We start from the raw sequence: 72,089 nt of genomic DNA, 5'->3' as shown, positions 1-72,089 counted from the left end.
CAAGCTAGTCATACATAGGACAGTGCAATGCAGAATGACATTGATGGATTTTTTTGAGAACAGGTTAACCAAGCTAGTAATGCAGTACAAGCGTAAACACTGTAGAGCAGACATATTACTTTTAAAGAATGAATTAAGTGAATCAACCTCATTCAGAAATCATGATCATGTTTTGACAACAGTAATGCAGACATGCAGATGTAGTGCAACAGAAAACTATAAATATTTGATTTTCTCTTTTTTATTGCAATCTGAGTGCACCACTGCTAATCTGGTTTGTACTGCTGATGGCAGTGTTAGCACATGTGTAACACTATCTTGAAGTGTTGAACTTACAATGGTAATAGCAATACTGTATGTTGCTCTGTGCCAACTTCTGTGAAAAGATCTTTACAAGATAGCCTTCACAATAGGTACCAGGTAGATTAGTGTCGCAGCAGGATAATGATGTGTTAAGTAAAGGTTTAGCCAACATTTACAGACACAGTAGTCAGACAAAACTTCATGAAACACGTGATCACCCATATGTATTCAAACATTTTCAGCATGCCAAGAAAAACATTTAGACCTGAGTATTAGCACAGCATGTAGAAATTCATAATTGTGATAGTTAATATTTGACAGAAGATTTCCGCAAATGTGAATGTAAGTATCCACATTTATCACCCTATTGACTACTGTAATCTGCACATCCAACTCTTCTTCTTGTTTAAAATGTCATTAAACTTAATAAACATATCTTACCACAGCAGTGTGTGAAGTGACAGAGTAATGCAAGTGAAGGCAATCAAATCCAGTATTGCCATGAGCTGTGCACTTCCATTTAGCCTTCTTTGCATATGTTGCTCTGTACCAGCCATTAATCAAATGCAGAGGTAAAAGAATAATGAAGGGAGAAAATACATTGTCAGGGTGACACATAGATTGACACTGACAAAGGATAATGGTGGCTCACAGCAATATGTGTCCAGTAGGTACCCCTAAATTACTGAACCAAAACCACTCAGTAACACTTAGCTAATGGCTGGATTAGAACCATTGAAATAATTCAAAAAATGTTTTATACATTTAAGCATTAGCTTATCATGTCACAAAGGAATCACTGCTTTATAGCATTGATATAAAACTATTGAATACACTGACAACTTATTGCAAGAAGAAAGGTAAACAGAGAGAGTTATAGACAGATGCAGAGAGGAATAGCAACAATCTGTTTTGCAGGTCATGTAGGAACATTTGTATAGTGGTTTAATCTTACTTATTAAATCCTTATTTATCTGCCATGCTCTGTGCAATAAACTGCTTGCTGTAAATAAGGGGTGATATAATGTAATAAGCATAAATAACTTACCAGGATAAGGCTGGCTTATTAAGTCTCTCTGTTGGGACTGCAATATTTTTTAAAATAATGTATTGCTGCACAATGCCAATGTTATGTTAAGGAAATGTGTTATATGTAGAGAAATACAGATGTTTGCAAGTAAATATATGATATAATTATTAACAGTCATGGAGAAGTAAACTGACATACAGCTGTAATCGAACCACTGACACTATGTCAAAACATCAGGCTACAAACAGGATAATTATCTCAACATCTCACAAAAGAACTTCAAATTGAATACACCCAGCAGCCTAAGAATTATTTTTATTACTTGTATCACAATACTGCCTTTAGTATGGGTTTACTGTGTATTCCCATAGAGCAGCAGAGTTAAGTACATTTGTATAACAGTAACATGACCACTGCAGATTAAATTGAAATATTCAGCTTTTGCAACAACTAAAACAGCATTCACGGTCACTCAGCATGGCTGCACTATGCCAAATTCTGCGCAAAAGCCAAAAACATAAAGTGAATACTTTTCTATGGACCATTTTGCTCAATGTGTGTTGTGTGAATCCATTTTTTGATCAGATTAAAAATGAAAAATAGTGGCTAGGACAGTGGTGAAAATGGGGTTGGCAAGCAGATGGCAGCACATAGAGAAAAGAATGCAGGAATTTGAGGAGGGTCATAGGAAAACGCCATAGCTATCCACTTCTTCACAGATTCAATGTACAATTGTACACATAAATTCATGACTGTGCAAAGTCATCACACCAGTGATGGGTGACAACAACAGAATAATGCTGTATGACAAATTTGACTGAATAAACTGTGGGACAAGTGTCCTTTACTGGCGAGAGAGAGGAATGTTGGAAAAGGTGCTTAGGAAAGAAAGGGTAAAGTAGGTAGGTATGGCACATTAGGAATCATCTGTAGATATACAGGGTATACAAGACAGACAAGGATGGTAATGGAGACATAAGGCTGGGGGACACCATGGCTGAAAATAGGTAGGAGACTTTGGAGGCAAATCCATGTTCAGCTTGAAAACAGTGAGAATCTAGTCCTCATAACTGTCATAACTATCTCCTGCAGAAGTTCTCAGAATTAGTGCCGGATGTAGCATCATCTTTGCAATGCAATGCAGGACCTTTTCAAACATGCCAGTACATGCACTGAGGCCCATCTCCATTACATCTGCAGCCATCTTTGTTAGCTTCTGTTGGGTGACAAAAATCATCACCTCCACTACTACTGAGCCCAGAGGGTACTAATGCATAGGCAGCCAGGACAGAACTACCTGATGCACTTAGAGCAGGTAGGGCAGGGGTTGTGGGAATTGAAAAGTTGTGACCCTGAAATTCTGGGTGTCTGTGCTGTCATCTGTGGATGGTATAGAGAGCCAAGCCACAGTGCTCATGACCACTTTTCAGTGTTGTTGATCATTAATTTTTCAGCAGCAGGTTATGAAACCAGCAGATTGTTAATGAATTAACTCCCCTCCAAAAAAAAAAAAAAAAAAAAAAAAACAGATAGAAAGGGTGGGGGACAAAAAAGAGATAATTAGACACATGTTATATATGACAAATTGGAATTTGAGTTCTAAAACAATAATTACAATTGCCATAATGTAATTCTTCCTGAGCTGTTAAAATTTTATAAATAATTATCAACTAAAAAATACACACACACACACACACGCACACACACACACACACACACACACACACACACACACACACACACACACACACACACACACAGTAAAATTGGTATTCTAATCACCTAATACAAGCAGCAAGAGTTATTGGTGAAGGGATGCATGCTTGATATAAGGAAGAGGTATACTTACTCAAGATGTTAGTGTTTGAGGGAATGAAAATAACATTATAGCTTGGATTATTACATGAATAACATTTTCCCCATGCCTCTCTGAGGTAATTTAATCTCTCCTAATGTGCATTATGGCTTGCAGCTATCTTCTCTGCAGCTCTTCAGCACATAAAAAAAATAGAAGTAATATGTGAAAGCATAATGAATAACTGTGTTGGCTGGCCATGTCATAGACAGTTTATGGGTCAGCATACTGTGGGGTGTTCCAGTCCTAAATTCAGACTCCCATCTGCTTAGGAGGTGAGTGGTTATAATTATGTTTTGGAATGCATTCTTATGTAAAAGTCATTCTTTCTGCAAGTAAATATGGTTCAGATGGCTGCAGCTGACTGTGATCACTAATACAAGTCAGTTCATGTTACATAAACCCACAAGACAAAAGGGTACTAAATACATAGTTGGGATATGTGATGAGTCATGAGGATTACAACAAAAGTGTTGTACACTTCATACATATGCAAGTACATTTTATTTGAAATATATTCATTGCAGTGTCTAGCTAAGTGGACACACATTAGGTTGAGTTTATCTTTAAAAAATTAATCATATATGCTCAAAAGAATAGTTTCATTATGCAAAGCTTACTGATACATTGCTTGCAAGAAACAAGTTTAACACTATAAATTTTCTTTAGTGTTACAGTATTATTCAAAACATTGTGAGAAATGGGCTTATTACACCCTTTTTAAAACTATCTTGTAGCTGAATTTGAACCCTTAGTAGGCTGTATTATTTATCTCCAGTCTGGGCCGGATTTACAAAAGCTTGCATGGAGTGTAAGAAGAGTGTAGGAGCTCACGCAGGCAATATGTCTGCCGTGTGATCCAGGTACAGCTGGCAGGGGCGTGTACCAGGGCTGCTAAAGCTACTCTTGCACGGACGGCATCATGGTATGCAAATTACCTCATTTGCTGGTGAATGCCATGCAAATGAGGTAAATTTGCGATCCAGGAAACACTAACCTGTCCGTGGAAGATTAGTGTTAGCTGCAGAAATGTACTCTGTTGGTAACGGAGTACCGTTCTGCAAATAGCTAAACGGAGCTATGACAGCTCCAAATAAAGGATGCATACAATTAAGGAAGCATGCCTATGGCCAAATATAAGGCCACTGGCATTTATAAATGTTTAAAAATATAAAAATGTAACCTTTTTTTTCCCTGATCTCCGATGTTTAAGCATAGCGCAGCACCGCTCAAACGTGTGGCGCTTATAGAAACAAGAAAATAATTTAAAAAAAGCCAAAAATAGGCATTTTCACTAAAAAGCTTATTATGCCATGCAGGTGAATGGCAGGCTGAAGACAACATGGCCACTGAGTAGTGGTTGCAAAGGGGGGGGGGAAGCTCAGTGTGAGAGATGTAACCATGCATTAGTAGGCAATCCTATGCAAATGAGGATAAGGATAGTGAATCCCAATTTTCCCCAGCATGTGAGCCATGTCCCAAGAGTGTAAGAGTAGGAGTAGGTGAGTAGTAGAGTAGAATATAGGTGACATCATGAGGGTGTGTGTCAGACAGGCTGTAAGCTAATTGGAGGACAGTGGCTTATGTTTGTTTTGGGTTGCTCAGGATTGCAAGAGGCGTGCCTACAGTTGTCCTATTTGAAAACCTCAAACCAAAGGTGCACAATGTTAAAAGATAGGAAACTCCTTGCAAACATGCACACAGTGTGAGCGCGTGTGCATGCGCATTTGCACTTGTTTGCTCGGCGCTTCCCCCCGGGCGGAAACAGAAAGGCAAAAGGAAGGAAAATAAGTAGTAGGAAGTTAACCAAGGAGAACTAGCAGAGCAGCCAGGTGAAATATATCAGAATCAGCCAATTACACAGGCAGCAGACTAGGCCAGCCCAGCTCAGCACTTTAAACTCTGCAAACAGCATTATCCCCTGTTTTTCCCAAGAACTCTGCAATACTGCAGTATACAAAGAGGGAAAGCTTAAAAAGCTTAAGTCAGACAAAATGTTAGGGGCTGCTCTTGCTATCATAAACCAACATGTGCAAGGTGCTGAGGGTGGTGATGTTGTGAATGCTGCTGAGCAACCTGCAGTGAGGAGACATAGAAGAGTGTACAGACCCAGGGTAACCTACCAGGGGCTACATGAGCTGGAGATAGTGGAGCGCTATAGGGTAGACAGAGACCTCCTACAGCATATTGTTGAGCTGTGCCGGCCATGCCTCACACACAGAACCAACAGAGGGGAACCCATCCCAGTGGATACCAAGGTATGTGTTGGACTAAGAATACTAGCTACAGTTACCTTCCAAAGACCAACTGGTGATATGATGGGGATTTCACAGGCATCAGCATCCAGGGTACTCCACCAGTTCCTGGATGCCATGTCAGCACATCTTGGTGACCACGTATATTTTCCTAATTCCTGTGAGGCATTGGCCAGCAATATGCATCTTTTCCACCAAATAGCAGAATACCCTGAGGTAGTGGGTTTAATAGACTGCACGCACATATGCATCAAAGCACCACCCGGTGAGAGGGGTAGGGTCTACATCAATCGCAAGGGCTTCCCCTCCATCAACTGCCAGGTTGTGTGTGATGTCCAGGGCATAATAATGAATGTGTGTGCTGGCTGCCCTAGAAGCTATCATGATTCCCACATCTGGCATCTGACGCAGCTGTACCAGATGAATATCTACTTGTGTCCCCAGATCCCTTATTACCTTGTCAGTTTTTAGGAGGTAAAACCTATGTGGTAGTTTGTGGGTACTTTGTTTTCCCCAAAGGGGATTACTATGCATTCTTTCACATTGAACTTGAGGCCATGATTCTGACACCACACATCTGTCTCATAGAGTCCCTTCTGGAGAATATTTGTGTCATCCGGGGAATCTATTATGGAAAACACTTTACAGTTCCCAGCAAACTTAGTCAACCACAACCCTCCTGTGTTGGTATGTACTTTTGAGAAGCCTATACCAAACAGGAGGGGCCCCAGGACTGAACCCTGGGGGACACCAGTTGTTACTGGTTTAGAGTCTGACATGTAGCCAGCAACTCTTAATTTGTGGGATCTATCTGTGAGCCAGTTTGCAACCCATCTTGTGATGTATGGATTTATGCCCAAGTTGGTGAGTTCAACTATGATAACGGACTGGGGAATGGTGTCAAAGGCCTTAGCGAGGTATAGGTAGGCTGAGTGGAGCTCCTTTCAATCATCTGTAGCCTGGGTAACTGTCTCAAAGAAATCCACCCCAGTTCAGGAGGCGTCATCTGCATTTGATTAAGTCAAATTGGGTGTGCTCAACTGTGTGAAGGTTCTCAATGTCTTTATTGTTGACTTCCATTATGATTGGCTCCATTGCCTTGCAGATCAGACTCATCAGGCTCATAGAGCGTGAATGCCAAGGGTCTTTTCTGGCCCCACCCCTGTGGAGAGGGAAGAATGTTACTGTGCAACATTCAATGGGTACATATTCTGTAGAGAGGATGTAGAGAGAGGTGTAGGTATCCTTGATGAATATGGATACATCCCCACCCTATGTGCTATGATCCAGGTTCTGATGCTGGAAGGTATGGAATGAGTAGTATCCTGGTAGTGCTGGTGTACTCTCTGGAGCCTTGAACTAGGTTTCTGTTACTGCACAGATATCAATATTCTGCATACTGAGACGTGCCTCGAGTGTGTGCATTTGGAGGCTGAGACTTCTGGCAATGAGTAGCATTTTGCTCACTTTGTGGTTATTTGTGTTGGTTACGGAGTTTGCTTTGTCATGAGTGACTGGTGTTCCACACCTGAAGTCAACGCCTCATTAGTCCAATCAGACCATAAGTTAATTACCCTAAATATCCACATTCTGCCCCCACCCCCCCATTAAGGAAACCATGTTAAAAAAATTCTCCAAAGCCAGCTTCATGCTTCTTAAGACAGAAGTGGTGAACTTCATGACACCCATGCAGATGGACAATACAGTTACGACTACTGAATCATACACAATTGCACTTTATAAACACTTACCATAGTGCATGGATCGTGCTATCCCAAACAGAACCAAGACGCTATCCTCCAAAAAAAGGAAGCCAATCTAGTGGTCCCCTGCCATAAGCAAACTGTACAACAGAAGAAAGAAACTGTTGCAAAGGAGAGTAAAATCCCATGAGTGGAGGAGCTCCCTGGTCAGCCTCAGTAAGAAGCTGCGATCCCTGATAAAATCCTCCAAAGCTAGTTATGAAAACAAAATTGCCACTGATTCTAAAGACAACCACAAAGCATTCTATAGCTATGTCAAGAATCTCAATGGCAACACTCAGATCTACTCTGAGTTACAGCACAATGGCACTAAATATACAGACCCAACTGATATTGCTAACGTCCTGGCAGATAGATTCAGTGCTAACTTTACCCCCCCCTCTCACCCATGAAAGAGCCCATCTCTATACCGGAAGAATGCAAAGTTCCTGTAATCACGGCTGCACAGGTAAAAACCGCACTCTTCAAAGCCAGGAACACAGCATCCATGGGACCAGACAACATCCCAGGCTGCGTTCTACATGAACTACAAAATGAACTGGCACTGCACCTAAGTACCATGTTCAATCATAGCCTCATCTCAGGCTTAGTGCCTGCTGAATGGTGCGCAGTGACAGTTATCCCACTACACAAGGGGGGAGCCACCACGGACCCTGGGAACTAGTGCCCCATTAGCCTGATGAGCCTGGTCTACAAGGCCATGGAATGTGTCATCATGGAACTTATAAACAAAGATATTGGTAATCCCCAAACTCTGGACCCCAACCAGTTCGGGTTTGTAAAAGGCAGATCATGTCTTGTAAACCTGATAGACTTCTTTGAAGCAGCCACCAAAGCTGTAGACAAGGGTAAGGTGGTTCACACAGCCTATCTAGATCTTGCCAAGGCTTTCAACACCATCCCCCACTCCGGAATTATAGATAAACTCACTAAACTAGGTATAACTCCCTATGTCACAAGATGGGTTGCCAACTGGCTCACTGACAGAACCCACACTGTGAAAGTAGCAGACTCCAAATCCGACTTCAGACCAGTAACAAGTGAAGTACCACAGGGTTCAGTCCTGGGTCCTGTCTTGTTTGGCATCTACTTCCCTGAAGTACAGGCTAACACAGAAGGTCTTTGGCTAATGAAGTTCACAGATGACTGCAAACTAGGAGCCATAATTGCAACTACTAACGATGTGGACATCCTACAAAAGGGCCTCACTGAGACAGATGGCTGGTGTCAAAGCCATGGCCTCAAGCTCAATGCCAAAAAGTGAATTGTCATCTCCTTTGGTAAAAACTCTGTACCCATGAACTACAACATAAGCAGTAGTACATTTAACACCGAAAGTGTGATAAGAGACCTTGGGGCACAGGTGGACAGTAGTCTCTCCTTTGATAATTGCATCGCCACAGTAGTCAGGAAATCCTTCTATGTGGCACACCTCATCACAAAAACATTTCTCATGCAGAAAAAAAGAGGTCATTGTTCCCCTCTACTCATCACTCATTAGATCCTTTATAAAGTACAACACCCCTTTTGGTATGTACCTCACAAGACATCTACAACAACTGGAAAGGCCACAGAAATACCTCACAAAGAGGATTACCAGCCTCAAACACATGCCCTACACAGACCGTCTCAAAAAACTCCAACTTTACTCCGTTGCAAATCGCCTACTCAGAGGTGATCTCTGCCTAACATACAAAGCTATGTCAAATCCAGAGCTGTTGGACATACTCCACTTAAAGAAATCCCAATCCCTCTGAGCTACACACTCTAGGGACCTAAACCTTGTCACCACAATAAACAGAACATGCTGGAGGGATGGACTCCTGTCCCAGAGACTTCTCATACTCCGGAATAAACTACCTATCTATATCAAACAAAGCTCCTCATTAGGACTCTTCAAGAAAAATCTTGATGATTGGATGGGAAATAGGAAATTCATCCCAGGGATCACTTCTGTGTCTCTGCTTGACAGTGGCACAGGAAAATACATTTCTTGGGTGGCAAAAGCCAGGGTACCTTTTTGGCTGGGCTTGTATAGGCCCCAAGGCTGATAGCCTAGTACCTACCTATGAACCTATGAACCAATGAACCTTTGAGCCTTGCCTAAAAAAGGTAATATGGGGACAGCAAGAGCCTTGGCCAGTATTCAGAAGCATAGGGATGACAGGTACAAACCATCTGTAGCGAAGCAACGAGGCTTGTCTATCATGTCATCACAGGCAAATAGAGACTGGATCCCCTTTGAATGACACCAGAAGCTCAGCCAATTGTTGAAGTTTATCGTCTTTCTGTTATATTGCAGTATCATGTAGGTGAAGGTAAGATGCTACTCAAGGTCAGGGTCATACCAGCCTGGGCTACATGATCATAGAGCTACTATATATCTCTTGTCATGTTGTCCTGGGAGTTATGTCCCAGATAATTCACACTGACATGTACAAAGAACACGTCATATATGTACCTGTTCTGGAGTGATATTAGTGCTTGTGTTATGTGGCGGATCATAGCACCTGACAGACAACTGACAATAACCTTGTCCAGCCAAGGGAATGGAACATGTGTATGCCTGACTATGGAGTCACCTATTACTAGTGTGTTGGGTATGTTGTTTTGCCTTAGGGCCGGTTGTGAGGCACACTGCTTTGGTGTATTATGTGTTTTCTGGTGTGTGCTTGGAGGTGCATATTGCTTGCTTGTCTACTTAGGAGGACACTCTCTCTTTTTCAGATTAATATTTGTATTCTTCGAGTATGGTAATGTGTATTTATGTGTGTGTTTTGTTGGTGCTTATATCGTAGGTCTATGTGAGACTGTTGGTGTTGTGGTTGTATGACCCTACTCCTCTTGACTGTATTGTCCAGTATTGGGTTGACAGAGCTTAGCCACCGGTTTGACCCTGTGTGTGCCAGCATGTGGTGCATCAAACCATATATGATATGGTCATGGCCTATGCATACAAAACACTCACAATACACCTAGTATGATAAGCCTGCTGAGGTTAGCAAATGTGAAAAAAACCTTTGGGCAAACTGTCAGCAAGTCATGTCTGTATTGCACTCTGTAACTCCATATTGCTTGCTGAAGTGTAAAGATGTACTTAGTTTGGATTAAGAACCCCACACTTGCCAACTGTGTGTGTGTGTGTGTGTGTGTGTGTGTGTGTGTGTGTGTGTGTGTGTGTGTGTGTGTGTGTGTGTGTGTGTGTGTCTGTCTGTCTCTCCCTGGGGAGAGAGCAACCTTTTTGGAGACTGCTCACACCCCTTAAAAGTGGTATACTCATCTTTGTCAAGTCTGATGATGTCACCATCCTACAAATATACCTGTGGAAAAGTAAAGTGTCAATAATGTGTATAGCGCATCGTGTAAATGTGTTCTGTTGCATTATCGTAATGGAGTCAGGTAGGGGTTTGATTTCTGCACTTGCCAACTGTGTGTGTGTGTCTCCCTGGAAAACAGCAACCTTTTTGGAGACTACTCACACCCCTTAAAAGTGGTATACTCATCTTTGTTAAGTCTGATGATGTCACCATCCTACAAATATACCTGTGGAAAGACAAAATCCTAGTAATGTGTATAGCGTGTCGTGTAAATGTCTACTACTGTAATATTATAATGTAGTTAGATAGGGGTTTGATTCCTGCACTTGCTGAGTGTGTGTCTCTCTCCCTGGGGAAACGCAACATTTTTGGAGACTACTCACACCCCTTAAAAGTGGTATACTCATGTTTGTCAAGTCTGATGATGTCACCATCCTACAACTATACCTGTGGAAAAATGAAGTTCTAATAATGTGATAGCGCATAGTGTAAATGTGTGCTGCTGTAGTATCAAAATGTAATTAGGAAAGAGTTTGAATCTCGCATTTGCTAAGTGCGTGTGTTCTAGGAGTGTGTGACACCATTGGTCAATGTGGAGCAAGTTTTGATTTTTCTAGTGTATGACATATCACAATGACAACTGTATGTGCATTGCACATATACGGTAGCTGTGGGGCAAAGCCATATACATACATGTGACCTAAATTATTTCATAGGTGGGTACTCTGCTTTCTCCATGAAAGCAACTGTTATCTTTGCCAGAGCATGCTGGTGCTTTCCAGACCTTAGGTCACTTCTGTATGCTCGTGACAAGCTTAGCCACTGCAGTGATCCCTGAGCTATGTCTTCTGTTTCACATCCACGCTTCTATTGAAGAGTGTGAGTGAGGGTTTATGCTTAAGGTATATTTCAATCCAGTTCCAAAGCAAGCAAAGTCTGGCAAAGATGACTAATCATTATAGGTGTGCAACAACCTCTGTGGATCTGCATGCAAACCCTTTATTGCTTATGTGTTCCACAGAGGGATTTCCAAAACCCTTTGGTAATGTGATTATCAAAGGAGAGATAACTAAACACATGGCTCTATGTATACATTAGTACCTGTTCCACATTTTGGGGGCTACTACCTATGTGGTACTCTGGAGATTCTTTGTTTTCTAAAAGTGGATAACTAGGCTTTCTTTGGCTTATAGCTTTACAGCATGAGTTTGACACCAGGTATATGTCTCTATGATACCCTTTTGGAGGATGTATGTGTCATCTGGAGAATAAAGTATAGCCCACAGTATGCATTTTCATCAAACGTGGGCAGACATATCCCTACTGTGTTTGCTTGTACCTAAGAAAGTTATATGCCAAACAGGAGTGTCCTACATCTGTGCATCACTTGTCAATCCATTATCTAACAATCGTTTATGGTCAGTCTGTTGAGGTTATGTATAATACCAGAATGTGGGATGGGTATGAATTGCTGGTGAGCTATAGCTTGGCTGAGTGGACCTCCCCTCCCTCACCTATAGCCTTGTTAACTGGCTTGAAGTCTACTAGGTGTAGGAGCCATGCTCTGGCCTTTAGAGAACCTAAGTGGGTATGGTGCAGTGTTTGCAGGTTCATAATGTCTCTGTTAATGAGTTCCATAATGCTGTGCTCCATAGCATTCCAGATAACATTTGTCTGGCTTATAGGGTGAGAGTTTCCAGGATCTGTTGTAGTTCTACCCTTAATCAATTTATGTTAACATTTGCACTGGGTGTGACGAGGATGGACAGGATTAGGAATAAGTATATTGGAGGGTCAGCCCAGGTTTGAAGGTTAGTAGACCAAGCCAGATAGGCAGGATTACGTTGGTTTGTACATGTGCTGAGGAGGGATGCAGAGTATATTGTGAAAGAGATGCTAAGGATGAAGCTGCCAGGTAATGGGAAAAGAGGACTGCCTAAGATGAGGTTTATGGCTGTGGTGAGAGAGGACATGCAGGTAGATGGTGTGACAGTGCAAGATGCAGACGGCAGGAAGAAATGGAAACAGATGATCTACTGTGGCGACCCAAAATGGGAGCATCCAAAAGGAGAAGAAGAAGAAGACATTGTAGCTCAACCCTTGTGGACTGTGAACACCATTACCATGTGTCATTTCACAAGTATGTAACCTGTATAGAGGCTGCATCTGGACAGAGTGTTTAGGTGAGTGGTGACTTCATATGTCATTTTGTGTATGACACTGCCAGGGACACTGTCCAGTACCATTGCCACTGTGGTTTGGAGTTTGGTAAATAGATGTTTTAACTAGAGTGTCTGTGAATCATCAGGTTTTACATTCTTCAGGTCTGGTAATGTGGCCCTTGTGTAACGACAGGGTGGTGAAATCTGCATTAAAACTGTCTGACAAGAAATTGGTAATGTCAGTCAGATAAGTGTACTTTGTGACCATTTACATTAACTGTGACCTGATCTGAGATTTTTCCTGTAGATTATAAACAACACTGAAGAAAGCTTTAGTGTTGTCTTTGGAATCTTTGCCATTTTGTATTTTGAAGCTTGCCTTGTATGTTTAATGAGGGCTTGCATTTTCACAATGATACTGACCAGAGAGGTTATCCCTTCTTCATATGTAACTCTTTTCCGGTACAACTTCACACCTTCTGTTATATATTTAGTTTATGGCAGGGGTCCATGAGATTAATGCACTTTTACTGTATAAGTGAGAATTTCTTGTGTTTATGATAGCACGGTCCATGCAACTCTGTAGGTGGACAGTGTGCATTACTAAAGGATTATGCAGCTGGGACAGTGTTAACCTTAGTAATGCAAACCAATGATAGATAGCAACAACAACATCAACCACAGCACAGTGCCAACCCGTGTCATACACACCCATGCGTACTCAAGTTCCAAAATGTGTGTAGTACAATGCATTCTGGCCACCATTAGAAACTATGGAGTGTTAAGACTGGCCAATAGAGGGCATGTCACCCTGCCCATGCGTCCAATATTACATGCAGACAGTGCACCTCCACCATGTTCACAAATGGACACTTGTAAACCTGTGTTGCACACACCCCACACTTACTGTCCACTGTATAATGCATGCTGACACAACTACACACATCAGCCAAGTGGCACATGGGCAAACAAAACACAATTAGAATAAACACTGGTGAAGACAATACAACATTGCTAATTACAGCTTTACTGCATCATGCCTGCTCAGCTACACCTTCAAGGATATCATTACACTTTACTGCTGACAACATGCTACACATCCAACCATTGCTATACTTTATTAAAGTCTCCCTGTGCATCAGCACCATGTTAGCCTGTTCCTGTATCTATATTACAAATGACAGGAGGTGGCACAGGTTTCATCATATGCACAGGGTGTGTTGTTGGTTTGCCAGAGGCATACACTGAGCCATACAATCGACATGTGTGTGAGTGTGTGTGTGAGGGCCATGAGTACTGTTATGGGCCAATGTTGATGTCATGTGTGCGGGTATGTGTTTGCCCTAGGTTTCTGGTTTATGTTTGTGTGTCTGCATGCACACAGTTCCACCATGTGGCTGCCATGTACAGGGATTTGTGAGACAGCTACAGACTGTACCTAGCAGGCTTTACAGATCACAGTCTCTGGCCACGGATATGGAACCTGTGCCTGGCAGGGGTACTACAGACAGTATTAGGTACTAATCCAGATTGGGTACTATCCGAAGAGGTTGACATATGTCCACTGGATCCAGGTCCCTGCTGGGACTGGCCAGAGCCACGTGCATGTGGTCTGCTAGGATGGTCTATGGACAGCCCCCCTCCCAACATTGCTGGGGCTGGTACTTGCACTACAGGAGCAGCTGTGACTTGCTGAATGTCCACGGCGGCCTCCAGCTGGTGATGTTGCTGGCATACATCCACATCGATGTCTCAACTGTCCTGCACTGTCCTGACACATGGACATGACATTGTGGAGGACATCCAATGTCTCATCCCAATGTCTATCAATGACCTCAGTGTAGTTACGTATCACACCTGCTAGGTCACGGATACTGTCATTTACAGAGATGTAATGAGCCATCTGTGCCCTTAGCCCCTGTCTGGTGTACCTCTCCATTTGTGTCTGTGCCTCCATGACAGCCTGGAGCATGCGTGTGGTAGAAAGAGATGAGGCACGTCTGCCAGGGGCATGATGACCAGCAGTGCTCTGACGAGAACCCCTGGGCATCTGCCTATGTGGTACCATTCCAGACATCTGGCTATGGCTGCTGTGTCCTGATACACATGCCATAGATACCATACTGTCCTGGCCAGTGCCAACCGTACACTGTCCCTCAGCTAAGGGCAATGGTGATGATGGATGTACAGGCAGTATGACTGTGTGCATGGATGGGGTGGAGACTTGTGTACTGCCAATTGTTGACCCAACAACAGACCCTGACAAACCTGCCTGTGCCTCAACACACCTATCCTCATCATCACTGTCTCAGTGACATCAGGTTCCCTGCTGTACTGAACCAGCCCCACCTCGCCACCTATGAGAGGAAAACAGGAAACACACTTTAAGACCTGAACATGACTTCAGACCACATACACACATGCACAAATGCACACATGCGCACATGTACACATGCGCACATGCGCACATGCACACATGCGCACATGCACACACACAAAACTACATTCCTCCTGAAAGCAGACACACACAACACCAGCAATCACAGAACATACACAATAGCAGGTGATGGTGGGGTACAGTATCACAAGCAAAATAGTCATATCACACGTCAGCATGCAGGACATGTGTTGCTCAACAGCATGCAGCGCAAGTCTAGTCAGTCCTTGTTGCTAACAGTATACATGGCTTTGATGCATGTGTTTTGTTATTAGGTGATAGCCCTCCCCCTGGAACACAATGCATACATGGACACAACATTACTGTGCAGGTATTCATAACCCTGTGATGTACTGTGCACCATAACTCACAGGTGTACATACCATTGCTGGATGTGTATCTGTATGTCAGATAGGTATCCAATGCTGATTACAGCCTCTGTGTCTTTAGCAAATAATTGTGGACACATTTTTAGCACATGCATAATGAGTATTCACACAACATCATCAGTGGTGCATGGATAATTGATGGAATACCATTCGGCTACATACCCAATGTACGGTACTTATGGTGAATGTAGATCATATTGTGGACATGCCAGTCTCATACATGACATGGCATGCTAAAACACAACTGCATATTTAAACACTACACATACCCAATATGTGTCATATGACCTAGCCACTCAATAGCATCACAAGACATATATGTGTCAGTTGTGCAAATGGTGACTGATATGCATACTGTTTAGAGGTGCATATGTGTGCACACATGCATCATTATGGTGTGTAGCAATGGCAGCTATGTGTAGTACTGTGGTTACAATAACGGGATTGGGTATAGTATCATAGGCCATCATCATGAAGCATTAGGTGGTCGCTCAAGGCTACAAATGTTTCACAAACCAGCACTAATCACGCTGTGCTGGAACTGTACTACCTTGGCTAAATTCACCATTTCACAACCAGTTGTTACGTTAGTTTGTAAGGAGGCCAATAAGGAGCATTCCCTGACATGAATGTGTAGTGTGTTGCAGAGTGTTTAAATGCCCCAGGATAGGCCTCTTCCCCTCAGGTATATTATGTGTATTGTGTGGATGAGATTTTGGATACTGGAGTGTGTCTTTACAGAGGGTTTGGGAATCCTTTATGTGTAGCATGTTAAAATGCTCTGTGTATGACATAGATGTGTATGTTATGTGCATGTTGAGTATCAACTGTGCCTATCCAATGGTCACTACAGTCTAGCCACATTTGTTTGAGATGGTCTGGGTATTGCATGTGTTTGAGGCAGCTAATCACATGATTGAGATGTGCGTGCTCTTACACCAAACATGCACAGCATGCATTATGGGTAGGTGTGTTACATGTGTACATGGCCTACACTTTAACTATGACATACACTTTTTATTTACTGTAATAAATGTAGACCACACTCACCAGCATCTGTCCGCTGCTTTGATGTCACCCCAGAGGGACCTACATAGAGATGAGACAGTTTGTCAGTGACAACAACTGTGGCATTGCGACTGTGCATTTGCAATTTAACAGTACAACAACAGTTTACATTCACAGGGCTACAGATTATGTTCCAAATGATCAGTATTGCACAACAACAGGCTCCACATCTTTGAACGACACACTCCACATCTCACATATGCATGATCTACCAATACAGATAACAGCAGTCTACAGATATGCCATGTTACCTGCATGCTCCATGTGTGCTTGCTGGGTGGGTCTAACCTCCATCATGGTGTATGTCTGCTGCTGTTGTTGTTGGGCAGGTGCCATCAGGCTCATTTGCAGCTCCTTCATTCTGGTGGGGGGGTTGGATATTAACACCACCTCCTGTTGCAAGCTGTTGTCTACGTACATTAGCGGCACGCTGACGGACATGTCTTAGAAGATCACTGCAGTGGTGGCATACCTGCTCATATGTCCGGTTATGCAGGCCTACCTCATTGACTCTGCGGACAACATCTTGCTACATTGCAGCATGCTCCTGCTCATCCTGGCTGGTTCGTGAGAACATGAGACAGTAGTGCTGAATCATACTGCTAGTAATGATATCATCTTCAGCACTACTATAACTCGGGTTCCTGTGGTGGGCCATGATCCCTGGAAGACATAAATACAAAAATATGTCTGAGCAAGTCATATGGCACATTTAACATTATACAGTGCAGATATCACTGAACTGCCATATATAGCATCCTATAGGCTAACTGAGAGTGAAACACTGTAACTGCCACTTATCACTGCTCACTCCACAACTGCAAGTGCCTTGCTCACTCCCTATCTAAAGAACCATGTTCTGCACAGCAACAAAATAAAATCACTATATAAGACTATACAAGAGTACCTGGCACACTGTATGCAGCATGATGCAACACCTAACCACAGCAGATATACATCAAGCTGATGTGTAAAGAAATATATCATCCATCACAATCAGTTTAAGGTCCAGTAAATGTATTACTATTATACCACACAACTTGTTAATGCCAAACCCATGGCCAAAATATGTGCACAATTGGGAATATAGGTCACATACTGCTATAGTACACTGTGAATGTTGCTAGATATGCAGTTATATGTATTACCACACATATGTCAAAGGACATGTTACAGACATACCCACACACACATCAGACATAATTACAGGACACAAAGGTATGACAACCCAGATAAGCTTTCAGTGTGTACTATACAGTACTGTGTGTCAGTATCTACACAACCTTAATCTTGAGAAATGTAATCTGTGATGAATACAGGGACCACACAAAACAGTGGATGCAAGCAATGTGGACATACACCATACTTTGCTGTACATGCCCAGAGCTTCAATTAGTACTACAGTACACACAGGATTTGCATTCAACATCGGTACCAATCAATAATCATAGATGTAGTGCTTTAGCCTCCAATGACATACCCTAGTTAAAACCAAGGGACTTAATCACACTGTATGCAATAGCACTTGTTCTGCCTAGCAACAGAATGCACAGCTTTTGCTAGGATCAAAGCAAGGACCCATAATGCCATAACATAAACAGTTTCCCACTAAGCTATCCCACAGATACATATCTTTGACATATTCACAAACATATTGACCATCACAGTCAGTCAACAGTACAGAGAATCTATTGCAACAAGTAGATGTAGATGTGTATGAGTATATATAAATATATATATATATATATATATATATATATATATATATATACATATACATATACACATCCATTTGTCTACATATACATATATATGTAGGCACATATACATTTCACCTTTCATGGTGAGAATATCAATTATACAAAGGATGTAAGGTGTACAGTAATGAAATAAAATCACACAGTCTTGGGATAAATGCATTGAAGGTGTTCACAGCCCAGGTAGCTTTAGCAGCCCTTACTGGCTTCAACATTGCAAATTGAACAAACCACCCACAGTGTTTAACCACCACATGCCATATACCAGCACTGTATGCTGTCTTGTTTGTCACACACTAAAACCTACATACAAATATATGCATACTAACCTTCACCAACATATATATCTCCCCCCTTCTCAAACAGTTGCAATATGTCCCCTGCTCTATGCATATATACAGATGTGAATATATATGACACGTATATGTTTCTCCGTATGTGTGTGTGGCATACACACACATGGTCCACACTGTTGTAAGTCCCTGGACCTCACAGCTTAACTGTTGGGCCTTGCTGCAACACAAACAGGTGTCACATTTGAACACAGACTAACATTAGGGGGGTATATATGGCAGCAGATGCAAGATAAGCATACTAGACTGCTACAGCAGTTGCCAATGCTAACCTACACTTTAATATGACTATCATGCATGTGTTGTTCTCTCACACCCATGTTTATATAATGTCAGCACTAATTCTCTCAACAGCCATTGGCCACACTGCTGTACAGAACACAGATAACATGGATCAGATCTTTGACATTTAATGCTGAGCTACACATTTCACAGGTATGTCCCACTGCTCACAGGTACACACAGTATTGTCCACAGCAGTAGTTAAGCAGAACATCTGTGCATAAAGAAGTACTGCTGCCACATATGAATGTTTCACATTATATAGACTATTCTTCAATAACATGTACTACATGCCAGTAAATACATATGTGTCACATAGCTTTCCTTTGTATAATTTGGTAATATTTCTTTTTCCTTTTCTCTGTTTCTTGCTCTCTGTCTCTCTCTCTGTCAGTTTCTGCAATAGAGTGATTGAGTTTGTTGGCAGAGATTGCATCCTGCTTTTGTAGGAATTTTCACATAAGCATGTGATGGCCTCTGCACCAATCAGTGACCACCATTTGCTAATTGCATGCAGACTGCTGTGTAGTAATTGCAGCAATCACTGTCATAGCAACCCAGTACTATAAATTGCTTACTCATGTAGGCTTGGCCCTTTCAGCTTTCCAAGATGGAGATCATCCTTGTTTGGTGTGGACATCATTGTTTCAGACAGAAGGTTGGTATAGTTCTTATATCAGAAGCCAGGGGTGTAGCCAGAGATTTACAGTTTGTACTCAGACCTAATGTTGCTGCTTCCAGTACACACTTGTCAGTGTAGAAATGTACTCACCCCTCATAATGCTACCCCAAGATACATGGAAAAATGTACTTTATTTTCAACTGTTACAATTAACTGCCATACAAAGCTAGTTATAGAGATGTATTCCTTTGGCACAAGAATTGTTTGTGAACTACTATACTGTGAATATTCATTTACTCAGTTCTAAACAGTTTGTGCTTTTTTAGTGTTGACATTGGCACAAGCTGCTCAGAAAAACTGGACACATTTCAGTACTGTGAGTATGCTTACCTACATCCTTGGTAGACCCTGCACACACAGGTATATTCTACATTTGGGTAGGGTTGCAGAAGTACAGAGAGCGTAAGTAGTATTGTGTGGATTTTATCTTGCTGGACTTACAGGGTTGCTGTGTACATGTTAGTTTATCAAGGCAAGTAGTCTGTCTGCGTAACTCCCAACTGTGGACTTATCCCCATGATAGCCAGAGAATAGCTTGTTATTTTTTGTCTGTGCACCACCCAGGTCTTTTTAGCAATAGAGCAATGGCATTCTTACAGTTGGTTGCTACCTGTACATGGCTACATCCATTTGTATTTCAGTGTTGTATTCCTACATAAGGGTATGCTTCTGAAACTCCTTCCAAAGCTATCTGCACAGTGTGCAACATCAGAAAGGCTAATATACCTCTGTGTTTCTGCCTCTGCCAGACCTCTCAACCAATCAGGTACATATTTGAACAGACTCAGGGAAAAGTCAAGAAAAAGTCAGGGACAATCAGGAACACCTTTAAAATATTAGTGCCATTAAGTTGAAACATTGAGAGTATCAGAGCATATGAATTAATACACCTTTTCTGAAGTAAAAGAAGTGTCTAACTCTTAATTATTGTCATTATTCATTAAGTGTACTTCACCATCTTTCTGGCCAAAGTCAGTAGTTTTAGGAGGGATTCAGAGGGACAGAGCTAAAATCTGTGTCAAAATCTCCGACATCCCTGAAAATTAGGGACAGTTGGGAGGTATGGCCTCTGCCCTAAACAGACATGCCAGTGTTTGTCTTGCTGTGATACTGTGTGGGGTTGTAAAGTGATGGTGTAACATTATTTCCTGCTAGAATGGCTGCTTCTCTTATCACAGTCATGTAATGTAATCCCACAACAACTGTTGGTCAACATCCACAGAACAAGTTGTGTGGTATGGTGTTCCTAATTTTCCTTTACATTCACTCATTCTGATGTATGATATAATTATTTAAGCACCGACTTGATGTATATCGACTGTGGCTTAGTGGTACTTCATGTTGTGTAATGTGTGCAAGGTCCTGGGTTCGAGACTTACAGAGGTGTTTTATTTTGTTCCTGAGAAGAACAAGGGCCCTCACATACAGAGTGACTAAGGCACTTTTAAGCAGTTGTAAGCAGTTTGCATGAGTTTGCATATTGCTGTGCATTGCTTAGCCAAGCGCAAACAAGCGCAAACTCGCGCAAACCCACTAACTACTGCTTAATAGTGTTTACTCCCGCTCACCCCCGCGCTATTTTCTTTGAAAGAAAAGAAAAATGGGGAGATAGGAAAGTGGTGAAAAAGGGGCACAAAGAGGGAAAAACAGTATGGAAAATAGCTTGGGATGTGCAGGACTGGTGTAGGGAAGGTCCATAACTGCCCATTTGTTCAACAGCAACAGCTGTGCATATGCAATAAATTTGGAGGTAGATATTAACCCTTCAACCCCTGAGAGAGGGGAGAGGACAACAAAGTATGTTGTAGTGCCAATTAAATAACATTTCATGTGTCCAGTGGACATGTGTGCAAAATGGGCAGCTATGTATAGGGCGTAATTTTTTTTTTTGGGAGCAGATTGCCCTTTTTTTATTTTTTTTCAGGTGAGAGTGGAATGTGGGGTAGGGGAAGTAGGTATATTTGGGGAGGTAGGTTGGGGAGGTAAACAGACAAGACAAACAAGACATATACAGCAGTGGTATATGACACGTGGTGGGTGAACACTTTTGACAAGGAGGGATGTTTGGAAATCGCAAGCTCATGAGCCCCCAGATGAAAACAGTGGGACTGAGGTCCTCACCCATGGGCAGTCACCACTGCACCTTCATGGCCCATAGGGTGGCTGTGTTGGGGGCTGTGCAGGAGGGGCAGGCTGATATGGAAGTTGTGCCACTCGGGCCTCAAGCTGGCGTAGAGGTTCTGCAACAGAACTTTCAATCTCTCTATGCACCACAGCCTGGACCATTCGAAGGGTGATAGGTGCCCCTCCTCCCATGCTTGCACGGGGGGGGAGCCCCATCCCCTGCAGTGCTTCCATCCATAGGAGGCACAGGGCCAATGGAGGAGGAGGTCCCAGGCTGGGCACCAGATCTGCTGGTGCCAGGTGCCATGGCCAACTGAGGTGGGACAGGTGGGTCCGCTGGGACAGGCCTTCCCATATGAGCTATGTTTTGGAGAGTTTAATAAAGATATGGGTTAGTAACAGTCAACAGCATTCCCAATTAGCTATAACAGTATGCAGAAGTATTCCCATTAAACCAACACACCAGAATTTCAACAGTTGAAAAGCAAGCATAACACATGTATATATAGAACATTAGTGGACATTACAACAGCATGCAGGTTAAATTGATGGTAACAGGCCACCAATATTGTGGTATTTTAACAGGGTACATGCATAGAAATAAATGCAAATATTTATAAACCAATAGGACATATGTCCCACAAATGTTTTGAGATTAGACATATAAATTGAGGTGTGGAATTGCATTTTTATGCACATACAGTAGGGTGGGAAAAGATAGCTCAATTAACAACTTATATATCCTTCTAGTTTTCACTACATTCTTATTAACTTCAGTTATATGTCCCTTACATGTATTATTACACTACCCAATGTCCTTATATTATGCAACTGGGTTTTGCTAGATCATTATATACATGAGCTGTATCTTACATACAAACTGTCCAAGATGCAGATGTTACTGCAACATATTTTGAGAGTTGCTCACACACTACTGCTAAGATGGTACACTGACATATCTACTTTCATATAATTATTTAGATATGTTCAGGTGAAAGTATCAGTTATATGTTAACAGCTCCCTTCATTTCTGGCAGCACACTGACATTACGGGGGAACACAATACCAAGCTACTCATGTGCCAGATTAACTTGTACATGTTGGCCATGAACCAACAGTTGAGGGTTGAACATATATACATACAAGATACTGTCACTCCCTTCATCCACGTTATATGGGCCTACCCAAGTGTGGGTTGACACTGCTTAATACAACACTACTATTTGTAGAATGCAACATTACAACAACATATCAACAAAAATGACACAGACACTCCATGAATCATACATTTATTAAAGGATTATCACACCTTTATTTATTGGGTTAAAAGACTTTTTGAAGGCTATCTCATTTATTTTATATATGACAGTACATGCAGAATAATTACTAACCTGCCTCATGACGCAGCCTTTGCAGCCTATCTTCATGGGCTTGCTGGTTCATAGCCCGGACACCTGCAGCTGTGAAGTAAATGCAGTGATATTGAGACATACCTATCCATAGTATAGACAAGCATAGCAATTCTTAACTACTTAATACAATGGCTACTTACTCAGTACTGGGGCATTAGGCATCGTATGGGATTCCTGGATCCACTGGTCCAGTTGATCCTCCCTACGTCACTTCAAGCCAGAATAATGGTGCTTGACCTGCTCACCAGTCCAAGGAACACCAGTGGCACTGGTGAGATCAAGGGCAAGACTGTTCCAAGCCTCATTTTATATTGGGTACCCTGGTACTGGTCTCACAGGAGTCTTTCCTCATGATTGTAGACAAGGAGCCAAGTCATTACTTTGGACTCCTGGATGCCCCAGCGTTGCACTCTAAATCGAGTGCCTTCTCCAACACCAGCCATGCTGACTGCAGAAGGAAGCTACAACCAGTTATAGCAAGTATTCCCACCTGTGGAGCATAAATATGCCTCATTTCCTGCACTTCTTTGTGATTGGTCAGTTTTGGAAAAACTCAGCTGTAGGCATGCCTGCTTAGCTGATGTTGGCAATGTTTAAAATTCCTTTGATAGATATGTGTCTGTTGAAAGTGCATGTTTGTGAAATTCTGTCATGGCTTAGTAGTTAAGTACTGTGCACGGTATCCTGAGTTCGAGCCCTGTCACTGCTTTTTATTTTCCTGCTGGGCAGACCTGACTGGTTAAGGTACAGTAAAGGAGGTGTGAGCGTGTTTAACTGACTTTGCTCAACTTCACCCGACTTTGCCCAACGTTGCTCAATGTTGCTCGACGTTGCCCGACGTTGCACTGGTTAGCGCGGTGCGCAGCTTCGCACAAATACGTTGCGGTTGTGCTGTTTAGCGCGTTGCGCAGCTATGCGCAATTGTATTTAAATATGCTCAGTAATGGTAAAATGTGCTTAGCAGTGCTTTATATTGCTTAGAATATGGTACTCATGCCACAGAATGCATAACCATTTCACCTTCATATATATATATATATATATATATATATATATATATATATATATATATATATAAATAATTCGTTCACTACTACATTTAACATTTCAATGCTTTTTACAAAACTTATACATAAAAATGTCAGGAAATATTTTGGTATAAAGATTTCCCACAGAAAATGGAACGTGCAGTAGTGGGACTCGAACTGGGAATGCCTTCTCTTTGTGAGAAGGCTCTAACCACTACACTATCACTATTTTGCTTAATTAGGATATATTTTTCATATTATCCTCTTCTGGTGTCTAAGCTGCTAACTGTAGCTAAGCAATGGGCAAACCCAAGCAAACCCAAGCAAATACGGGCAGCTATATCAGAAGAAAAAAAAATTACATTTATTTTTAGTTTTGTCAGTTGTTTAACATATGGGGGAGTGTAGTGTTACATTGTGCACATGTGAGCGAACTCACGCATGTAACTCGAAGTTGCAGCGTTTCTTCATTGCAGGGGTGTTGATTTTTGGACTGCTCGGCAGTCCGACACGCCCCCTACACTTGTCCACACTCAGTGTAAGATTTAGAGATGAGGCAGCGCACCCTCATTAATATGCATGGAGCACTGTCATCATACTCTTACACTGGCGCTTCCGTGTAAGACTAATCTAGTCTTATACGGAAGATTAGTAAATCCGGGGAATTGTCTTTACACCTGTGACACAAAGATAGTTTTATGACAGGTACATTTTCTCCTTTCAGTACTGTCCAGAGTGTTGAGGAAAACACACCATTGTCAGGCATGTTTCAGCAACCTAAGGCAGCAAAAACTATATTTTTCACTTTTTTTTCTTAGGTACTGACCCATGTTTGGGTGTTGCCAAGAAGACAGAAAATTTACCTTAAAATGGAAAAAAATGGAAAAGTAAACATTGTGAATAACTGCAAAATGATCTCTAAAGAGGATTTAAACAATGCTTTATGTGCCTTATTTCTCGCAATTCATCTCTGTATTCCTCTATAATATGCATTTGTCTTGTATATCTACTTCAATTTGTTTTATATAAAACCTTTCTTGACTTTCAAAGTTAAGCTGATGTTATGTAAAAATTTCTGTGATTGTATGGAGCTTTTCTTCCCGGGCCTCAACTGAAAATGGGTCGTTTGGCCCAGTGGACTTTCCAGGTCAACAGATGTCAATAAATAAATAAATACCTTGTACCACAGTATTTGATATCTGTCAGGTGTATTTACTGAAGTAAATACTCTCAATGTTGTGGAGGTCTGTTTAGCAATACTAGACATGTTTGAGCTAGCTAAGGCAGCATAAACTACATCTTTCACTTTTTTCCCTTGGTGGTAAACCCTGTTTGCACTCTGCCAAGCAAATAGCAAATGAACACTAAAAAGAAGGAAAAAAGACATGGTGTGAATAATTGTAGTCTGATCTCTACACAGGATTCAAACAATGCTTCATGTGCCTTATTTCTCTTCATTCACTTCAGTTACACCTTATACAACAGAATTTCACATTTATAAAGTGCATTTACTGAAGTAAGTACTCTCCCTGCGTGTGAGGGTGGGGTGGGGCACACAATGACGCTAGGCGTGTTTGAGGTACCTAAGGTAGACTAAACTACATTTTTCACTTTTTCCCTTAGGTATTGAACCCTGTTTGAGTCCTGCCAAATGAACAAATGAAAAGGACATTAGAAGAGGAAAATATGGTACCAAAATTATAGAAAGTAATTGAATTGCAATGCACATGTATATGTAGAAATGACTATAGAAAGAAGTGCATTCAAGTTAGAAAAATTCTTCCTTCTCACATCTTTTTACAACATTAGACGTACTTTGTGGAACATATTATCAGACTCATAGTTAATGACAGCAGACTAATGATCACATGTTGTTAGCAATAGTGACAACAGCTGATTTTTATACAACACAGCAGCATCATAAAATGTGATTAAATATGTATTCAGTCACTCCTCTGTAGAAGTATCACGTATGTGCAATTGAACCATGCATCAGATATACTTTACCTGTAAGCTTATTGCATTTACACCTTGTGCCACAGAGAAAATTACCTGTCAGCTGTATTTTTTTTATATACTACCCAAAGTGCTTATAGACACATAATGCCCCCTGGTTGGTTTGTGCTACCTAAACTAAATGTTTTACTTTTTTTCCTTAAGCCGTGAAAGGGATTTTCTTGCTGCCAAGTGGCATACAAACTATACAAGAACAAAAAGCATAAAAAGTGATTGCAGATCAAATACTTTGCACGTATATGTTTGACCTAATTTGTTATGCTGCAACAGTGACCTCTATGTCTTTGAACTCTTGAACAAGGGTATTAGAAGCAGTCATTTCACACTATTTCCCATAGGTGCCTCAGACAAATACATATACTGGCAAGGTGATAAAGACTATATGTAATGATAATGTCAATTCATATCAAATCACATTGAAAGGGAAACAGAAACAAGTTATGAGAGTTGTCCTTTCACATTTAACTGTGAATGTCTGGATGATTGGGATATTGCAAACAATTAGCAAAGGCATGTACTCACACAACATTAAACAAAGACTGCAACACTGCAGGTGTATCTCTTTCTTTCTGTCTGGTGCATCCTTTTATTATCTATGCTTTTGAAATAGCAACTGTATCTCTGTTTTCTTGTCATATGTCAACTTTAACAATGTTTATTATTCCCTTTAATACGGACAACATTTCCTATTAAGTGCCAGTAGATGTAGTCATTTAAGCCAGCATTTGAATTTTAGGACTGTTTATCTCCTATATCCCTGATGCATCCTTAATAGGTGTATATCAAAGAGGGGAGATTGTAAAAGCTGATTGCTCCTAGGTTCAAGGTGATGTCATTAACAGGGAACACAGCGCTATTCTTTGCACTACTAGGGTGTGTGCATGCAATCATTTAGGTCCTTATACTATGTTTATATTCCCTATACTTAGGGCAACTTTTGGTATTCAGGAATGCTAATGATTTTACACCTCATATGCATATTCATAGTGCTGACTCCACACTATAGATAAGTGGATAGATAGATAGATAGATAGATAGATAGATAGATAGATAGATAGATAGATAGATAGATAGATATACATATAGGTAATCATGTAGCCAATGCCCTTGTATTGTATTAAGGAGAGTGTTTTGAAGCACAGAGAAAAAGAGAGAGAGAGAGAGTAATAACTCTGTGAATCAGACTGCAGTCATACAGAAACAGTGGAGTTTGTTTTGGGTTTTGGGAGATAACCAACTGTTCACTAACTTTTTATGAGAACATTTTCAATCTCCACTTGTCAAGGGGAATGTCCTCTCTCTTTTTTCTTTTTTTTCATTTGCATTGTGATACTTAGCAGATCTCTTTTCTTTTAATTCATCTCATACAGGCACTTCTGCATTGCACCCTGCTCACCTGCAATTGGAAAGCACACATTTATTTATTGTATGTATGGTAGATTCAGGTCTATATGACAGTGAAGTTTTTGCAGCTTAAGCAACTGTTAAGAAGTTTAACATGCATTTATTATAAGGAAAATATGTGATCAATTGTATTCTCATTTTTTTTGTTTGTTGTGTTTATTGTTTGTTATCATAAGTGATCCTGAGAGTGGCAATGTGGAATTACTACCACCTGATGTCAGAGTATTTATGTCAGAGTATCAGTAGTCTCTGATGATGGTGATGATGAACAGGCAAGGTCTGGGGGTGCAGAGAGTCAGTCTGACACTGAGGTTATGACTCCCACATCCCCTGCCCATGTTTCATACACAGTCAGTATGCCTACATATACCCAGGACAGACCTCTGTTATAAGACATGTTGCATTTGATACAGTTGGTCAGGTCAGTGTGGCTACTCTCACTGCAGAGCTGGTTGCCTCTTCTGATAACTATTGTAAGGGTGGGTTTGTAGGAATGCTTAGAGGAGGCCTTCTGTCCACTCTCCTTCTGAAGCTGATGTGTCATTACGTGCTAGCAGACATATGTGTGAGCCATTGTGGAGGTACAGGCATGTTCAACCAGGACTTCTGAAGAGATAGTGCGTGTACTAAATTTCATGCATTCTGACATGAGTGACCCATGAACCAAGTCAACAATTCCTTAGACAGGATGAATGACACATTGGATCAGACAGTTTTTTTTGATGGAACATCTGTTGGTGGTAGGTGAGCATCCATATAGCCAGAGAGCCACTACATCCTCTGCTCTTAACAGACAAGGCCACGTAAGATCCAACTCCCACAGTGACATTAAATACACTGCTCTGTCAGTAATTGCAGTGTCCACATCCAGACTAGGTAAGCACAGGTTCTGGATGTAGTCCTGATAAGAGCTCATCCAGTAGATATGTCACAGCAATGACAGGGTCTATTACTGTAATGAAGCCTGGTGCCTACACTCTCCCTTGCCTCATTGTTTTGTGACTGTCCCTTCAAACCAGTAAAATTAAGGTTGCTTATGTCTCAATCACACTTATACATTCTGGTTTGTGCTTGCAGGCTATTGCGAAGACTTGATTGTACATAGCATGACAGATTACTTATCAGGAAGAGCATAACAGTACCATACCACAAGGACATTAAAAAATGTGCCACAAAAATATAACAGTCTTTGTCTGTCTCTTTCCCTGCTTCCATGTCTTTATCTGTTTCCACTTCTGTTTCATCCCTTTTTACTTTGTCATATTTATTAGGCTACTGGATGTAATGTGCACATTATGGGATGTTACACTTGTCATGAGTGCAATGAAAAGTAATATATATATATATATATATATATATTCTCCTTTGCTTAAGTCTGTTGGCATATCTGAGCTGTGGGAAATAAAAATTCTTATGGGGTATGGTTAGATGATACCCATGTCATTAGATTTGTTTTGGAATACTGTCAAGGTTTAAATCCAGATGTATGCCAAACTGCCTTTCAATGGTTTGTATGATTCCTTTATGTGTAAGTGTTGACTACACATTTTAACACATCATTATCCTGTTGCTGTATTAATGTGTTTGCTGCCTGTTGGGAACACTGTCTTTTACAGATCTTGCCTGAATAATTATGATGGCAAACTGAAGAGTAATGCAACACAAATATGTGCAGACATAAACCATAAACTAATATTTTAGTATGTCTGTATGTCTTTTCCTGCGACCAAATATCCACATGTTCCCACCCCATCTGTGTCATCAAATAAACCTCCTTGATTCAAATTTGTTTCCATATACAATGTTTTCATCAGCAATAACATACGTGGAACCTCATGTGTTTCATAATGCACCTGCATCACACATATCAGGACTGAAGAACTGCAACTGTCATGACAAATGTGTAAGTCATGACACCTGAAACAAGACCATAACACATATCTGCTCTGTACGACATTAAATTCAGACATAGTTGGATGTGTATATTGTTTGTTTATACACACATCCAAGGAGAGCACCACATACTACTGCTTTTTCCCATTCTAAGTTAAACACATCAAGATACGATTATGCATGTGCTAATAGTTTGCTATCAGCTGTGCAAATGAACTTGCTAGTGGTGTGCTCCATGGACAGAGGTAAAAACAATACACAATAAAAATTATGTGAGTAGATTATACAAATTCTGAATGTGTTAATCGAATTTCAAAACCAAGGTATTTGATTTCAGAGTGATGTTGACACATTTAATTCAGTCTGTTAATGTATGTCTGCAATACAGCAGTTACAGTCTGTTTGTATTGTCAATGTGCATTGTGCAAGCATGAGCCAAGATAACTGACAGTGATACAATCACTGGTTACTATTTGCATGCAATCATCCCATTAATAACTATCATGAATGTTTGCTTGATAATCCACTGTTTTACAATTGTGATTGTCATTGGCATGCCTTACTTTGAAATAGGTACATAGCACTCACAGTGACGTAATGTACATGAATGACAGTATATAAGTTTTTTAGAGGGGCAAGGACAGTGCTGTATGTCGGCCTGTTCAGACACTTGTATTTGTCTCAAAACCTGTGGTGCACAATAGCTATTGCTCCAAACAGTGACATTTTAATACTTACAAATGTGCATTTTCACATCATTAAATTCAGACTTTTCCTGTGGCACTTAGAGTTCATACTGTGCTGTGTAGTTTGTGTGACTACTTATGAAGATGGTTTAAAACTGACAGTGGTGAACTTCTGTGTGCGTGGTACTAGTGTTAGGTTTGTAAAGCCTCAGCAACAGATGTGCTGTGTGTGCTATGTCCACTTCCACTCAAGAGAAAACTTTAAATTTGTACACAATTTCATCTGCATTTTATCCCACTTTTAACACAAATATCTTTTTGACAACACACTGATGAGGTCATCCTGTTAAAAGTGCCCCCTCCCCTTAAGAGTTAGACTTCTTCTATGGTGCTTGCGATTCATACCATGCACCATAATATGTTGTAAATAGTTAAAAAGGTGGTTCAAATTTGACAGTGGTGAATGTGTGTGTGTGTGTGTGTGTGTGTGTGTGTGTGTGTGTGTGTGTGTGTGTGTGTGTGTGTGTGTGTGTGTGTGTGTGTGCGTGTGTGCACTCGCGTGCGTGCATGTGTGTTCTAGTGATAGGTAAGAAAAGTCTCAACCACAGATGTGCTGTGTCCACTTCCACTCAGGAGAAAGCTTGAACTTTGGATGCAGCTCTGTCTGTACTTTATCTACTGTTATCCCAATCATCCTTTCTGCAACACATTGATAAAATAATCTTTTCATAAGTGCAATCTGTCTTTATAAATGTTAGACTTCTCCTGTAGTGTTTGCAGTTAATATTGTGTTCTTTACGTTGTGTAACAAGATAGGTAGGAGGTACAAATTCCATAGTGGTGAACTTGTGTGCATGGCTTTAATGTCAGCTATGTACTGGTTTCCTGAACTGATGTGTTGTATCTACTTTGATGCAAGGGAAGAATTTAACCTCACTTACTTATCTCACTTTCACCACAAACATGTTTGCTGCAACACACTGATAAGGTCATTCTTTCATAAGTGCAGTGTCTCACTATAAAGGTTAGAGTTCTTGTTTGGAACTTGCGATTAATACTGTGTTATGTAGGATGTGTAACTAATTATATAGGAGGTTCAAATCTCAAAGTGGTATACTTTTTCTATTTACCCTCACCTCTTACTTATGACTGCACAAATACCATTTTATTCTTTGTACATTTTTCTCATTTAATGTCCCCATGCATCAAGCTGCTTTGTTCACATTGTGTGGTTGTGCTTTCCTGCATCTTTTCATGACCAACAGCACTTCTGCTGTCCATGAACATGTTTTTATGCATGTATAAGTGTAATGAGGAATATGCATAGTCAATGAGTGCTGCTGCTCATCATGCTAACATGCTTAAACTTGTTGAATAAACAAAACCAAAGGAAATCAATGTCACCAAAAATCACTGATAATCCACAACTGAGGTGACAGTGTAAAGTGCGATGTACTTTGAAGCTTGAAGAGGCGCAAGCAAAATTTCCCAAAAGTTTTATTAAAAATGCATGAGTACCAAACATGGCATAGCTGAATCTGTAGATGTCATCTTCCTAGGACATTTTTTTCTACCATATCTCAGAATATTACTTTTTCTTTGAGTTCTCCAAAATTGTTATCTCTGTATGCCACACAATTCAAGTAGTTTGATATGAATATTAACCTTCCCTTCCCGTTTCTATATCCATGATGGTTCCCTAAATGTAATTCCATTGTTGTTTTCTTTTCATTATGTTGGTAAACTTAAGACTGTCCTCCTGATACCCTACTTCCATAGTTCAATGAAGTAATGAAACCCTCATCTTCCATTCATTAAGATTCACTCCAGAAATTCAGTTAATTAGTTAGTTAATTAATTAGTTATCCATTTGCTCATTCTTTTTTTGTTAACCATGTAGAGCACTGATAAACAAATCTCAGTCTCAGCCTTGGAAAGTGAAATAAGAAAAGCTGGTTAAACAGTATCTGGATTATGAACACTCTCTAATAATGTATTACTAAAGTTGCTGGATTAGTTATGAATGACTACATTTACCTTAAGTTTTGCATATAGTTGCATCTATGTTTACAAATAACATTTAGCTCAAATTATCCCATTGTATATTCATTGTGTCTATGTCTCTTGCTACTTGTGTCTAGCATTCATCTTCATGTGTATACCTTTACAATGTAGTACAAGGAAATGTTTTATCAACTGCTTGATATGACTACTTCTACTTAATCTTTAAGATTGACTAGGTCAATGTACATTGAAAACTACACTCTAATGGAACTCTTTTCATGGGCTTCTGCTGAAAATGGGCTTTGTCAAGTCAGAACTTCACAGTTTACAAACTAATGTAAATAAATGCAATTCCAGGAGAATTTTACTAAGAAATTTCAGATGAGAATCAATATTTCTTCTGTTAGTATTCTCTTTTTTTCATCAGATTTCCACTGGTCAACAGTTTGTTTATACTGAACTGTACTAAGGTGAGCTACCAGCCACAACTCTGAGCTGAGATGCCAGACAACTAGAGGCTTCTGAACTTCCCAAAAACTATAAGTTGCTTTTTTTTTGCATAATTATATTATTTACTGTACTTTTTATTGTTTGCTGCCTGCTTTAATGCTGTATTTACATTCTGTGTACTAAACTGCACTGTTGTACTGCAATTGTCTGCCTTACTGCACCTGCTAAATCATATGTTATTGCTGTTTTCACTGTTTGCAAAGCTCTTTTTTGCTATGTTTGCTGTTTGCTAAGTATTTGCTGGTACCTTTCACTGTTGCAGAACAATCTGTTCCTCTTGTTCTGGTTTTCCTGACAAGCAGTGTTAAAAATAACTGATTTATTTGCTGTTTAAAGAGTCTCCTTGCCATATTTCTGCTGTTTAAAACATTTTTACTGACTCACTGCCATTTTTATGCTGTGTTAAACATTCTCTTGTGCTCCCACCTAAACTAGGTTAGCTAGTAGCTGTAGCATTGTCCAGATACAAGTTTGCTGTATCTGGGTCTGATTGTAGTGGCTGTTTCTTTTGAGCACATTTTCCAGGCCATCTTTGATTGGAAAGGGCCATTCTGCACTCTAATGAAAGATGTGTGTTGATTGGAACCTGTCTGATGAAGGTCTGGGGACATACTGCCTTGGACTCATACTCAGAGAGCTCAGTCATTTCTCTCTTCATATGGTCCAGTAAGGTGCATCTCCAATCGTTAACTCAAACAGACTCATAATGGTACTTGTTGCTAAGGGCCCTGAGTGCATGCGTGATCTGATTAATCTTGGCATTGGACAGGCAGCTGGCTGTGACTTTCTCCTTGTCCAGCCGTGTGAGTGGGACTTGGAGTAAAATCCTCATTGGTCCTTATGAACTTTTTTAAAGTTTCTTTTCAAGTTTCTGCTTGTGGTGTTTAATCCCTGCATTTGAGCAGATGTCTGCTTGTTTCCATTTTGCAGATGTCTGCTTGTTTCCATGTTGCACAGCATCTTGCACTACAGTGCAATTGTACACCATAGTTAGACAGATAAATTTGACAATTTTCCCTTGTATATAGCTGTAGCACATTAGTGTAGTCCTCATTTTTAGTACTTTTCTGGTCAAAGAAATATTGGTAGTGAGCTGTAACCTATTAAACCAAAAGCAAAAAAAAAAAGCCAGCAGAAATATCCATCAACTGAGCACCTCCTTGACTAGTCCTGAATGACAACAGTTCTTCAGTATAGCACTATGGACAGTTGGACCACCCACACTTCTCCTGCCAACCTTGTTGACTGGGGTCTCTTGAGGCAGTGTAGCAATTACCTCATGTATACTGACAGCCATCTACTAATAACTCACTCTAGTACAGAGTGCAATAGTTGCAGCTACACCAAGAATCTTGAATCCTTACTCTCTCACACTTGAAACAGTAACACTGAAGAGATTGTCAACTCACCCACCACCCACCACTTTAAATGTACATAGTACCACTACTCTTACAAATAGTATGCATCAAACACAAAAATCAACATACACAGAGATTCTCTCAAAGAACTTACTGAAACACCAGAGACCTCCAAAACAACTACCACAGTTCCCACAGCACTCATGACATATAGTAACACCAGTGTCTCACCTTCAAAACTCATAAGGCATAACACTCAAAAACCACATTTTCTTGCCATTGGAGACTCAATAGTGAGACACCCAGATGTCCCACTCACGAGGCTGGACAAGGAGAAAGTCACAGCCAGCTGCCTGTCCAATGCCAGGATTATTGAGATTACGCATGCACTCAGAGCCCTCAGCAACAAGTACCATTATGAGTCTGTTCGAGTTAACGAAACAAACAAATAAAGAAAGAAAGAAAGAAATGCCATAGTGATAAATCAGAATGTCAAGATGTTTTATGGAGGTTGGGAATAAAAAAATACCAGTAAAAGCTAAAATGCTGTATAATAAGAAAAGTGAAAGAATATGTTTGCATTGTGGTGAAGAAGAAACCACAGTACATAGTTTTTGAAATGTAAAAGAATAAAAATATTGCGGGATTAATTATGCCCAGAATTTTTTTCAGAGATTTTAAATGCAGTTATAGTATAAATATGGATATTACTGAGTATTGTAAGAAAAGAGGTAAAGAATCAAAATTAAATTTGGATACAAATTTTTTTTGTAGTATGGATATGGAATAAGAGTATACATGAAATTGTATTTAATGGGAAATGGATATTAGAACAATCAGATTATGGGTATGGAAAAAGAAGTGGGGTTGAACAAGACTGTTTATAATAATAATAATCAAATATGTAAAGAAAAACAAAAATGAAATTATACCTGGCAGGGGGAATACCACAATCAAGATAATTGCATAATCTTGTAAATATGTGCATATGTAAAAATGTAAATATGTAAATCATGTGTTATATAAATAAGATTTAAATAAAGGAGCCATACTCGTTTCAATAGGTGTTGTGGGATCTTCTATATTCATCTGAGCTAAGAGTAACTCAAGCTGGTGATTTAGACACATCAGATATTAAGTTCTGATTTAATAGTGAAGATGTTATTATACTATACCAATGCTATCACACTGTATGTGGATGTCATAATATTGCAATGTGTCAGACTGACCACACTGACTTTATATTACAGTCACCAAAGTAAATCTAGCTAAATTGTACAATGGTCTCAGCAAGCGATCTAATACTAAATATAGTTAAAACTATCTTGGCACTCCCCAGAATCATAAAATATTAAAACAAAACTGCCACTTTTATAATCTATTACATACTCAGAAATCAGATATATCAGTCCTTGCAAGTTAATTACTTCTGCTGCTGAAATGACCATTAACTAAATTTTGTTACCTGTATAGACTGAATTGCAACCATGGCAGTTAAGCAACTCTGTACTTGATGTTACTTAAGGAAAGATCTCACTCCAGATGCACAAAAGCCTTTTGCCAGAATTGTCCTTCTCCCTTAGACTGTTGCCCTTCCTTCAACTACTCATAACTCTAGTAAAAAAATAGTTTAAAAATACAGAAAATGCATAACAGAATTTGTAGATTCATAAGTATGTCTCGAGCGTACTACTCTGTAAAAAGCTAACAGACTCCCTTTTCCTGGCAGAACCTGTTTCCCACTCTCTAATATATCATTCAGGCTGTCTATCCAACCTTAAAAATAAACAAACTGAAAACAATCATCCCTCTACAACCCTAGAGATCTCCATCATAGTGCCCTCATGCTTTGCGTGCCTAACTGCCAAAAGTCAATGGGAAAAATAACTTTTCCTTGATAGTGCCCACAAGCCATATACACCCTAACAATGGAAAGATAAACATCTACACACAATTCAGTAAGCAGCTGCAAAAACACCAAGAAAGAATTACAATTGTTCCTGTTTCATTACCAAAGGATTGCACCCAATTTCCAATTTTTTCTCATTAATCTCAGGGTCTAGCAGACTGCTTAAGTTCTGCTGCACACGTTTCATGTTGGTATCCCTTTGTATATTTATATAAACATGTAGATAATTACATTGTTTTTTGCTTTTCATGCCATTAGCATTATAGAGCAGAGTATTATGTTACAAGTGCTCTGTAAATAATTCCCGATGAAATACCTCACTGCTATGCAAACCTATAATTCATTTCCAAAATGAGCATGCAACAGATATGATTTGCTAATAATACTAGCTTCCTGATGGAAATGACTTCCTAAGAGATATATAAATATGCCACAAATACTATCTGTCAGGAATCCAAGTACTTGTATGTGTGTATGTATGTATGTATGTATGTTCTTACAGGAATCTTTGTGCTAACATAATTGTGATATACTCTGAATGTATATGTGATTTGCTCAAATGTACTGTAAGAGAAAGAATTCTTGTAGTGAGAAAAAAAAATTCTAAATTTGGAAATGTAGAAGGCTATCTCAATGTATTAACCTGTGTTGGAAAGAAATGCATGAAGGAATATCAGAACAGTCACATGATGCATTTGAGTCTGTCTGTTAGAAATATAATAACATCGGACTAAGCTAAACAAGTAAGAATATATTGTTATAAAGTTTAATAGCTCCTGCTAGAAAAAAGCATATACATGCTAATTTATATTAACTTCTGTCTTTTAATATGTGTCGTGTTTATGAAATTTGTCAGTGGGATTGAGTCATGGTTGAAAAGGGTCATTGACAAGCCCTACTTGCCTGATAAAAAAATGAACAACAAAAAATGAATACATTAAAAAAATAATAAATGTTTTTCCTTAAAAGTTAACAAACTAAAAAAATGAATGCATTAATTAGTAGCACTGTGAATTAGCCCTAAATAAGACTAGCCCTAGGATACAGAGAATTTTTCTCTGCCCATGCCAAATGCCCAACACGGGTTTGTCAATCAGTGTAATGAGGAGATATTCAGATTCAGAGACTTGGTAAAGCTGCACTGAGACAGCCCTTATTAGAGGCTCATTGCTGTGTCTTTGAAGCAATCACTGTACTGTAAGACCTGACCACTGCAGTTTTCTCACTAACAGCCCATGCATCATGTTAGTACAAGTACCCCTACACACACACAAGTACACACCCCCCCCCACACACACACACACACACACACATACCATCCACTCATCATCAAGAAGCCCTCTCACCCTCACTTACCCTCATGGGACCACACAACCACACACCTGCCTGCATGCATACTCCAACAGACGTGCACACACACACACACACACACACACACACACACACACACACACACACACACACACACACACACACACACACACACACACACAGAGAGCTTCACCTGAGTGCAATGGTGATAACAATCAAAAGATAACATTGACTTTTTCTTCATAGAGGTACATTTTGCTAGACCTCTATGAACATTTCTATGGGAAAGCACATTAGCATTAGTTGCTCCACTGGACTGTTGTATTAACATGAAGCTTCACCCATGAACTAATCTCTGAGCTAAAACCCTAACAAGTGTAAAACTATAGCAGTAGACTGATCTAAGAGTAAGAAATGGGCTAACTTCTATAGCACTGACATTACAGTATTTTTTTTCCATTTAAATTCAAGTTACAACTGTTCATGTCTCTGAATCTAGCAAAATGTAGTTTACGTATAACTGCTATAGTATATCATTCTCTAAAAATGTTATGAAAACATGTTAAATAATTTTGGCTACTGAACTCTTTGTGTCTAGGGAATACCACTGCAAAATAGTCTACAGTTGGGAAAGCTTTCTTGAAAATTACCTTATATTAAAGAGGTTAATTGTACCTGGGTCTTATCAATATATTGGTATCATAACTGTAACAGGGGTGTAACTAGAGATGCATATTTTATATTCAGGCCTTATGCTGTTGCCCCCACAGCCCACCAACCTATCATTTAAAAATGTACTCAACTCTTCAAATGTTGCTCCTATGCAATTTGGAAAGTGGCACTTTATTTCCAATTGTTGCCACATGTAAGCATAAAAAAATCCTTTTTTAGGTGCATTATTCTTAGGAAATCAGGTTTCTGCATAACAGTCTGCAGTAGATAATATTATTAGTTTAAAGAGTTTTAAACATTCTGATGTGCTTGAACTTTAAACAATTTTGTTAGAAACTTAGGAAAACATGTACGTACCTGAATTAAATGAGTTTGCCTAACTTTACTCTTGTGTAATAGTTTAGGAAATACAACTGTGTCATGATAGTTAGTTTTTGATCTAAAGTTATACAGTAACCATCATAAGATGTGCAGATGGCAGAAATCCTGAGAACCTACTAATGGCAAGTTATTCTATAAGTATAACATTGATTACTCTCATTGTGACATTCTTCACTATACATAAAAAATACTTGATAGGAGATTAGTGAAATCTTTTTAGACCATAGAGATTTAAAGTGATTTAATGTAAGTATACTTAATATGATCAGAAGACAGTCTTCAAGTTAAATATCAAAACATAAATATGAATTCAATTATATTAAAGACACTATAGGGAGAAAAACACCTGTCTTGTAGCTGTTGAGGTTTTGCCATACTCCATAGAAAATAAATTCTTTAAGCTGAATCTGAAACTGTTTTCTGGCATTCAAAAGCAGCTTTTGGTAAGAAGACTTGGTGAGGTGTTGTTGATCTTGTATGTTTACCTCTTATCCTCTCAGCACAAGGAATCTGGACAATGCCAAAGTAATGGGGAGACAAACACCTAAAATCAGGAACAAGTTTTAAATATTGCCCTAAGAAACTTAGAAAGTTGATAAATAATAGGTTTTGCATTAACATGGATTTCTTGAAAGATACAAAGTCTGGAAATCAAATGTATGTCATTATTTAGTGACTTATATTCTCAGCGATTTGCCAGAAAACCACACATTTTATGAGTAAATGACCAAAATTATGAGTCAGAAATGTAGACATTTTGCAAAAATCTGTACAATTGAGAGATACTGACAGCTATGGTCAAAATCAACAGCTGGTCATAACATCTAATATTTATGTAGTGACAAAAACATGACCTTGCTTTTATAGCTTTTATATAGACATGTAATTATTTCTGCACAGCATCTTCTTCAGCACAAACCAAAGAAGAATAAAACTATATGCATATAAAGTAGCCATTAGACCACAAATTTCAGGAGAAATATTATTAATATAAGAAATAATATCGGTATTAACAGAGACAAGTGACCTCAACATTTAAGGAGCAGGCCGTGCCTTTTTTTTTCTTTTGAAAGAACAGTCAAGTACTCACTAGGAAAACAATTCTGATGATGTTACATAACCAGCAAAGAGAAGAGAAGTGTGATGAAGTACATTTTATTATAAATAAAAATGTATTAATTATGTTTCCTTCTGTTAATGTTATTAAAAACAGCATCCCCGAAAATTCAGAAGATTTATTTATTTAATACCCTGAACATGCAGAACATCATGGTGAGAACAAGTGGCATTTTAACAACACTCCTATATTGATAGAGGTGCATGTGGCTTCTCTCTGTGATTTCGTACTACTGCTGTAACTGAGGCATGATGGGAGCATAAGCACTTATTGCTAATGCATTCAAACTTAGAGGGAAGGGCTGGAATTGACTTATGTCATGTGATGTGCATAATGCCTGGAACTCTACCTAAATAAGGCATCACAAAAACTTCCCTAAGTACACAGAAGTAAATATGATGCTGCTAGAGGCTCTGCATTTTCTCATTCCCTTCCCAACTCACTTATTTGGGGAAGCAAAAATATAAATAAAAACAAGCAGGAAAATATTTTTATGGACGCATTGTGCAAGACAGAATACCTCAACATTTTGGGCTAATTTCTATCTCTTTCATTTCCCTGCTATAAATACCATATTTGCCTGGTTTTGCGCACTGGGCAGCGCCGGTTAGCTAGGGTAAAACTATTCCCAGCTCCACAAAATCTCTTCTTCAATTTTTCCCTTGGAACTAGACAAACTTTCAACTTAAGCACTCAAGCCACTCATTTCTCAGCCTGGCACTTACTCAAAACTTATAGCAAGCACTTATAAATCCTAGCACTAGACCCTCCTGTACTGTGCAGAAGGACAAGGCTCTCTATTCGACCTTACCAGCCATCCAGTAAAACAGTTCACTGTACCTATCCAGGCATGTCCAAAGGGCAGTTTTAGGTGTACTCTCCAGTCCAACTGGGGAATCTGGGCATTTTGAGGCAATGTTACAACTGCCTCATGAACACAGACAACCCCCTCCTCCTACCACCAAAACACTAATACATGCGAGAGATGCAATTATACAGCCAAACTGGAGACTAAGCTCTCTCAACCCAAGACTGGATCAGACAGTCAAGAGGAGAAGGGAAATACTTGCATCACACCATCAGTCTCACATAAACCCATTAAAGCAGCACTGTAAAAAACACACATAAATACATGAAAACATACTCGGAGGCTCTAAATAAAAATCTGCAAAACTAACAGAGACCTCCAAAGCAAACATCCAAGCAACCTCCACTCCCCAACACAAACCAAAAAACACATACTTCACAAAACCAGTGTGCCATGTAATCACAGCCCTTAAGGCAAAATAACATACCCAACATACTAGTAATAGGTGACTCTATAGTCAGGCACACTGATGTCCCACTTACTAGACTGAATAAGGAGAAGGTTACTGTTAGCTGCCTGTTCGGCACCAGGATCCGTCACATAACACAAGCACTCAGGTCACTACAGAACAAGTACAAATATGACTCTGTCATTGTCCATGTTGGTGTGAATGACCTGAGCCGTACCTCTCTGGACTACATGAAAAGAGACATGGAAGAGCTCTCTGCTCACGTAGCCCAAGCCGGTATGACCCTGACCCTGAGTAACATCCTGCACTCACCAAGAATGATGCCATGGTATAAAGAAAAAAATCTCAATTTCAACAATTGGCTAAGTTTCTGGTGTCATTCAAAGGGGATCCAGTGTCTGTCCGCCTGGGATGACATGCTCGACAAGCCATGCTGCTTCGCTAGAGACGGCTTGCACCTGTCACCCTTAGGCTTTCGAATACTGGCCAAGGCTCTTGCCACCCCTATAGTGCCTTTTTTTAGGCAAGGCTCAAAAGACAAACCTACCTCCGTAAATAGCACAAGTATGCCAGAAGTCTGAACCTCAAAATGCATGCACTTGAGGCACTCCTCAGTATGAAGAAAATCGATATATGTTCAGTAACAGAAACCTGGTTTAAGGCTCCAGAGAGCACCCCAGCACTACCAGGCTACAACTCATTCCATACATTTTGGCCACAGAACCCAAACCGAAATACAAAAGGCAGGGGCATATCTATATTCATCAAGGATACCCACACCTCCAGGTTAGTGGCACAGCACGATGCTTCAGAGATCATCCACGTGCAACTAACAATGGGCAAAACTGCAATTCAAATTGTAGCTTGCTACAGATCACCCACCATGTCCCAGGACCCCCATTCCGCATTCCTGGAAACACTGGGAAACATAAAGGGCCTACCAAACACCCTAATATTGGGTGATTTCAATTATCCAAACTTAACTGGGCGAACTACTGAAGTACTAACTCCCTTGCCCAACATTTCCTAGAATTTATAAACTCAAACTCCCTGGTTCAACTGGTCAACACTCCCACCAGAGGTGACAACATATTGGACCTGGTCATCACCAACATGGGTCGACCGGTGTTCCACACCGGAGGTCAACCCCTCGCTGGTTAGATCTGACCATAAACAAATCACTTTGGATATTCATATTCCGCCCCCACTGCCGGACAAGAAAACCACAGTAAAAAACTTTTCAAAAGCAAACTTCACGTTACTTAAGACCAAGGTGGAAAATTTCAAAGCCCCCATGCTGAAGGATAATGCTATCCAAGCTGCAAAATTCTTTACTAATGCATTCTATGGGCACCTAAAGGAATGCATGGATCATGCCATTCCAAGCAAAGCCAAGACTCACTCCTCCAAGAAAAGGAAACCAGTCTGGTGGACTCCTGCCATAAACAAGCTATACAATAGAAGGAGGAAACTAGTACAGAAAAGAGTAAATTCCCAAGAAGGGAAGACAACCCTAATCAGTATCAGCATAGAACTACGATCCCTCATAAAATCATCCAAGATGAGCTTTGAAAGAAAAATTGCCAAGGACTCCAAAGATAACCACAAGGCATTCTTTAGCTATGTCAAGAATCTAAGTGGCAATGCTCAGATCTGTTTGGAGTTAGTGCAGAATGGCACAAAATACACTGAACCGACCGATATCGCCAACATCCTGGCAGACAGGTTCAGTGCAAACTTCACCCCCCTCTCACCCACAAGAGGGCCCATAACCATATCAGAAGAATGTAGAGCCCCTGAAATCACAGACACTCAGGTTAAAACAGCCCTCTCCAAAGCCAAAAACACAGCATTGATGGGACTGTACGGTGTCCCAGGCTGCGTCCTACACAAGCTTAAAGACAAACTAACCCCTCACCTAAACACACTGTTCAAACTCAGCCTCTCCACAGGCTAAGCACCCATTGAGTGGTGCACAGCAGTGGTTATTCCACTCCACAAAGGTGGAGCCACAACAGACCCCAGAAACTATCGCCCTATAAGCCTGACTAGCTTGGTCTGCAAGACTATGGAGCACATCATCATGGAACTCATTAACAGAGACATTGGGAACCTGCAAACACTGGACCCTACCCAATTTGGCTTTGATATGGGCAGATCATGCCTCCTAATCCTGGTGGACTTCTTTGAGACAGTTACCAAGGCTATAGATGAGAGAAAGGTGGTACACACAGCCTACCTAGACCTCGCAAACTCCTTCAACACCATTCCCCATTCTGGTATTATAGACAAGCTCACCAGCCTGAACATAAACCCCTACATCACAAGATGGGTTGCCAACTGGCTCACAGACAGAACCCACATGGTGAGAGTTACAAGTGGAGTTCCCCAGGGCTCAGTCCTAGGATCCCTCCTCTTTGGCATATACTTCTCAGAGGTACAGGCAAGCACAGGAGGACTATGGCTGACCAAGTTCGCAGACAACTGTAAACTAGGAGCTATAACTGACTCTCCAGCTGACACAGACATCCTCAAAAAGGGTCTCACTGAGACAGATACCTGGTGTCAAAATCATGGCCTCAAGCTAAATGCTAAAAAGTGCATAGTCATCCCCTTTGGATAAAACAAAGTACCCACAAACTACCACATAGGTGGTAGTCCCCTAAATACGGAAGATGTAATAAGGGATCTGGGGACCCAAGTAGATAGTAATCTCACCTTTGATAATCACATTGCCAAAGTGGTTAGAAAATCCTTCTACGTGGCCCACCTAATCACAAAAGGGTTTGCATCCAGATCAAAAGAGGTCATTGTATTCCTCTACACATCACTCATCAGACCCATCATAGAGTACAATGCCCCATTTGGGATGTAACTTACAAGACACCTGCAACAGCTGGAAAGAACACAGAAGTACCTCACCAAGAGGATCATTGGCCTCAATCAGATGCTCTATGCAGCTCGACTGAAGAAATTACAGTTGTACTCAGTTACATACCACCTACTCAGAGGTGATCTCTGCCCGCCATACAAGGCCATGTCCAACCCAGAATTGATGGACATGCTCCACCTAAAGAAAACCTTATCCCAGCGAGCCACATGCTCTAGGGATCTAAACCTCACCACAACAATAAATAGGATGTGCTGGAGGGATAGATTCCTGTCCCAGAGACTTCCCATGCTTTGGAACACGATCACAATCTACATTAGGCAGAGCTCCTCGCTAACAATCTTCAAAAGAAATCTTGACGAGTGGATGGGAAACAGAAAGTTTAACTCTGGGATCACTTCAGTGGCTCTGCTGGACAGAGGTACAGGAAACTAATCTAAGGGGGTGGCAAAAGCCAACACATTCTGGCTAGGCTTATAAATGCCTTCGGGCAGATAGCCTAGTACCTACCTATGAACCTATGAACCTATGAACCTAAGCGATGCAAACAGTTTAAGATATACATTTTAATCTCACTATGTTAATCTGAAATACCAAACAATTTTCAGGAAATCATCAATACACAAGAAAAGTTAGCATAAGCTGACTCCTTATCTGTCTGAAAATAAAATGTACCTGTCATAGTATATCTCTCACTGGAAAAAAAAAACAAAGATCCCAGCGATGGATGATTATATGAAAACAATTAAAACTGGTGATTGCCATTGTTTAGCAACTTCAGTATACCACCTTTGTAGAAATTATAATATATGAATTGAATAACTTGTTAGCCAGAGGCTCAATGATGCAATAGTTAGTGTGTTCAGCTACAACTGAACATGGCACTTTATTTCATTCTTGCAAATTTCTGGTCTGATATCTTCTGCTGCCAGCTAGACACCAAAACTACCAGTCTAACAATCATATAGAAAATGCTCATTACTCTATTGGTTCCTTTAAAACAGGCCAGCTACATTTGCTGCTTCTTGAGGTAGGTCCTTATCCTCAACCAACTAATTTACAATTACCAGTTATGTCATAAATGCACCTGTAATACCTGTGGCTCTAACAAGTACATTACATTCTTCTTATCCAAGAATGGCTTCTTCAAGAACCTGCATTGACAAACTGGAATTGTCTTACTGTAAGATCTTGATAATTTTCAAGTAACTCCTAAATAAGTAATTTCCATTTCAAAATAAGTTTTACCCTCTACAGCTTTGAAAATGAAAATGCAGATGCTTTTTAGGATTGCAACAAACTTGTATAAAGATTGTTAATGTAATGACAACATGCAGCATTTCTGCTAGGTAACAAACTCTGGTGCAGTTATCATTTTTATTTATTTTTCTATCTATCTATCTATCTATCTATCTATCTATCTATCTATCTATCTATCTATCTATCTATCTATCTCTCTCTATCTACCTCTTTTTTTACCTGGGCAGAGCACTGGTCATGAATGATCAATTGCAGAATCATCCCAGATTGCAAACAATTCAAGAACAGAAAATACAGTGCAACATGTTTAAAAAGAAATATAAAGACCAAAACATGTGCGACCAAAATGCATAAAATACAATTAAAAAGAAATGTAAAAGCAAAAACATGTGCAATCATTTTCATAAGTCATGTGAGCAATGCAAACTATTGAGACTATACTTCTGTCTGTCTATTTATATGTCTGTCTGTCTATATATCTATCTACATATCTATATATCTATCTAGCTATCTATCTGTCTATCTTTCTGTCTTTACATTTCAGGCAATAGTCATAGGAAAAAAATAGGAATCAACCTAGTAGTGAGATTTATATGCAATTGTTTTGCCTAGAAAACAAAAACTTGGTTCTTTGCAAGTAAATGTGCTATATGTGGTATTTTAGCTTTGCATTTATTTTGCATTTGTAGATACTGTGTTAGTTATGGTCAAACTCTAAGGTGGCATGAGGGAGTGACTGCCATAGTTTGAGAGTAAAGACAAGGGTGGTGTGGTCAGATATATACAGTATGTTTTGTTTTTTTTTTTTTTGTTGGAGGGGGGGGCGGGTTGTAATGCTAGTCTTGATCTGAAATGATTCTTGAAGTTATAGATCAAAGTGGAGGTGATGAGCTTCTTAGAAAGTGGTGGGATCCTGCTTTGTAATGTACTTTGAAAGGTAGGGAGCTGAGAAGGAGATTAGCCCTTATAGCATTATAATAATAAATGAATGGACAAACCTAACCAAAAAAGCAAGATACTTCTACCTTAAGGTCATAAACAAGGACAGAGAATGCAGCTCTAAAGGTTTTTAGGCCATAGAAAGCTTCCTGACAGCTCCAATCATTTTGAAAAACAATTATACCTCTGAATCCTTAGCTGTACCAATAAAAAGGCATCATAAAAGACAGTGGACTGAAAATATATTCTTACTTGCTAAGCATTTCTTGGCAGTTTCAGAATAAGGGGACCTTTGCCAGGACAATGGCAGAATATCTTAATGACTGACTCATACTGTGAGCACAGAATGGATATTAGTAAAGCAAAGAAGATCCAGGAAGAAAACATTCATGAATAATCTATGAACAAAATATGTGGCTATCCCTCTGTGGCTTGGGCTCAAAAGGTATTCTTTTGTTCTCTCTGGAAATCACAACTTGTATCCAACCAAAAAGATTCAGAAAATATGAGTAAGATGCTTGATTTCATCACTGATTTTAAGCAAATACAATTTCTTATACTGGAAATATGCCCATTCATGTATGTGAATCCTTCACTACAGAATCAGTCTTGGCTCAGGTCTGTTTTACAGAACTACTAAATCTATTCCTGCTTGTGTGTCATCCCTATTGTAAATAGCATATACATCCATTATATTGTCTTCTGTGGAGGTATTGTTGTAAAAAAATGTAATGAACTGCAGTGATATTGGTCATGCCCAAATCCACAGATATGGCATCCCTGTGTGCCAATTGAGACTAATGTGGTAATGTTGGACATAATGTTTACACTGCCAGTACATGGTTCTTCAATCCAGCTGCATTATACCTTCAACAGGGTTCAAACTATGACCGCTGCTAAGTATCCATCTCCATTTCTTTCTCTAGCAATGAAGTGCCTCTGTTGAAGAGACCCATGGTATAATGAGGTACACCCATGGGGTCATGTTAAAGGGGGCTTGCACAATGCCTACTACATACTAGAGTTTAAGGGATCAGGACACACAAGAAAACAGACACAACTGTTTCTCACACACACACACACACACACACACACACACACACACACACACACACACACACACAAAAAAAAAACATAGACATCAAGTTATGAGCATTTGACAGTATGGAATTAAAGGATCAGATAAAGAAATGGTAGAATTGTCACAAAGAACATCAGTTAATGCATTTGCAATTTTAGCACAGTTCATGCAAAATAAGCAGCAAGGCTTTATTTTTCATGCAGAAGTGATATCTTATGCCTGTGACAAAAAGCAAACCATAATAAAAGGAGTAATGATTTGCAGGTCAGATTACAATATTAATTTATCCTGTGGAAAATGCAAATCATTTGTACTAGCACTTATCATTAGTTTACCTAATGAGGTCAGATGGACACATACTTTTCATACAAGTGTTTTGATTCTTAAGCTGCTTCCTGAGCAGGATAAGTTGCAGTCAAACTTTGAAATATAACAGTACTCTCATAATGTTAGCCAAAATAACTCAGATAGAAAATAAATAAATAAACACATTTACACATTTTGCAGGTGTCAGTTGGAAACTGAGTTTAGATAAATATATACTTAAAGATTTACTGATGTTATTTTTAATGTTGTCGCAAATTCTGATAACATTTCCAAAGCAGTATCCTGTCTGTTGTTCTCATACAATAGTTGTCCCTGCCTCACTTTCTATCAAATGATACATGGCATGGACAGGTGTAAGTTTATCTGGGGACAGATGTTACAGACCCAGACCAAAAATTATTTCTAGCCACTGCTAACACCCTTTCCTCTTTATTATCACGATAAGAAGAGCAACGCCCATGTTCTCTCACTGAAGAATTCCAATAAGCTTTCCTGTTTTTATAATCGAAGACAAGATCTAGTATTATTTTCCTGCAGTATCTCACATGAAACTGCAAACACAGATTTATGGTGTGAAACAATATCTGAATTATGTCATGGGAACAGACTGTTCTTAAAATGCTGACAAAGATGTATTCACTAGCTTTAATAATAACTTCATAGTGAATAATTATAATTGTCAGCATAGTTATATTAAAAGAAAAATAAAATATGAAAATATCAGGACTGACAGGGTATAATGCTTATGTTGTTAGTTCATGACTATCACAATTTTTCAGTATTAAGGGAGATGTGGAAATGTATATTGTCTTTACTTTAGAAAATGAATGGCCCTAGGTAACAATGTAAGATAACCTTCCTGCAGTGAAATTAACAGAAAATGTTTGTGGAGATATTAAGGTACTCACGTCACCTTACAGATATGCACTCCTGTGCTCATAGATGTGTTTCACATATAATGCAGCTTTGTTGGAGTTGGAAATATGAGAATTTATCTTTACTAACTGATGTAGTTGAGCTGTAGCTAAGATTTAATGTGAGTAGAAAAATAAGGTTAGTCAGCCTTTCCAAAAGTGAATAGACACTAAAAGCAAAAACTAAGCAGGACAATTCTCCATAAAGATGCTTCAAAGTGAAATGAAATTACTATCTGAGATTAGCATACAATCGTCTGAACAAATAGTGATTCAGGACCCATGTGATGGAGACCTCAGAATCTCTCAGCCAAACCAAAGTAGGCAATAGTTTCTATTAGACATGGACAAGTTGAGAAAAGATCACCTAATGGAATTCTTAAATTACATTCTAGGAAACATTATTAGTCCTTTAGAATGACAGAGGTGGGAGGCTGGCATATACGGCATCACCAGTAACATATGGTTGGGAGGGCCCTGACAAATAAGGATTCCTTCAGCAAGACTTAAAATACTGAGGATGAACTCTGTGGCAAGGGCGGTACACACAAGTCACATGGAATTTAGATAATGGGGTCAAAGTGATATGTTCTACTTAAAACCCTCTGTGCTAGGTTTAAAGAATGAGATACCAAAGACTGACAGCTCCAGGCACAGAGAATACCAACAGTTATCAGCAGATGAGATTACTGCATTAAAAGTGATAGCAAAGTCACTCTAAGATACTGTTTTTGTATTATTTGTGATAATCCTGCAATGAAAACATGACAGCTTCATGAAAGCTATCCAGAGTAATGCTGATAACATTAACACATGCCACAAGCTATTAAAGCCCTGTTTCTTTTGTTGGTATCAGACAGACTTCTGAAAGGTGATCTTTGCCTGGCATATAGATCATCCCTGGACCCAGTTTTGATAAACCTTTTGCACATTGGCAAAACAAACAGCATCAAAATTACTAGACAGATTAAAATACTTAAATGTTGCTTGCAATTTAAATAGGACATGCTGGAGATACAGGTATCTTTCTCAGAGAATTCCATTCTCAGGAACAGGCTCCCCAGCCATGTGGAACAGAGTTTTTCCCTATCCCTATTTAAGCACAAATTGGACCAATTGACGGGTAAACAGAAATTCACCCCTGGTCTGGCTTCTATGTCTATGATGGACAGAGGCAGTCAGTAAATTATCACCTATATAAATCAAATTTGTGGGTTGCATGACTAGGCTTATTAAGGCCCCAGTAGTCATTGGCACAGTATATACCTATGAACCTTTGGACAACTTACAATTGCATATCTCCAAGAAATATTATTGGAGAAATATTTTGAATTCAGTTCTTTCTGCAGAATGCATCAGCATTGTTTCAGTTCTTGTGTGTTTAACCTTCAGCAGACTGTGTGCCATACAATATAAAATGGAGTTCAGATAGCCCTCAAATCTCTTACATTCTTATCCTGAGAAATAGGGTGGTATAGTTAACTATCTTCATCATAGCTATAATATTGCATGCCTTTACTGCATATGACATCCTTTAATGGAATCATATACACTGTATCTACAAGACACCAAGCACTATGTCTTGCTGAACCCCACTCTGCAGTAGAGGTCTAAAAGCAGAACAAATATCAGAAACCACCCACAGGAAATATCCAAGAACAGTAATCATGTCTAGATCTGTAGGAATAAGTATGAAGTGAAGTCATGATCACTCAAGTAGGACCACATAGTCAAATGTGTGTTACATGTAACTGGAAGTTCTGGGTAGATCAAGATAGAGTAGAACTTATTAATAAAACACAGATAACTTACAACTTTCAATTGGACTGACGCAGGTGCTACTCCTTGATCTAAAGCTGGTCTTTTGAAGATCAAAGGGTCTGTTAGAGGTTAAAACAGTAGCAGAGCTATATTCACACAATCTTCTTCATTACTATACCAAGAAAAAGAAGGTTTGAGAAATGCAGATAAGATAATTCTCAAGACTGAAAAAAGAGATAGCTTCATGAGTACAAGAGATATTAAGGCCTCTTTAAAATCAATTGCAAAATAGCACACATCCAGAGGAAATCTGGCAATGTAGAAAATTATCAGAGACCAGATTTCCAAGTATAATATTGCAAGCATGGCAGGCCTGGGTCCAGTGGGGAATATCGAATGCACAGTTGAAGCCGCTGGGCCTCATTCCAATAGACTTGCTCTCAGTGTAAGTGACCAATTACACTATGAGCAGGCTGAGAGCAGGTATTCTGGAATCTGGCCCCAGTGTACGCCTGTTTACAGATAGGCCTTACACCAAAGTTAGTCACTTACACTGAGAGCAGGTGTTTTGAAATCTGGGCTACTGTCTCTGTGCCTTCACAGTCAAATTAAAATAAGTCAGGGGGCGGAGCCTAGATGGCCAACTGAGAGCAGTGAATTTTGAGAGCTCCATAAACTAGTATAAAAATATAGGAAAATTTTATTATTTTCAAGTTTGAAATGTCAAAAATCTATAGATAACCTACTAAACTACATAAATATCAATTTTGGTGGAGATGTACAAAAATGTTCCTATCAAGTAACTTGGAGATATATTGAGTCACTGAATATGAACAACTTAAGGAATTCTCATCCAGATTCTGCTTTGAAAAAAGAACTGCAATTGATAATTGATGACATCTACCTTACAGGAATTATCTTTGAACATGAATGGCTTTAAAAATTACTTAGAAAACCTCAAATTAAAATTTCAAAAACAGACTGATACTCTTAAGGAACTATTATAGCAACACCATACAAAAATAAGAAATATAGAGACTTCTCTAAATGGCATTGAAGGGAGACTCGAAGAGGAAGAATTCCAAAATGAATTTCTAATTAAACAGAATACATGGCTGCTTAACAAAATAGATCACTTAGAAAACAGGGAAAGGAGAAACAACATAAAGATCATTGGTCTGCCTGAAAACACTGAAGGAGAAGACATTATTTCATTCTTAACAACCTGGATTCCTGAATTTTTAGACTTGAAAGGGGGACTTTCATTTGGAATTGAATGGGGCGCATAGAGCACTGAGGAAACCTGCTTCTAACTCAACAAATACTCCACCTAGATCCATAGTTATAAAATTTCTTTCATTTATGGACAAGGAACCAATATTAAAATCTGCTTGGAGAGAATCGGCATTAAAATACAATCAAAGCCTGATAAGGTTTGACAATGATGATTCTTCCAGAATACTAGAACAAAGGAAACATGTCTGGCCAATAATAAAACTGTTGAAACAAAACAACGTTAAAGCACAGCTGGCCTTTCCACCCAAGACAAAAATACTTTTTGCCAATGAGATGAGAACCTTTTATGACTTAGAAGAAGCCACTATATTCATCAAAAACAACAACATAGTGTCTATCCCAAAAGAAATGGAATAGATGGCCCCTACTCTTAAAAGAATAAAAGAAACAAATCATTGGACTGATGCTAGAAAGAAGAAACAAAAAAAATGATTCCAAGATAGCTGTCCGAAAAAAAAAAAAAAACTCTTACAACCAAATCGCTCAAAGTATCAACTGATATGATACATCACTTGTCATCTGGTTTTATTTAAAAAAAGGAGGGTTTCTTAAACAACTGAGAAACAGTAATGATTTATTCGGAATGTTCAGAGTCCAATAATTTTTTACAAACAAAGGTAGGTCAAGATGGGTTATTATCTACATTATATATAAGCCAAACAAAGCAACATATAATACAAACATAGAAGTTTCTATTCCCCTACTTGAACTCAAGGAATACTTATCTTGTTCATTTTTCATTGATTTTACTTATAACAATTTAAGTAACTAATAAACTAATTCAACAAGGTACCATTCATCAGAGTTCAGACTCAAATGTAACAAATTAATATCATATATAATAGCAGTAACAGTAGAGTATTTTGAAAAAAAACAATGCTATCATGGAGACTAATGCCTTCTTCAGTTAAAAGTATGATTTAGAAATGTCATGTATATCCTGGTTAAATAATAGTAGCAAGCTCTTAGTACAAATGTCATCATTATTCTGTCTAAATATAGTTAATATCAATTTTGGCAGGTATCACAGCTACGAGTACTGTTTGATCAACCCTGATATGGTATGCGTGGATGCAGCTGTGTCTGGAAGCTAGTGCAAATGTCATTATTCTGTCTAAACATAGTTAATATCAATTATGACAGGTATCATAGCTTTGAGTGCTGTTCAATTAAGCCTGACTTGGTGTGTGTGGAAGCAGCTATGTCTGGCAGCTGTTGTATGTTGCTGTTTTTGTCTCCTGGAAGTAGTGGGTTGCGGCTTGTGATTGAGGATTATTGATGCTTATGTATTAGGAAGAGACATTTGTTGTTTTAGCCTGGATCCAGGGGAAGGGGATGGATAAAACTGTGATTTGGGATATTTTTGCATAGAATAGTTTGTTTATACATCTGCTGAGTGAGAGGTGGGAAGGCTGGAAGAATGTGTTATCTCCTGTGGCGGCTTGTTGGGAGTTTTTTTTTCTTTTTTATCTGTTTGCTCTCCGTTCTTTTCCTGGCTGCTGCCTCACTGAAAGGGAGGGAATTTAGGCTTGAAGTTGCAGTAAAGTGAAGCTTTGCTTCAGGTGTATCGGGAGCCTCTGGTATGCAGTACACAGTCACACTAGCAGAACCAAATGCTCCCAGGTTGGAGACAGAGTGACGATAATGCTTAATGGCTCTGAGGAGCCTCCGAGATGATTCTTGGCAATGAAGTTTTTGGTTTAAAAAAATATATATATATATATATATATATATATATATATATATATATATATATATATGGGGCTGTTTTAAACCACATATACACACATTGCTGGTCTCCCAACACTTTGTTTAGCTCATTAAGTTGATGCTTGATTAAAAAAATAATAATAATAAGTGCAATTTTATATTTAAAATGTATTTTGGTCCAAAAAGTGGAAGTCTGAGTTATTGTGAAAGACTAAGAGCACTTGGTCTTGTGTAGTACCCTTTGCAGTGGTTTGTGAGGTGTGCTTGCTCAGATGTGTTGGGCATATGGGGATAGCTGATTCTAGGGGTGTTTGGGGTTGTTGGGAAGTGCTAGAGAGTCATCAGATTTCCTTCATGGAAATATCTGTGGGAATGAAAGGTGTGTTGAGTGGTTCACTGGCAGAGTGGCCACTGCATGGAACAGGCTGGTAAAATGGAACAGGATAAATATTGGTTTGGATATTTTAAGAACAGCTTGGAAACACACCACTTGAACTAGTGAATGGTATTCTGGCAAAACCGGATGGGCATTGTTGCCCATGCTTGAAGTACTGATATGTCTGTGTGTAAGGATGGAAATATACTTATAACAAATAAGAAACTAGAAGAGTCTCATAACATAAAGTCTATGGACTGTATAAACATGCTTGTAAGGAGCTAATAATAAGAATAAGCATAACAGTTTGTGGTCTCTCAAATAACTAAGCAACAGCCAAAAAAAAAAAAAAAACAAAAACACACACACACATGATAGTTATGTAATGCATGATTTTAGTAAATATAAACATAAAATATATAATCGTCATATAAGATGAAGCACTCTGCTGAATTTAGATATTAAAGTCAGGATTTAATAACATGGGCTTGTGTATAATAACACTACTGTTTTAACTTGTTATAAATGACATACACTACATTGAACATCAAGGGGAAAAATGATGATTTTCTCATATAAGTAAATGTGCATAACAAGTCATATATATGCTTTAACTTGAATTGTGGTTTTGTAACCCATCTTGACCATACATAATACTTAAGCTGTTACCAAGGTAACTAATGTTTTATACATGACATCAAGCTGACAAAGTTGTTCAAGAGAAACAATAGAAGCCTGAACTAGGAATGTCACAGAGTGGAACAATCACATTCTGAACAAATAGTATTAAATTGACAATAATCACTCAGTTTAACCTTTGCTATTTATACAAAACAGAATGTTGTCATTTTAATCTAAAACTTTCAGTATATGCCATAAAATGACAATTTATGAATATGGAAAGGGAACTTCTAGTCATTAATCACAATAAGTGAATTTGTTGTTTTTAACCTATAATTTCACTCATTTTATAATAAGAAATGATAGCTATGAAAATCCTTATGTGTAGAAAATGGGGGAAGAGGGATGCACTGATAATTAAAATGCACTAACTTTCATCAATGTTCACATAAAAAAACTTGATGCTTTAAGTAAGTTAGCAGCAAGCAAAGCGATTACTTAAATGCTGACAAACAATGAAATATAACTTCTGATATATCCAGTAAAATAATATATATATATATATATATATATATATATATATATATATATATATATATATACATATTATTACCATCTATTTATATTAAGTAATACGTTTTGAAAGACTTCATTGGTAAGGGTGAATATGTTAAATAACTGTGTGCTATAATCTTTTATTGAGGTTTTATATATGTTACATCCTATTTTACTATGATTGAATTGCTTGTCATCTATCTTTCGTATAAATATTAATTGTTTATACAATAAATAGACATTTATATTGTATTAGAATTCTGTCTAATCTACAATAGTACTATATCTGTTCAAAATAATATAAATAATGCTTATTCCTATTACAAATATTCTCCATATGATAATTCAATTTATGGAGCTCAGATGTTCTGGATTGTCAAGGTATAAGTGATAATGTGATGGACTTAGGTTTATCCATCAGATTAGAAATGATTTTCATTCCATGGCTAGTGTGGATCTTAGTTTTATTAACATTTATTGATTTAAATGTGTTATTTCACAAAAACATTTTTAGTATACCTGACCAAAACATTACTTTATTGGTAAACACTCAAAGTATAAAACTGCTAATTTCCTTTAAAAGCTCAAACATATAGTTTATAGTTATCAGAGGAAAATATTTAATAGTTACAATAAAACAAAAATACATAGTCTAAATAACCTAAGTTGGATTTAACTTTATTATCTTTAAATACCAATGGCTGAAACAATCCTAGCAAGAGATCAACTCTACTGAAATATTTAAAATTGCACAAAGCACAAATTGTCTTCCTTCAAGAAACTCATTTCAAAACAAATGACAATTACAAATGGAATCCTAAGCAATATATGATATTGACACAATCCACTTATAAGACAAAGACAAAAGCGGTAACACTTTTATGGAAAACAAATGTTATTGACCCAGAAATCATTTATATGTATGAAGATAAAGAAGGCCTTATGGCATTAGTAATAGTTAAATATAATGGCAGAATATGGACCCTAGCCAATCTATACTGTTTCCCAGGCATTGGAACAGCAACTGTTAAAAACACTTGGATTTAATTTCCAATAATTATAAAGGCAACTTAATATTAGGAGGAGATTTTATCTGTATATTTGATATTTCTGAAACTACAAATAAAAGACCGCTGCATACATCTGCTGTATCAAAAGCTTTAAACAAGTGGGTAGAATCATTTCATCTTGTAGATACATTCAAATTTAAAGAAGATAAATCTTTGTTGTTTTCCCATCAAGATCACAGATTTGGTAGCCAAACCAGAATAGATGAAATATTTGTGCCCATAACTTATACTCTAAAATCATTAATTTCTCAATCACTCCCTGCCCCATTTCAGACCACAATTCATTGATACTAAAACTTCAAAATGGGTTCAAACCATTAATCTTTAACTACGGAATTCTAGTATATATAACTAAAATTAAAGAGTTCAAAGCCTATTTATTATCTGAATTACAGTTCTTCATATATATTAATTGCACCACAGAGATAAATAAAATAATGATACGGGACTCATTAAAATCTTACATATATGGTAAAACTCTAACTTGGTATTAAAAAAATCTGAGAATGGGATTCTGAATTATTAGATCTACAATCCAAACTTTTGTCAGTAAAAGCTGAAAAAAATCAAAATCGTTTGGAGATGAAAAAGAAAGTATCAGTATTAAACAATAACTACAATGAAATTCTAACACATAAAACTAGTTTAGCTTTAGAAAAACTAAAAATTAATACCTTGGTCACTTCTCCAAAATATCTGCATAATTTATCCACAAGAATCAAAATACAATCAAAAGTTAATAACATTAAAAGTATCTTCCATGAAAAGAAAGGGAAAAATGACTTGAATATAGGTGACATTCTTGATACCTATAGAAATCACTATATGGAACATTTCCAAAAAGAAAATATACGTATTGATCAATTAAATCTAGATGAAAAATGTTCTAATATAAAAAAAAATACTAGAAAAATTAAAACTAGATCTGCAAGCATCCATATCTTACAAAGAAATTATAGATACAATAAAATGGGGGTAAAAATAATAAAGCTCCAGGTATAGATAGCATAATTATGGAAACATATAAACTTTTTCCTTCAAAGATACTATCTCTCCTCCATAAAACTCTATTAGAAATTCAGTCACAAGCTTTAATATCACCCTCTTGGAGATATTCCTTAATCACACCAATTCTAAAGGAAAACAAATCCTCAAACCTCTGTATCTCATATAGACCATTATCATTATTAAATAATGACTATAAGATATTTATGACCACATTAACTAACCAAATGAAAATACCATTATCCAAAACAATAAATAATGATCAAACTGGATTTATATATCATAGACACACACATGACAATATTAAAAGGATAATTTCTCTTATAGATTATGTTATTAAAGAAAATAAAGAAACACTCATAATTGGCTAAGATATAAAGAAAGTCTTTGATTCCCTAAATTGGGATTATTTATTCAAAATCCTAATGCTATTTAAATTTCCTGCATCCTTTGTTCATCTCCTAAAGAATATATATATATATATATATATATATATATATATATATATATATATATATATATATATATATATATATATATATATATATATACAGATAATTTACACTATATATATCTATATCTATATCTATATATATATATATATATATATATATATATATATATATATATATACATATATATATATATATATATATATATATATATATATATATATACAAATAATTTACCGTATGTCAAGTTAGGTCCTTTTACCTCCGAATCTATACATATAACCAAAAAGGCTCTAAACAAGGATGTACTTTGTCACCAATTCTGTTTGCTCTGGCTATCAAAATATTGCAGATTCAATTTGCAACAATATACAAATCAAAGGAATAGATGCTTATGAACAATACAGTTCTAAAGTAATGCTATTTGCTGATGACATATTACTAACATTATCTAGTACAAAAGAGACATTAGAAGAATTAGATATATTAATTGACAAATTCAATAAATCATAATCAAAATTTTTATTTTTAAATAAAAAAAGGAACTGTAGACTAAAGGGATAACATCATAGGGACACAATCCTCTACCTTAAAATATCTAGGAATTGAGTTATGCAACAATAATAATGAATTAGTCTCAAAAAACTACAATAATATCATCAATACAATTAAAATCTCTGTGGAAAAATGGAACAAAATAATACTAACACTTGAAGATAGACTACAGTTACTAAAAATGGTTTTAATGCCCAAGATCCTATATATAGTCTTGGCAATACAACTGTTACCAGAAAGGAATATACTTAAAGAAATAAATTCAGGCCTAAAAATTTTTTTATGGTTCCCCCAAACAAAACAGTATAGCTTTAATACATAATATCAGACCATGGAAACAGGGAGGATTAAACTTTCCTGATATAGAAACATATATAAAAGCATCAATATCTAAAACAATCTCAGACTGGATAAGTCCAAATTACTCTGCAAATTGGAAATAATCACTAACTGTAATATCAATAAATGAATTTGATTTACAAAAAAATTCAAATAACAGATAAAAACAATTTTCCATAGCACATATTATGTATTAGTATGCAATTTAATGGTGCCCCTCTGCTTACTAATTTATCCTCCTCACTATCCTCCAAACTAGAAATATGTCACAATAAAATCTCCGGATTTGCTACCAAACCCAAATCTTCCTCTCATCACTGTTCTTCCCTTCACTCATTAATCTGGCTTGAACTCCATAACCAACCTGACTTTATCCAAATCACAAATGCCTATAGACTATTATTCCAACTTACCAAGTGCCCTGCACTATCCAATATCCTACAACCATATACTCCTCATATAATACTTATATCTACCCACCAAAACCTAATCACCATCCACAATCCCAGGTGCCCAGCTGGTCAACTTCTGCTTTCCTTCACCTTAGCCAAAAAATAGAATGCTCTTCCCTCCACTCTTAGGACCTGCGATAACCTCAAAAACTTTAAAAGTCTTCTTCATTCTCACCTTTACTCAAACAGGAAATGCAACTGTACTCTTCACCCTATACCTCTCAAGGTCTCATCCACTTTTACTCCTGGTTAGCCTCTCACTTAGCTAACCTTGCTCATTTGTATTATGTATATATAACTATACTGTAAAATCTAGCCTCAAGGCCATTTGCCTGTCTTTTACACCTAAACAAAATTGTAATTGTTTGTTTCTTTATGAATGCTACCTGTTTGTCATTAATGCAAAGTTTCTTAGTAATTATTCATGTAACTATGTATTGTTGGAGCTTTTCTCCCCAGGCCTTTACTGAAAACAGGCTCCCCGAGCCCAGTGGACCTCCCCGGTTATCAAACTGGAATAAATAAATAAATAATAAAATAATAACATAACTAAACCCACTAAAACTCATATGATTAATTATTACATTGACTCAATTTAGGAAAATTATTAATGCAAATATAGATTTAAAAATATGGTTTGATCTTTTTAACACCTTTTATAGTCACAAAGAACTTTCTACATAAAATATATAGATAAATTATTAATTCCTGAGAACAGTAAGGATTTGTTTGTTGGCTCCAGTGTATCAAAGAACTAAAAGTTGTATATAAGCAAGAAATAAAAACAACATACAAAATTCCACAAGAGGACTGGCTAACTTTACAGAGTATTCTGTCATATTCACAAGATTTAAGTAGAATAATTAACAATTCTTAATTTAAAGAAATACCTAAATTTATGAAATACATATATGAAATCATATATAATGACTTTGACATGGGAAACAGTATTTCAAAATTTTACAAAAATTTGATAAACTATAAAACAACACAAAAAAATCTCATATCGGAAATATATAACAAAAGGACACTCAATAAAGTTAACTGAAGATATTAAAATAAATATCTTATTATCAATAAAATATACATCCTTTACACAATACTGGAAAGTTTTTAACTGTAAATGCTTGCACAAAGCATTCTTAACCCCAGACAGAATCAGTAAAATTAGTTCTTCCCTCAATGGAATATGTTGGAGATGTGAGCAAGTACACAATGCAGACTGGAACCACATTTTCTTTGATTGTGTTAAAATTAAGCCATTTTGGAATGGTATAAATAACTTTCTACAAGCTTTATTTAATGAATTATTTTATTTAACTAAAGCTCTTGTATTATTAAATGTGAACGAAGGTCCTCATTTGAATAGGTCAAATATGTATCTAGTATGGATTATACTTGCAATTTCAAGGAAGTGTATAAAAAGAAGATGGAATACAAAGTAGCAACTTTGGAAAACTTATACAGCCTAGTGAAGACCACAGCATTACTGGAAATTAAAATTAAAGAACTAAGAATTTATCCAAAGCCATTTATCAACAACCCTTGGGGAAAAGTCCTATCGTTGATTGACACTATACAATAATTGGTCAGACACTCTGATAATGGATTGGACATACTTATAAAGTAACTGTATACATTAAGGTCTGTTATAATGTCAGGCTAATGTAAATAGTGTACATAGTTATTTAAGATGTTATGTATAAATACTATGGAATTCATTCAAATGTATTAGAAAAATAAAAAAAATTGAGAAAAAAAAAATAAGTCAGACCAGCAGAAATATAAAAGCTGCATAGATTAGATTCTGTAATGCTCTTAGAAGGTTCCTCTGTAAAGGGGAATAGTGTGTCTAAATGAGGCCATATTGTCTGTAAAAAAATCATGCAACCATGTTGCTGTCAGTAGGTAAAGAAATCCTTCACAGTTGATAAATAGAGTAGATTGTAGAAAAGTTGAACAGCTAGTGGAAATGCAGCAGAATACACTTCTGACACAAAATTGTCATTTTATATGGAATTCTTTGAATGGTATAGACAATATTACACAATGATTGGCCATTAGCATTCAAAAATGAGTACTTTGATTGGTCAGCCCAACCAGTGTGCCTGCTGTAAATTGAGCCTATACCAATGGAAAAAGTTCTTGTTGCCCAGAATTTCTTGCATTAATATATGCAATAAACATTTTACTTTTGTTTCATTTAAAAAAATAATAATAAACTCACAAAACTGGACACCAAACCAATGAAAGAGATGGGACAGATAAAAATAAAAGGATAAGTATGTTATGCAAAACTAGAGAAACGTATCTGCTTATCCTTTTATTTTCTCTGTTCCATCTCTCTCATATGTTGAAAGTCTCCTGGTTTCTTTTTTTATTAAAAAATGATGCATTACTGGTCTATAACAAGTCTGTACAAACTTTAAAACCAATGGTTCTCAACTCCTCTTCTCCAGTAAAAGCTTGTTTACATATTCCTTGAAATCAATGAAATAGATGTATATCCAATAACCATTCCCCAAGCATAAAAAGCCTCAAAGATTGTGTGCTTCCAGTAATCCCTACTTAGTGAGGCTGTTGAAGGTAAAGCCTTATTCAGTTTACTTCTAACAAACAAACCCATTCAAAATTTAAAATGAGATAGTCCCAACAGTACGAGTTCATTGGATGCAAAATAAATACTGCTCCATTCTACTTCAGTCGACTGTCTCACAAATCCTTCATTGCTAGGGTTGTGGAGAAGCAGAAGGGAGGCAACAGTAGTGTCCTCTCTTTAGGAATTTGGTTACAGCGGTAACCAGACAAGAGGATGGACAGGATGCTCAAGGAGTGTGGCAACATTTCTTTTTAATTTTGTTTTTTTCATGTATTTATTTTGCACCCAATGAACTCCATAACATTGGGACTATGTGATTTTAAAGCTTCTGCTGGAGAAGAGGAGCTGAGGACCATTGGTTTTAAACTTGGTACAGACTTAAAAGCAGTGTATATCTTCCTTTCTCGAGTCCTTTCATTATACAGCACTGATGTACTGCGTAAGCATGGGAATGAAAGTCTCATATGCATGAAGCCCCAGGATACCATGGGATAAATGCAGAAGAACAGTACAGTGCCCTTATACAAGGACATTATTTAAGAAAAGTAAGTAACTTTTTTCTTAAGTAATATAATTGTATAATAACAATAACCCATGGCTGGGTGTGGGTAATGTTTGATTTGCCCACAGTTGCTTTGTTTGGTAACTCAGGCTTCTAAATCATGACCAACCCACGTCAACCATATGTAAATCCAACATTACCCACACCCAGCGATGGGTTTTCGCTGTAATATATTGCTTTGACTAGAAACATTTGCTTCTCATCTCAGTAGATAATAAACCAGGCACAGGGAATAAAGAAGTCCTTACCTCTATTTCATTATAATAGCACTCTCAACATGGAACTTAGCAGAGCAAAAACTAAAATATGGCAATTGCTCTACTGCTGTTCTTATCAATCAAAATCAAGCTGAGAAAATAATGACAGACCAATTCATACTGAAATATCTCTGTAAGCATATGTCCTCTTGACCCTGCAGCATTTTGGCTGTGGATGTATTCAGCTTTCATTTTGGAATGTTCTATAATAGTCTTTGATTAACATACTATATATACCTTCCAAACACAGATGATCTTTCATTTCTTAACATTTGACAATCTCTAAACTCTGCCTCTATGCACCACATTAATCAAAGTAATTCACATTTGCAGACTGAACCCAGTCATTGACCTAAGGTTTCACCTCAAGTATATTAATCATTATTTATAATACAGTAGCACAATCTGTGGTGTACATTTCAGGCAAGATTAATGAGAAAAGTATCACTGGACTGCACCTGTATCCTGTAAAGATACATTTCTGGCTTCAGGCTTTCCTTGTAATATGATGAAAATTTAAGAGGAAGTTGTTTGCTTTACTACAATTCACAAATGACATATTATGTAAACTTGATGTTAGAAATATATGCTATTTTTTCATCTTAGCAAAGCTTCTAGTCATTTAAACAGTGTTTGTCAAGTTGGAAAAAAAATTTAATTTTTTAATTTTATTGTATTTTCTTATTTTCTTAACAGCTTGTCATAATTTATGTAAAATATACTGATGACACTCACAATAAACACTGAACTGATTTATACTTTCAGTTTTATATTTTGGATTACTGCAATTACATAGCTGGTAAGATCATCCCTAATGTGGAACTTAGTAAGAGTGATCAGATAGATGATCAAGCCAATAGAGCCAATACAAATTTTACAGTTATATGATTAGAAACCATTGCATATCATCTTTAAATAAAATAGAAAATCACATAAAACTTTCCATGGCATGTTTCCTTTTCCTCCCCATAAACACAAGTATATCTTTCTAGCTATATAGTTTCTGTTTAGCTGATGTGAAAACATGATTCATTGTAATAATTAAATCTAATAGATCTTGAAAGACTTTTCATTTCTCTTGCAGTTATGCAACCTCAAAACTAGATACAATAGTTAAGGGAATGTGGGGGTAGGGCTTTCTCGGACAGTTTGATAATACTACTGCTTCTGATCACATATAGGTTTCATAGGTAAGTACTAGGTTAGCTGCCTTTGTGGGCCATTTGTAGACTTAGCCAGTTTCCCTTTCAAATATGAGAATCAAACCCAGTACCTTGTGTCTGTAAGGGAAACACCTTAAAAATTATACCAACTGTAGATCAAGGAGTGTGTATATACCTGTAAGAAGCTATCCAAGGGTTTGCACATATGTATGAATACTGAGCACATGCAAGTCAGACTGCCATTTTGTAGTTAGCTCTTGAGATGTGAACATGTATGTATGTAAGCTTTGTTTGTTGTCTCATTTGTTCATATTTAGATATGCTGCTATCCATCCTGGTATGTTTCTATGTATTAAAGCAGCTAAATAAAACCCCAAGCCTTCTCATCATTTCTATTAGAGAAGAATGAGTGACATGGTGTCAGAAGAGGCATGTCTAAAAGGACATGATGTCAGAAGCGGCTTGGTTGGAAGGACATAGGCCAGAATGGGAGCCAGAAGCAAGATAGAGAAACACAGCAAATATACAGCAGTGAATCATTCCCATTGTGTGAAAACATCGCACATCAGCTCAGAAACAAATTTTAGGTATTAAAACTTGTTCAGCACTCTTTTCATTCGATTAATATGAAACCAGGCATACAAAATGCTTTACACAATATTTCCATAAACCAATATATACAACATTGATAAAGGTATTAGAATTACTACAGAAAATGTTTGAAACAAAGTCCAAATTGCATGAAATGAATAAGATAAGGGAAACAACCGCATTTTCACAAAGCATATATATTCTTGTATTAAGCAAAGATATCTGAGTTAGAAGTGTATAAAGTGTTCACATGTTTGTGCAGTGTTACAGTAAAACTATTTTTTCAGAGTACAGAGTAGCAACGCAAAGTATTTTGAAGAGTTTATTGTGCATTTGAATGTTGTTATAAGCTCATGGAAATTTTTGTTCATACATAATTACAAGGACCATATTTTCAGTGTGTTTGTGTATACTTTGTGGACATGGCAGACTGATTTCAAAAACCTAGTGTACTTGTGTTTGACAGTAATATTGCTGAGAACTGGAGAGTGTTTGAGCAAGAGTACAACATTTTCATACAAGCTGCATTTTCTGATAATGATGATCATACAACACCATTTGTTCTACTTAATTTAGTTGGGTCAGAAGCTATAGAAATGGAACGTTCATTTGTGTATGTACCTGCTATCTATGCTGGAGACGGGGAAAACCATCACAGTGTTGTACCGGCTGCATCAAGGATGGACCAGAGTGCTTAAAATGTAAATTTAGAGATGTGTAACCCCCAGACAAATGTTACAATGGAAGGGTACTTATTTTACACAAGGGGATCAAAAGCAGGGTGAACCTTTTGCAGCATATATAACTGACCTGAGAAATAAAGATAAAATGTGCAGATTTGGTGACTTAAAGGATGAGTTGATAAATGACAGACTTGTGTGTGGTATAAAAGATGATGCTGTGAGAAAGATTTTGCTTTGTGACAGTGATTTAACTTTGAATAAGGCCATTGAGTTTTGTCAGATGTACGAGTTTACAGAAAAGCACACAAATATGGTTACAAATGAGAGCAGCTCTAGAAGGCACAGTGATAAAGTTCATGTTGATGGTATGCATGTGGTAAAAAGAAACAGACCCAAGCACATGGCAGATATGGGGTTTTCCAGTGAAGCATAAGCGTGAGTCAGCAAACTCAAAGCATGAGCCCAACCCAGGTTTCATTGCTAAAATGTCATAATTGTGGGGGAAATCATGAATCTAAAAGTGAATAGTGTTTAGCTTTTGGACAACAATGCCGCAAATGTAATAAATGGAATCATTTCAAAATATTTTATAAATCAAGAGAATGTGGGCACTCTTATTAAAAGGGATCATTTTAAGAAATGAGTTGATCAGTTAGAGAGTGGCAACCTAACTATTTATGTTGATGGCATCTCAGTACTTCATGAAACAGTCATTGCAGTTGATTTAAGGGCAAATAATGAAGTATTTTGTACTGTTTGGATAAATGGCAAACCCATAGAGCTCAAAGCTGATACAGGCTGCAAGTGCAATGTTATGTCTGCAGAAACTTTTGCAAGCGTGCATAAAGATGAAAAGCTTGATTTGGCAAGGTGTGCAAAACTTGTTGAAGAAATTCAAACTGAAGACTCAGTTGTGCTTTCTTGTTATTCTGCTGGAAGAAGCTATGACTTGTAATTTTATGTAGTCAAGAGGCACATCCAGTCATTATTAGGGCTGAAAGACACTTTGAAACTTGGACTGCTTTCATTTAACAAGGAAGTCCACCATGTTAGTTTAAAAGACCACTACTCTAATTTTTCCCTGCACATTTTTTCTACCTATGCTAATCTTTTCCAAGACAAACTAGGCAAACATCCAGTTGTGTACTCCATGAAGTTAGACCCAGAGTTCAGTCCAGTTATCAGGCCAGCACAAAAAGTTCCAATAGCCATGCAATACAGAGTCAAGTCCGAGTTAGATAAAATGGTTATGATGAGGTATGATTTGTTCAGATGATGGTCCAACTGAATGGGTACCATCCATGGTAGTAGCTCATAAGAAAAACTCAGATGACATCAGAATACATATCGATCCATGAGATTTGAACAAAGCATTAAAAAGACCTCATCATCCAATGTGTACAGTTGAAGTAGTCCCAGCCTCGATGCCAAATGCCACTATCTTTTTCTGTCTTGGACTGCTTTCATTTAACAAGGAAGTCCACCATGTTAGTTTAAAAGACCACTGCTCTAATTTTTCCCAGCACATTTTTTCTATCTATGCTAATCATGTCCAAGACAAACTAGGCAAACATCCAGTTGTGTACTCCATGAAGTTAGACCCAGAGGTCAGTCCAGTTATCAGGCCAGCACAAAAAGTTCCAATAGCCATGCAATACAGAGTCAAGTCCGAGTTAGATAAAATGGTTACGATGAGGTATGATTTGTTCAGATGATGGTCCAACTGAATGGGTATCTTACATGGTAGTAGCTCATAAGAAAAGCTCAGATGACATCAGAATACATATTGATCCATGAGATTTGAACAAAGCATTAAAAAGACCTCATCATCCAATGTGTACAATTGAACTAGTCACAGCCTTGATGCCAAATGCCACTATTTTTTTTCTGTCTTAGATACAAAGAGTTCATTTTGGCAAATTCAGCTTGGCAGAAAATCCCATTGCTCACTATATTTAGTATTCCATTTGGTAGGTACAGATTTTTGAGAATGCCATTTGGGATAAATTCTGTAAGTGAAGTCTTTCAGCTTGCAATGGAGCAAGTTCTTTCTGAGTATCCTTGTGCTATCATAGTAGACGACATACTGGTAGGAGGTTGTGATGAAGCAGAACACGACAGAAACCTCAGAAAAATTCTAGAAAGGGCACATCAAGTGAATCTTAAGCTCAACCCACAGAAATGCTAATTCAGGCTACAAGATTTTTTTTATGTTGCTCACTTATTTGCCAGTACAGCCTTATGACCAGACCCTTCAAAGCAAACAGCCATTCTTGAGATGCCATCTCCAGATAACATACAAGCCCTGCAACATTTTCTTGGCATGGTCAACTACCTAGGCAAATTCATTCCACACTTGAGCCAATTGTCAGTGCCACTCAGAGAGCTGACACATAAAGATGTAGCATTGTCTTGGTTAGAGCAACACCAACAAGCATTTGATGTCCTGAAACAGAGAATTGCTAGCCCTCCAATGCTCAGATCCTATGATGTTCACAAACCAGTTACACTTTCCTGTGATGCTTTGAAATTTGGTTTTGGTGCAGTCATTCTACAAGAAGATCAACCTGTTGCTTATGCATCAAGAACTCTTACTCAAACTGAGGTGCAGTATGCCCAGATTGAGAAATAGCTTTTGGCAATTGTGTTTGCATGTTCGAAGATCCATGATTATGTTTATGGTAGACCTATCCAGATTGAGACAGATCACTAGCCATTTGTCACAATCCTGAGAAAGTCGATGCTTTCAGCTCCAGTCCAACTGCAGCATATGATCCTGAGACTGCAAAAGTGCAATTTCAATCTTGTCTACAAGAAAGTCCAACTTCTTTATTTTGCTGATACATTATCCAGATCACCCAGAAATACCACTGAACAGAATGGAAATTCAGGTTCTCACTCAACTGATGATTCTGAAGTTATGGAAGTGCATAATTTTTCTACCACACATCTTGATGAGCTGAGAGATCACACAGCTATGGAGCCAGCTTTACAGAGGCTCAACCACTTTATCAATCAAGGATGGCCCTCAAAGCAATCTAGTTTACCTCAAGAAGTGCAGCCATATTTTCCATACAGAGATGAGATTTTGGCTGACAAAGGTATCATTATGAAAGGTCCAAAACTAATTGTTTCAAAGGCCTTGCAACCAGACTGCATTACTATTCTATCCTTAACCACCATGTTCCTACCCGTACCATCTGTGTAAAAGCCACAGTTGCACCGTGGCTATCTAAAGAAACAAAAACCAAAATTAAACTAAGAAGCAATGCCTGGGCCAAGTGGCATGTTACCAAAGCCCCTATGGACCAAGTAAGATACCGGCAGCTAAGGAATCAGACCAAAAAATTTGTCATTCTAGACAAAAAAAAATCACTACACCCTCCTACAACAAAAATATCAGCTAAATCCTCAAAAGTTCTGGGCTGGTATTAAAAATCTTCTCCAACCAGGCTGTTCTGCCACTCCTACCCCATCATCTGCCCTTGATAAATCCCCTGTAGAAATTGCAAACAGCTTCAACTGCTTCTTTACTGAAACTCTCCAATCTCTAGCTACCCATCTTACTCCATTGGACACAAACATCAGCTCTGGCACATCTAGCTCTGATCCACCCAGCACCCAACCCACCTTTACCTTTCAAACTGTACCTATCAACCTGATCCAGACCTTATTCAAAAAGTTAAAACCTACTACACTAGCTGCTGACCACTTCCCAGCTGAATATCTTCAAAAAGCAGCTGATGCCATAGCACTTCCCATTTCTATTCTGATCAACAGATCCATCTCAGAAGGATCCATCCCAGCAATATGGAAAATATCACATGTTATACCTCTCCATAAAGGAGGAACTACACAGAATTATCTAACTTTAGACCTATAGCTATTCTTTCACCACTAGCTAAAATCATGGAAAGAAGCATACAGAAACAAATCATGCACTTTCTTATTCAAAACAGAAAGCTCGCCAACTCTCAGCATGGCTTTAAGCCATTCCACAGTACCACCACGGCTCTTCTATCTTCCTCTAATGTCATCACTCTTCATCATAACAACAAAAAACTATCTTTAGCACTCTTCCTAGAACTCTCAAAAGCTTTCGATATGGTCAATTATTAGCTACTGCTCAATACCCTACAAACCCTCAGTTTAGACCAATACGCAATACAATGGTTTCACTCCTACCTAAACGGTACGCAGCAGGCTGTCTTATGACAGAGCAAGCTGTCATCCCAACTTAGGGGCCATACTAGGTCACCTTCTTTTTTCTATCTTTATCAATGATCTGCACACCACCATCCCAGGAGCCACCTGCATCCAATATGCAGATGACTCAACACGAATATGCTCTGCCTCCTCTCCTACACAGCTTCTAACCCTCACCCAGACCACTTTCAGCATGGTAGAAACATGGCTAGCTAATCGCTGCCTGCTTCTAAATACTAACAAAACCAAGCTACTACTTTTCTCCCCTAACCATAGAATTTGTCCTCCTTCCTTCAATATCAAATCTAGCAATGACATCATTATCTCCCCTGATGACCATACAAAGCTTCTAGGTGTAATAATAGACAACAACCTTAAATTTGATAAACACGTAAATCACTCTATTAAGTCTGTCAACAAAGAATTTGGCTCCCTGTACAGAGCCAAACCTTTCCACACCCCCTAGCTAGGGTAGCTATTGCAAGATCAAACCTCCTCTCTACCCTTATGTATGCCTCCCCTGTACTCACCAACCTATCCAAAACCGATCTCAACAAATTATCAGGATGTTACAGTCATATAGCCAGATTCGCTACTGGCCTGGCTTTTAGGACCCACCATTGCCAGAACCTCAAAGCACTGGGATGGCTAGAGTATCCTACCCTTCTACAGTTCAACCAGCTTATAGTAGTGCATAAAATACTCCATCAACCTGATAACACCCCTGCCCTCAAAAATATTCTCACCCCTCATAATGCCCCCAGGCCATTACGATCAGCTGATAAACTAATGCTATTGAACCAAAAATCCAACAACTCTGCAGGTGGTGCTATATTTTCCAACTCAACCAGTAAAATCTGGAATCTACTCCCTACTACCGTTACCAAGGAAACCTCACTACCCCTATTTAAAAGAGAACTCAAAAAATACCTCACATGTCATTGGCTGTGTTCTTGTTCTAAACCTGACTAGCAACTTCACTAATACATGTCTTGTTACCCAACGTGCTGTTTAGCCAAGTATCTATGCCTCATAGCATTTGAATGTCTAAGCATTGTGAATTACGAAATCTGATTGCATTCTATGTTCACATTTTCTGATACGTCTCTGCCAATCGGATGTAAGTCTGCACATTGTGTATATTGATATCTGCCTGTATTCTTTATCTATATTTTTCTAAACATGTCTGCCTGAGTTTGTCACTCAGTGATGTATGTACTGTCTCTTTTTTGGTATGTGGAGCTTTTCTCCCCGGGCCTCCGCTGAAAATGGACATATATTCAGTTGGAGTATCCCGGTCAACAAATTAAAATAAATAAATAACTAAATAAATAAGTAAATAAATTCTGCACTGTGGTCACCCAGGAACTGAAGCTACCAAAAGAAGGGTGAGAGGACTTGTATTTTGGCTTTCTATGTTACAAGACATTAAGAAAGCACTTTTATCTTGTTCTGTGTGTAATAATACAAAGCCACATCAACAGAAGGAACCACTTCAGCTGAACCAGGTGCATGAATTTCCATGTACAACCCCACACAAAGTCATTTCTGACAATGGTACGCAGTTTACAAGCCAACAGTTCAAAAGACTTGCGAAGAATGGGAATTTACTCATGACCCAAGTAGTTCAGAGTATCTGCAGTCAAATGGTTTGGCAGAATGCGCAGTTCAAAGTGTAGAACAGTTACTTGAGAAGTCAAAGAGAGACAATAGCGATGTTTTCCTAAATCTCTTAAATCTCAGAAATGTTCCTTGTGACAAAGTCTTGGTTCACCTGCTCAGAGACTTTTGTCAAGACAAACCAGAACTACATTACCAATCAGTAGTCAATTGTTGGTTCCATGTGTTAAGAATAACAGATCAGTAAAAGCCAATCTGTTAAAGAAGTCCTATCCTAGAAGTCCTACTATGATAAGACCAGTAAACCACTCAGTCCCTTATGAGAGGGAGACGTGGCAAGGAAGCAAACATCCAAAGGTTATGATCGGATTGATGTCGTGAAGCATATTGGTCCAGAGATGAGACTGTACACTAGAGAATCAGAAGGAGCAATCTTCAGGCAGAATTCAAAATATTTGAGACTGGTGTCCGAGCCTACACCACAGCAAATTGTCTGTGAGAAAGATTTTATCTCATAGTGAGTTGTCTGGTGTTCCAATTCAAGAGGAAGTTCCAGAAGACATTTCTGTTCCTGTGCTGAATCCAGAAATTCCAGACCCAAGCTGTGCACCGCAGACTGTCCCAGTTGCTAAGTCTACTCCCAACTGTTATGTTATGAGATATGGTTGAATCTCTAAACCTTGCAGTAGATATGAAGCAACTTGGATGTGAACATCGTGTTTTGTTTCTAATGTATATAGTAATGCATGTCTAGCTCTAACATTGTTTTGCATAAAGGGCAATCTTTTTAAGAGGGAGGATGAGTGTGCAAATACCTTTAAGAAGCTATCCAAGGGCTTGTACATGTGTATGAATACTGAGCACGTGCAAGTCAAACTGGCATTTTGTAGTTAGCTGTTGAGATGTGAACATAGCCCTCAACCTCCCATCTCCAAAATGAGCAACACTAGCCATCATAATGTGGAACAAATGGGCAAAATGTGGACATTTACTAATGGCTTACTAACAACTTCAACTAGGAAGGTCATAGGATACTTAAAATATGTTGATTTTTACTTATAAAAAAGATCTAATGATTTAATATGCTTGCTTTCTATTTGCAATGGATATCAGTTAAAGAAAATCCTATCCCTGAATGTGTGACAGACCCTTTCAATGTGGAACTTTGAGGAACATGAACTTTTTAAGACCCCAAATAAGGTACGTTCCTCGTAATGAGACACACTTGAGAGGTATGGATGTGAACATGTATGCATGAAAGCTCTGTTTATTAACTAGTTCATTCATATTTAGAGATGCTGCTGTCCATCCTGATGTGTTCTATGTATTAAAGCAGCTAACTAAACCCCGAGCCTTCTCATTATTTGTATTAGAGACAAGCAAGCAACACCCTCCTCAACATATCATATGTCACATATCGCATTTGATCAATCAGGCATGTGGATCCGGGATTTACTGAAACCTGAATCAAAACAATACACAGGAATATATGAGTATATATATATATATATATATATATATATATATATATATATATATATATATACATATATGTATTTGAGTGTGTATGTGAGAATATATGTGTATATCTATGTAAGAATATATATATATATATATATATAAATATGTCTATAAGGATACACTAGACAATCTCGACATACTGAAATGTCGAATTTCAGTACGTCGAGACCGAATAGTGGAAAGTGCAGTTACTTGAAACTACACTATGCCGAATGCAGAAGTGTCAAATCCGTAAATGTTGAATCCGCCACTATTGTGGTGTCGCGTTTATTACATGTGGTGCAGTTTGTGGATTTATCTTGGGCTTCAGGTATGTGTTGTGTGTTTGAGGATATTGGGTAGGGATTTTAGTGGGTGTGAGAGTGTGTGGTGGTGTTTTTTGTGTGTTTGTGTGTTTAGTGCGACCTCGGAATTAGAATATATAAGTAGGGGGTGTGGGGGTGCAGGGGGGGCTTGCCCCCAGCTTATAGGTAGGTTAGGCGTGTTTGTGTGTGTTGTTGTGTTTGTTTAGTTAGGTAGGTGTATGTGT

This window comes from Protopterus annectens, chromosome 10.part0 (assembly GCF_019279795.1).
Source record: "Protopterus annectens isolate FY-2018-M chromosome 10.part0, PAN1.0, whole genome shotgun sequence".
Classification (NCBI taxonomy): Eukaryota; Metazoa; Chordata; order Ceratodontiformes; family Protopteridae; genus Protopterus; species Protopterus annectens.
Note: the sequence above shows the minus strand (reverse complement) of the source record.